We start from the raw sequence: 72,089 nt of genomic DNA on the forward strand, positions 1-72,089 counted from the left end.
AACTCAGTGCCTTGACTCCTGGCCACATCCTTGCAAAAGCGTTCTTCACTGCCCGATCTCCCTGTGACTCCAGCTTTAGAAAACCATGCACCTTATCTCTAAGGCCGCTCTGTTCTCCGATACTCCCTGAGATCCTATCATTTACCATGAAACTCCTATCTTAATTTAACTTTCCAAAATGAAACACCTCACTCTAATTTGGATGGAACTCCATTTGCCATTTCTCGACACACTTCCCCAGCTGATCAAAATCCTGCTGAAATTTTGATAACTTTCCTCACAGTCTACAATGCCCTTAGTTTAGTGTCATTTTCAATCTTACCAATCATGCTTGGCACATTTTCATCCAAATCATTGATATCGATAACAAACAGCAATGGGGTCAGTACTGACCCAGAGGTAGAGAGCCTCCAGTCCAACAAGCATCTTTCCGCAATAACCATTTGCTTCCTTCCTTCAATCCAATTTGATATTGAATTTGTCAGCTCGCCCGGGATTCCAAATGATGGAACCTTCCAGATCAGCCTGCCATGTGGAACTTTATCAAAGGCCTGAATGAAGTCCACATAGACTCCATCAACCACCCTAATCAACATTCCTGGTTACTTCATCAAAGAGATCAGACACATTTGTAAGGCATAATCTCCAATGCACAAAGCCATGCTGACTATCCTGAGTCCACCCGTCTTTCGAAGTGCCTGTATATCTTATCCCTCAGAACCCTCTCCAGTAACTTTCCCACCACACTTGTAAGGTCTACAGGTCTGTAATTCTTTGGAGCCTCTCTTAAAGAAGGGCACAACATCCACTACCCTCCAGCCTTCTGGTCCATCACCCGTGGCTAAGTGGTGAGCGCTGCTGCCTCAGAGCACCAGCGGTCCGGGTTCGGCCTGGGTCACTGTCTGTGTGGAGTTTGCACGTTCTCCCTGTGTTTGTTTCGGTTTCCTCTGGATGCTCCAATATGCTCCCACAGTTCAAAAGATGTGTTGGTTCGGTTCACTGGGCATGCTAAATTCTCCTTCAGTGTTACTGAACAGGTGCTGGGATGTAGTCACTGTGTGATTTTCACAGTAACTTCATTGCAGTATTAATGTAAGTTGACTTGTGACTAATACATAAATGTTTATTTTAACGATGATGCACACATCGTAGATAGGGCTCACGTACTTTCTTCCCTAGCCTCACGCAGTGTGTTTGGATCTACCTGGTCAGGGCATGGAGATTTATCCACATTCATACATTTCAATATATCCATCACCTCCTCTACTGTCATCCAAAATGCCCCTAATGTCTCACCACTAACTTCCCCAGGCTCCCACGTTTTCAGGCTTTTCCCCACACTGAACAGGGAGGAGAAATATAAATTGAAACCTGCACCATCTCTTGCATGTGTGGTCCTTGAGGGGCCCAACTCTTTCTCTAGTTTTTCTTTCTCTTTTAGTACACTCAAAGAATCCCTTCGGATTCACCTGAATGCGTTCAGCAAAGCTACCGCATGCCCCATTTTTGCCCTCCTATTTCCCCTCTTGAGTATATTCCTGTATCCCCTGTACATCCCGAGGGGATTCCTTAATTCTAGCGGCTTGTACCTGGGCCGTGACTCTTCTTTTCGCTGTCAAAACTCAAGAAGTTTTGTCATCCAAGGTTTCCTGCTTCAGCCAGCCTTGCCCTTCACCCGAGCTGGAAAACACAGACTGCGAAGTTTACCTATTTGACTTTTGAAGGCTTCCCACGTGCCGGAGATCCGGTTGCCCTCAAACAAACTCTTGCAAGTTCCTGCCTAATTCCATCACAAATGGTTTGGTACCAATTGGAGCTTGCACCTGCGGACCAGTTTACATAACTATTTTATAGTTAATAGGACAATGGTCACTGGTCCCAAAGTGGATCCCCATCGATACTTCACTCACTTTCCGTTCCCTATTTCCAAAGAGTAGGTCAGGTTTTGCCCTTTCCCGAGTCAGACCCTCCACACGCTGCCTGAGGAAACTTCTGTGAACACACTTGTTGTGGTGGAGCTAGTGCCATGCTCAGCCAAAGGAGAAGATTAGAAGTTGTTTGTTGACAGGGAAAGAACGTTCAAAGGTTCAAATCAGACTGTGTGCTTTGATCTGATCCAACACGGTAATTGAAATGGACAATTTACAGCCTGATGATGTGAGTGTGGATGGCTATAAAACTACAGATAGTGTGGGGACGTGAAGGAAAGGTACAGGAACAAAGAGTAGGTGAAGAGGACAGAAGAAGAGGACAATACATCCCGCAATGGGAATAGAGGGACTTTGTAAGTGAGGTGACTGTCTGAGATAGGGGCTATTCAGATGGTTGGGACTATTTCATAGAACCAGAGAAACCCCACAGTGCAGAAGGAGGCCATTTGGCTCATTGAGTTTGCACTGTAAACAATCCCACTGAGACCATATCTCCACAACTCCATATATTTACCATGGTAATTTCCCTGATACAAAGCAGCAATTCAGCATGGCCCACCAACCGAACAGACGCTGTGGGAGGGAACGGGAATACACAGAGGAGACCCACGGACACACAAGGAGAACGTGCAAAACCCACTCAACATTCACCCCAGGGCGGAATTGAATCCGAGTTCCTGGCGCTCTGACACAGCAATGCTCACCACTGTGCCAACATGCTGCCCTCCATTGAGTGTGTATGACACAAATTATTGAGAGGGCAGAGAGAGAGTGAGACAGGAGAGAGAGAGAGAGAGCTGTCATGCCAGAAGGTGGGAAGTAAAGTGACTAATAAGAGAAGGGTTTTTAAGGGGAGGAAAGAATTTCAAAATTGGAAATGGGCCAAAGATTCTGAAGTGGGGAATATCGAGGTAGAGCTCCACAAACTGAGGCGGCTTGGGTGGGGGTGGTTTGTTCGACAGGCCAGCAAGACTGAGGGAAGTGAGTATTGAGGGAGGGCTGTCAAAATTTGAGCGAGAGGCCAGAATTTTTGAAGTTTACGAAAATTCGGCTGGTACACGATGAACGAAGGTGTGGGGGGGCGGGGGTGGGAGTGGGGGAGGGGGGGACGGGGGCACCACACCTTGAGGGGGAGCAGTTTTGTCAGAAAATAGGCATTAAATGACTCATGAATAAAGGCACAAGAATCTCCTGCAGTTGGATTGCATGTACTCATTGGAGTTTCTGTTGCAATCGCTATTTCTTGACAGAATCTTGCAGCGATATCGTTTGAGGAGCTAAGGAACAGACGCAGGCCATTCAACCCCTCTAACCTGCTCCGCCATTTAATAACATGGTGGCTGTGCTGAAAATAATCTCAAATTTATATTTCGCCTGCGCCCGACAGCATATCATTGCCTTGCTTGCCAGGAATCTGTCTAAACATGCCATTACCGTGTTGGAAGTGAAGGCAGGTGAGATGTTTTATCGTTGTAATTTAGACTTACTCACCTCTCTGGTCTTCAACACTTGTCTGAAATGCTTCAAACGGATTCATACATTTCCTTAAATGAAGAGCCCAATGTTGAACACACTGCTCCAATAAGCGCTGACGAGTACACAGTACAACTGAAGGGCAAACTTCCTCCGACGATGTTCAATTTCCCACAGAGTAAATGCTAACATTTGAACGATCAACTGGCCACAGTTCATAAAGAGACCATTCAGCTCATCGAAGCTTCATCAAATTTCCTAAAGAAGATTTTACCCAGGCTCACCACCCACCCTATCACCATAAACCGTGCACTCACCACGACAAATCCACCAAAGCTACTTTAGATACCAAGCGGCAATTTAACATGACCAATCCACACAATCTGCAAACCTTTGGACTATGGGTGCAAAGCGGAGCACCCGGAGGACACTCACACAAACACGGGGAGAATGCACAAAATCCACACAGACAATGAACCGAGGCTGGGAATGAACCCAGCTCCCTGGCTCTGTGAGGTATCAGTGCTACCCACATAACACTACCTTACTTAATTTCTCACCGTTCCTGCATGCTCGTTTTTGTCATTCCTACTCTTGGAACCCAGAGTGATCTGCACCACTGTGTGGAGAAATTATATTTTGTTGTTGTCTCTTATATTGTTTTTAAAATGTACCATTCTACTTATCTTTATGCAATCACAAACCTTAATTCCTTCATGTAATTTATTCAATCTCTTGGAGGGTCCTGATTGTTTGAGATTCTTAAGGGGTTTGTGCTGATGCATTGCATTTTGCGTGTAACATATTACATTGCTGTATTAGCTTGAGGTACGGAATCATATTGTGTTGTATTAGATTGTGATGTGGAATCAAATTTTGTTGTGTTCGATTAAGATGTGGAATCATATTGTATTCCATCAGATCGTGATGTGGAATCAAATTTTGTTGTATTAGATTAAGGTGTAGAATCATATTGTGTTGTATTTGATTAAGGTGTGGAATCACATTGTGTTGTAGCAGATCATGATGAAGAAATATATTGTGCTGTAGGATGTGTCGAGTGCGGTGGATAGAGGCGAGCCGGTGGATGTGGTCTTTGTGGATTTTCAGAAGGCGTTTGACAAAGTACCTCACAAGAGGTTATTGCAGAAGGTCGAGGGACATGGAGTTGGGTTAGGGTGTTAGCGTGGATAGAGGATTGGTTGTGAAATAGGAGGCAGAGAGTGGGGATCAACGGGTGCTATTCGGATTGGCGGATGGTGACCAGTGGAGTGCCCCAGGGGTCGGTGCTGGGGCCTCAGCTTTTTACCATTTTTATAGATGATCTGGAGGAGGGAACCGAGTTTAGGGTGTCGAAATTTGCTGATGACACCAAGACTGGGGGAACGGCAAATTGTGCGGAGGGCGTGGAGAGTCTGCAGAAGGATCTAGATAGGCTGGGCGAATGGGCCAGGAAATGGCAAATGGAATTTAATGTTGGCAAGTGTGAGGTGGTCCACTTTGGTAGGAAGAATGGTAGGAAGGGCTATTACTTACGTGGCGAAAAACTGCAGCAGGCGACGCTGCAGAGAGACCTCGGGGTCCTTGTGCATGAGTCGCAAAAACCCAGCTTGCAGGTGCAGCAGGTGGTCAGGAAGGCGAATGGGATGCTGGCCTTCATAACGAGGGGGTTGAATATAAAAGTAGGGAGGTCTTGCTGCAGCTGTATAGGGCATTGGTGAGGCCGCAGCTGGAGTACTGTGTGCATTTTTGGGCGCCGCACCTGCGCAAAGATATTTTGGCCTTGGAGGGAGTGCAGGGGAGGTTTACTAGGCTGATACCGGAGTTGAGGGGGTTGAGCTATGAGGAGAGGCTGAATAAACTAGGCTTGTACTCGTTGGAGTTTAGACGAATGAGGGGAGATCTCATTGAGACGTATAAGATGATGAATGGGATGGATAGGATTGAGGTGGAGAGACTCTTCCCGCTCAAAAAAGACAGTAGGACTAGGGGGCACAGCCTCAAGATAAAGGGGGGGGGGGTGCGGTTTAGAACGGAGTTGAGGAGGAACTTCTTCACTCAAAGGGTGGTGAATCTCTGGAATTCTCTGCCCGTTGAAGTGGTGGAGGCTGCCTCGCTAAATATTTTTAAGATGCCGGTTGATGGGTTTTTGATAAGAAAGGGGATTAAGGGTTATGGGGAGAGGGCGGGAATGTGGAACTGAGCCACGACAGATCAGCCATGATCTTATTTAATGGCGGGGCAGGCTCAAAGGGCTAGATGGCCTACTCCTGCTCCTATTTCTTATGTTCTTATGCACTCATGGATATGGGCAGACACCGAGATATATATAGAGATATGTAGATGTATATCCAGTCAAATAAATGGGTTGTGAGGAATAAAAGTAACAAAGTCTGAGGTATAATATGATTGCATAGTGAGGTTTGTGAATGAATAATTAATAAGAAAATAATAGAACATGATTACAGATTACCTTGTTACCAAAAGTCACCTTCTCTTTCTATTACAAAGGTTAGCACCTTACATTCAACAGAATTTCCAAACTGCAGGAACAGTACAAGGCAACTCTTTTTGTGGTGTGAACGAAAGATCTGGAGTCAGGCACAAGTGGTCGCGGGCAGAGCAAGTTAATCTGGAAGTATTTATAACAGAGCCAACGTTAATTGAGACGAATGCAAGATGCGCCTGTTTTGGATGTTTTTAAGGTGGAAATTTCACTCCTGTGTGCGTGTGCAGCATGATATAATTATCGGGGTGGCGTGGGGGCAGGGGGGAGGTGGGCTTCACTGAAAGGTGCAGAGTCTGCTGCAGCGTAATCTCTGAAGAACTGTTCTCCCTGCATATGCTTAAAAAGGAAAGTGCTCCTGGCCTGTTCTGAGTCTCCTTTGATTTATTTGTAAGAAATCGGTGATAAAAGTATCAAAGACACAACGAGAACAAGTGATGAATATATTCACACATCTTGTCAGACGCTTTCACATCCAAAACCAGTTCTACACTCGGACTGTGCCCCAGACAGAACAATGCGGACTGAATAATCACAGTGTTATGGTCTGACAGACACACAATAAATCTCATACTCACACATTGTACCAGACGCAGAGCTGGTAAGAGTGAATCATGCACTCACAGAATTGATCAAAGACTGATTGATGAACTGTAAGAGTGACACTCATATACTGTGCCCGAGATAGAGCAGGATTTTCACAGACAATATGCAAGTCCAGATGAGGAGTGAATCATGCATTCACACACATGCAGACACAGATACATAATGCAGCCCTCTACAAACATTGTGCATCAGAAACAGAACCATAGGGAACATCCTTCTTGCTTTGACCCTGTCTTGGCTGGTTAGAAGTTTATAGATTTTTGTGTGAAATGCTGCTTTGATCAGAGCTAGAGTACTCTCTACAGTCTGGTCAGCGCACGGTAGGAAGGATGTGGTTGGAGTAGAAAGCGTGTAGAGGTGATTCACCAGGGTGTTGCCCTGGGCTGGCCTAAAGAGATCACCCTCATTCTTCTGAACTCCAACCAACATACTGCTCAGTGACTCAGTCTCGCCAAATGTCAATGTCATCGATATCTCTGCACTCACTGTGTTCTGAAACAGGTATCAGAGGGCTGCCTCCTGGTTTGAGGATTATTGGATTGAGATGGAACCTGATACTGTAACTAAGAGGAGAGACTCATGAACGACAAAAACATCCCCAGGAAAATGAAGATGTTCTCTGCACTGACAGAGTCAAATTTGAGCAGACAGCTGGGCATGGCACCAATCCTAACCCCCACCATCACCCAGACTGTTTAAATATTCCACACCTTTTGTCAGATAAAAGGTGGTTGGATTGAAAGACGTTAACTAAAGCTGTTTGTTCAGCGACTGTGATTAATGTCAGTCTCCGTGGATCCGCTTCCTGTCACTGGAGGGTTTCCCTCGTCTATTAATAAGTGATTCCATTCAATATGTTATCCCACACAGTCAGTGGGAGCATCAAATCCGTCACCAGTAGAATCAGCGACCGCAGACAGAGGGAGAAAAAGATCAGAATCTGCAAACAACGGACTAGAACTTTGCAGCAATGGATCAGAAACTGGGAACAATAGACAGGAATATTTCAATAATTGACAGGAGTTTTACTGAGGGTTTTTACTGGCTTTCTCCAGATCGGATATCATTAGTATCTCGTATCCAATGTATTCTCTGGGTTATTCAAGGGGTTTACTACCCAATCTTGGCTATTGTTGGTGTCCCTGGTAAGTTTCTCTGTCCAGTTATTAATTCAATTCACCCTGTTTAATTTTATTACTGGTCTTTCGCACTTGGCCTTAGTTATTGTTTCTTTAGAATATCTGTATTCAGTCACTAACCCTACTGATGAATGTTTCAGTGTATCTGATGTTCCATTTGCTCGTCTTTGCTCCTATTTGCTTCCCCAGTCAGTCTCTACATCAGCTATTGTATTTAAAAACCATCTTTCATTCCATTCCTCATCTTGTTATTAAATTATTGGAAGGATGGATTTTGTTGTATTCAGTTCCACTCCCATTCCCTGTTCCCAGCCACAGACTCCAGGAGTTTGCCTGGGGTGGGGCATTCGAACGATACGGAGAGATTGGATAGGATTGGGTTCCTTACTTCAGAGCAGAGAAGGCTGAAGGGAGACATTATTGAGGTGTGTATCAGATTACAAAGGGGATGGGCAGGGTGAACAGGAAACAGCAGGTGTGAGTCACAAAGGGTCATGGCTTTAGGCTGAGGGTCAGGAGATTAAGAGGGGATTTGAGAATTATTGTTTCCACTCAGACGGCAGTGTGAATCTGGAATGAACTACCTGTGCAGGTACTGGGGGGACAGAAAACCTACAATGTTTAAAAATTTATTTAGATGATCACTTAAAATATCACAAAATTCCAGGACATTGGACATGTGCAGGAAACTATTGTTAGTGCAAAGGCGATGAGCCAATGGGTCTTTCCAGGCCAGCACCACTTTATGATGTTATTTCTCTACCTTGTCAGGAATGATTATTTTTGATTTATTTGAGTTGATTTATTATTGCCGTATGTATTTGTACATCATGAAAAGTATTGGTTCTTGCACGCTGTACAGACAAAGAGATGATAAGGAGAGAGTGCAGAATGTCGTGGTACAGTCGTAGCTGGGGTGTAAAAGAAGATCAACTTAATGTGAGGTAGGTCCATTCAAAAGGCAGGGAAGAATCTGTTCTCGGTTCGGTTCGATGTGTCCTCAGATTTTTATGTGTTTTCCCAATGGAAGAAGGTGAAATAGACCTTGTGAAGTTGCGTGGGGTCCGTAACTATGCTTATTGTTTTTTCCGAGGCTGTGGGAAGTGTGGACACTTTGAAGGGGTGGCAGCAAGGTTTGAGGTGATGGACTGGGCTTTGTTCATGACCCTTTGTAGTTTCTTGCAGTCTTGGACAGAGTGGAAGCCATGCCAAGCTGTGGTACAAACACAAATAACGCTTTCTACGTGCATTAGTAAAAGTTGGTGAGAGTCATAGTGGACAAACCAAATTTCCTTAGCCCCCTGAGAATGGAGAGGGCTTGTTGGGCTTTCTTACTATAGTTTCATCGTGGAGGAACCAGGGCAGTTTGTTGGTGATTTGGAAACGTTAATGTGTGAAACTCTTGTCCATTTCACCTCTAGTGATGTAGACAGGTACATGCCCTCCACTGTGCTTCCTGAAGTCAATGACTATCTTCTTCGATTTGTTGACACTGAGAGTGTGTGAGAGAGAGAGAAAAATTCTTGCCATTGCATCACTCCAACTGGAACTGACGACCTCTGCCAAGCGGTTAGAACTGAGCTGTGCCAACTTGGCATCATCACAGACATCGTGGAATAATGTCATGACCAACAATGACTTTGCAATGAACTTTTTACAGGCCAGTAGATAGCTGGAAAGAGTAAAACATATTCTTCACACAACACACATAATATGGCATTGTTGCAAAATGCCTGCCAAGCTGTGCCTAACTTTAATAATGTCAGGAAAATAGATCAATTAAACAATGCTTATCGGCAATCAGATAAAGACTTTATCTTAATTACAGAGATAGCAAACTTCAACATTTTAACTGGATTAAATATTTAACACAGATCATTGAAGTATCATCGAACCCTACAGTGAAGAAAGAGGCCCATTCAGCCCATTGAGTCAGCACCAACCACAATCCCTCCCAGGCCCTACCTCCATATCCCACCCACTAATCTACACATCTCAGGACACTAAGAGGCAATTTTAGCATGGCTAATCAACCTAACCCACACAGCTTTGGACTGTGGGAAGAAACTAGAACACTCAGAGGAAACCCACACAGAAACAAGGACAATATGCAATCTCCACACAGACAGTGACCCGAGCTGGGAATCAAACCCAGATCCCTGGAGCTGTGAAGCAGCAGTGCTATCCACTGTGCTACCCTGTCGCCCCAGGAGAAAAGCTGCACCATGACTGTACGGAAGGATGTAAAGCAACTCAGCCTGTACTGACAAAAAGACTCCCAAAGCCACACACACAGGCAAACACACCTAGCCAGTATGAGGATTGAACCCATGATCTTGGCGTTATTAGCACCGCACTCTGACCACATGAGCTAACCAGCCCAGCTACCTGAGAAGTTTTCAGTATTTTCAGAAACTGATTAGTATCTGAGAAACTTTGTACACATTTTCCTTTCCTGATAAAGTGTGTAAAAGTAAATCAAAAAATGGGTGGATTCTCGGAGGCTATTTCCCAGGGCTGAAATGGTCGCTACAAGAGGACACAGGTTTAAGGTGCTGGGGAGCAAGTACAGAGGAGATGTTCGGGGTAAGTTTTTCACTCAGAGGGTGGTGAGTGAATGGAGTCGGCTGCCGTCGGTGGTGGAGGAGGTGAACTCGCTGGGGTCTTTTAAAAGACATCTGGATGAGTATATGGTATCTAATGGGATTGGCGGTTATAGATAGGTCTATGGCTTGGTAGGTATGGATATGATGGGCACAACTTGCGGGCGGAAGGGCCTGTTTGTGCTGCAGTGTTCTATGTTCTATGTTAAAACCTTTCAAATCGTACAGGGAAGAAGATGCAGTCGATTCATTATTTCCACACAAGATGATCCACTCAGACATTCCTCTACACAGTTACCACACTTGTTATTTCCGATGTACATTCAATGTTAGACGTTCAGTCGAATGGCTACAACACTGCTTCCAGCCCCTCTGTGAGTTTTGAGTGAGAACTCTTGGACAGTGAACTTTCCCCACTGTGCCTCTGTGCGGCTGCCCCAAGCTTTAATGTATCCCTCACACACAGTCCTGGGTTAGAAAACCAGCATATTTCAGGCACCTTTCAGCGAGCTGATGACCCTCCGTCAGTTGTTGATGGTTTACTGGGTGCTGGATCCCAGGAATAACCCATCGAACAGAGAGATCTGCTCGGTGTCAACCTGAACATAAATGACTGCCAATCTTCTTGGTAAGGCAGGTTTGGGAAGGGACGGGGAGCATTCTGTTTCCCAGGATAGCCAGTGTGGAGGAGGTGAGACTCAGGAAGGATTGCTCAGTCTTGCCTTGTCAAGACAGCCAGTTTTGGTGATGACAGGTTCTGTCAAATGGGTTTTACTGTCTGCTCTGGAAAGTATCCTTTTCCAGCAGTTCCTTCACAATGTTATAGGCAGACACTTCCTGATGGACTTTTGGTCAAAGTGATTTTTCTGCATAACCGTTAGCGATGGGTGCAATGGCACAGTCCAACTGCTTGGAGTGTTCCACAGCTATATGACCAGACCTATAAGAACATAAGAACATAAGAAATAGGAGCAGGAGTAGGCCATCTAGCCCTTCGAGCCTGCCCCGCCATTCAATAAGGTCATGGCTGATCTGTTGTGGCTCAGTTCCACTTTCCCCCCCTCTCCCCATAACCCTTAATCCCCTCTCTTACCAAAAACCCATCAACCCGCGTCTTAAATATATTTAGTGAGGCAGCCTCCACCACTTCAACGGCAGAGAATTCCAGTGATTCACCACCCTTTGAGTGAAGAAGTTCCTCCTCAACTCCGTTCTAAACCGCCTCCCCTTTATCTTGAGGCTGTGCCCCCTAGTCCTGCTGTCCTTTCTGAGCGGGAAGACCCTCTCCACCTCTATCCTATCCATCCCATTCATCATCTTATACGTCTCAATGAGATCTCCCCTCATTCTTCTAAACTCTAACGAGTACAAGCCTAGTTTATTCAGCGTGTCCTCATAGCTCAACCCCCTCAACTCCGGCATCAGCCTAGTAAACCTCCTCTGCACTCCCTCCAAGGCCAAAATATCCTTGCGTAAGTGCGGCGACCAAAACTGCACACAGTACTCCAGCTGCGGCCTCACCAATGCCCTATACAAGACCTCCCTACTTTTATATTCAATCACTCTCGCTATGAAGGCCAACATCCCATTAGCCTTCCTGACCGCCTGCTGCACCTGCAGGCTGGGTTCTTGCGACTCATGCACAAGGACCCCGAGGTCCCTCTGCAACGTCGCATGCTGCAGTTTTTCGCCCCGTAAGTAATAGTCCTTCCTACCATTATTCCTACCAAAGTGGACCACCTGGCACTTGCCAACATTAAATTCCGTTTGCCATTTCCTGGCCCATTCGCCCAGCCTACCTAGATTCTTCTGCAGACTCTCCACACCCTCCGCGCAATTCCGCCATTTGTAAAACCTGGGCAGGTAGAATAGGTATATTTAACTAGGTGGGAGGATCTACTGAACCATCAGGAATTTACAAAAGGATTTGCCATGTGAAATGCGATGAACCTTTGCTGGTTCCAGGTGGTTAGCGCCCAGATAATGTTCTGGAGACCTGGATTTGAGCCCTGCCAAATTTGAATTCAATAACAAAATAAAAACTGGAATTCATAAGGCATGCCTCCCAATCCAGGCAACATCCTTGTAAATCACCTCTGCACCCTTTCAACAGCTTCCACGTCCTTCCAAGAGTGAGGCGACCAGAACTGCGCGAAGTACTCCAAGTGGGGTCTGACAAGGGTCTTATAAAGTTGCAGCATTACCTCCCGACTCCTGAACTCAATCCCTCGATTAATGAAGGCCAGTACACCATACACCTTCTTGACCACATCCTCTACCTGCGAGGCCGATTTAACAGTCCTATGGACCCAGACCCCAAGATCCTTCTGCTCTTCAAAACAGCTAAGACTGCGACCCTTGATATTGTATTCCTTGAACCCTTTGGTCCTGCCAAAATGGACCACTACACATTTATGTGCGTCGAAGTCCATCTGCCACTTCTCCACCCAGTCTTGCATCCTATCTATATCCCGCTGCAACTTCTGACATCCCTCCAGACCATCCACAACACCACCAACCTCCGCATCATCTGCGAACTTACTAACCCATCCCTCCAGTTCCTCATCCAGGTCATTTATGAAAATGACAGACAGCAAGGGTCCTAGAACAGATCCCTGGGGCACTCCACTGGTCACCGACCTCCTATTTTCACTCTTGAGTATATTCCTGTATCCCCTGTACATCCCGAGGGGATTCCTTGATTCCAGCGGCTTGTACCTGGGCCGTGCCTCTTCTTTTCGCTGTCAAAACTCAAGAAGTTTTGTCATCCAAGGTTTCCTGCTTCTGCCAGCCTCGCCCTTCACCCGAGCTGGAAAACATAGACCACAAAGTTTAGCTATTTGTCTTTTGAAGGCTTCCCACTTGCCGGAGGTCCGGTTGCCCTCAAACAAACTCTTGCAAGTTCCTCCCTAATTCCATCACAAATGGTTTGGTACAAACTGGAGCTTGCACCTGCGGACCAGTTTACATCACTATTATATAGTTAATAGGACTATGGTCACTGGTCCCAAAGTGGATCCCCATCGATACTTCACTCACTTTCCGTTCCCTATTCCCCAAGAGTAGGTCAGGTTTTGCCCTTTCCCGAGTCAGACCCTCCACACGCTGCCTGAGGAAACTTCTGTGAACACACTTGTTGTGGTGGAGCTAGTGCCATGCTCAGCCAAAGGAGAAGATTAGAAGTTGTTTGTTGACAGGGAAAGAACGTTCAAAGGTTCAAATCAGACTGTGTGCTTTGATCTGATCCAACACGGTAATTTAAATGAACAATTTACAGCCTGATGATGTGAGTGTGGATGGCTATAAAACTACAGATAGTGTGGGGACGTGAAGGAGAGGTACAGGAACAAAGAGTAGGTGAAGAGGACAGAAGAAGAGGACAATCCGTACCACAATGGGAATAGAGGGACTTTGTAAGTGGGGTGACTGTCTGAGATAGGGGCTATTCAGATGGTTGGGACTATTTCATAGAACCATAGAATCCCTACAGTGCAGAAAGAGGCCATTTGGCTCATTGAGTTTGCACTGCAAACAATCCCACTGAGACCATATCTCCACAACTCCGTATATTTACCATGGCAATTTCCCTGATACAAAGCAGCAATTCAGCATGGCCCACCAACCGAACACACACTGTGGGAGGAAACGGGAATACGCAGAGGAAACCCACGGACACACAAGGAGAACGTGCAAAACCCACTCAACATTCACCCCAGGGCGGAATTGAATCCGAGTTCCTGGCGCTCTGACACAGCAATGCTCACCACTGTGCCAACATGCTGCCCTCCATTGAGTGTGTATGATACAAATTATTGAGAGGGCACAGAGAGAGAGAGACAGGAGAGAGAGAGAGAGAGCTGTTATGCCAGAAGGTGGGATGTAAACGGACTAATAAGGGGAGGGCTTTTAAGTTGGATTGCATGGACTCATTGGAGTGTCTGTAACAATCGCTATTTCTTTACAGAATCTTGCAGCGATATCGATTGAGGAGCTAAGGAACAGACGCAGGCCATTCAACCCCTCTAACCTGCTCCCCCATTTAATAACATGGTGGCTGTTCTGAAAATAATCTCAAATTTATATTTCGCCTGCGCCCGACAACATATCATTGCCTTGCTTGCCAGGAACCTATCTCAACATGCCATTACCGTGTTGGAAGTGGAGGCAGGCGAGATGTTTTATGGTTGTAATTTAGACTTACTCACCTTTCTGGTCTTCAACACTTGTCTGAAATGCTTCAAACGGATACGCACATTTCCTTAAATGAAGAGCCCAATGTTGAACACACTGCTCCAATCAGTGCTGACCAGTACACAGTACAACTGAAGAGCAACCTTCCTCCGTCTCTATTCCATTTCCCACAGAGTAAATGCTAACATTGGAACGATCGATTGGCCACAGTTCATAAAAAGACCACTCAGCTCGTTGAAGCTTCATCAAATTTCCTAAAGAAGATTTTACCCAGGCTCACCACCCACCCTATCACCATAAACCGTGCACTCACCACGGCAAATCCACCAAAGCTACTTCAGATACCAAGCGGCAATTTAACATGACCAATCCACACAATCTGCAAACCTTTGGACTATGGGTGCAAAGCGGAGCACCCGGAGGACACTCACACAAACACAGGGAGAATGCACAAAATCCACACAGACAACGAACCGAGGTTGGGAATGAACCCAGCTCCCTGGCTCTGTGAGGTATCAGTGCTACCCACATAATACTACCTTACTTCATTTCTCACCGTGCCTGCATGCTCGTTTTTGTCATTCCTACTCTTGGAACCCAGACTGATCTGCACCACTGTGTGGAGAAATTATATTTTGTTGTTGCATCTTATATTGTTTTCAAAATGTACCATTCTACTCATCTTTGTGCAATCACAACCCTCAATTCCTTCATGTAATTTATTCAATCTCTTGGAGGGTCCTGATTGTTTGAGATTCTTAAGGAGTTTGTGCTGATGCATTGCATTTAGCGTGTAACATATTACATTGCTGTATTAGCTTGAGGTAAGGAATCATATTGTGTTGTATCAGATTGTGATGTGGAATTATGTTGTGTTGTGGAAATAAATTGAAATATTGGAACAAATTATGTTGTTTTAGACTGAGACCTGGAATCATATTGATTGGTCATTTGGATTGAGATGTGGAATCATATTGCCATGGTGCATTAGATTGAGATGTGGCATGATATTGTGTTGTTGAAGAAAACTGAGATGTGGAAACATGTTGTGTTGTGTTAGATTAAGAAACAGAACTGTATTGAATTATATTGAGATGCCCAAACATTTTGTCCTGTATTAGATTGATATATGCCACCGTATTGAGCCATTGTATTGGACTGAGATGTGGAATCATATTGTGTTTTATTAGATTGAGGTACATAACCATTCTGTGTTGTACTAGATTGAAATGCACAGTCATGATGTGTATTACATTGAGATGCAGTATCATATTGTGCTGTTCTATCAGATAGAGATGTGGAGTCATATTGTGTTGTTCTGTTAGATTGAGACATGGAACCATTTTGTGTTTTATTTGATTGAAACGTGGAATCATACTGTGTTGCTGTATTATATTGAGATGTGGAATTGTAAGGTATTGTTGTATTGGATTGAGACGTGGAATCGGATTTTGAGGTGTAATTCGATTGAGGTGTGGAATAATATTATGATGTATCAGATTGACTTGTGGAAACATATTGTGTTATTGAATTAGATTTTGATGTTGGAGCACATTGTGTTGGATTAAATTGAGATATGGTCACATATTGTCCTGTATTAGATGCGGAATCATACTCTGTGTAACATTTGGTCGAGATTTGAAATTATATTGAGATGTGCAAACGATTGTGTTGTTGAATTAAATTACAATGTGGGAAAATATGTTTTATCAGATGGCGATGTGGACTTGTATTGCACTATATTAGACTGGCATGTGAAATCCCATCATGTTGTGCTGTTGAAATGCAGATACTTTATTATTCAATTCCTGTAATGACGAGTCACAGACATACAGCTATATTTATGAACTTGATGATACAGTTAAACAGAGTAAACATATCCCAGGATAGTGCAGAACAGCCCTGAGAAATAAACTCGCTCTTGGAAGTTGAATTATTGATTGATCACAGCCAGGTGAGGGATAATATTGGAGCAACTTGACAGTTAGCGATTTGATGTTTGAGATGATAGCGCCATTGATGGCAAAATGCACTCTGTAACTTTATTAGTTAATTAATGTTATCAACACTGCCCAGTCCATGAAACACAACAACTCGAGCTCAGAAACATGCATATTCCCCAGACTAATCCAATGTTGTCATGCGTTGATCATTAATGAAGATAAAATAAGTTGAGTGATTGTGTAACACCTGGATCCCAGAGGAAACCCAGGGTATATATTAAGGGGATTGCATGACCACAGAGTTAATGTAGAAATTCCTTGCAGTTCGAAAAGACAGCACACAGAAAATGGGACTTCCATTTGAAATGGCGAAGAAAATATTCTATTCATTCCTGGGTGTTTTTGGAGTTCCTGGTGAGTGATTATATCCATGGTAGCTGTCTGATACGGTGTGTGAACTGAACAAATATTTCACTCTGTGAGAGAACTGATTGTCACCGATATACAAAAATCTGGTCAACCATACCATTCAAGTCATCGGGTCAATTGAATTGCCGCTGTGGCTTTCCACTATTCCCCCACTATTCTATGCTTGCAAAGTAAAAACTGTATGAGATTGAGATGTGGAATCATGGTGTGTTGATGCATTAGATTGAGATGTGGCATCATATTATATTGATGTACTTAGTTGAGATGTGAAGTTTTATTGTGTTGCATTAGGATTAGAAGTGGAATTATAATGTTTTGTTGTATCAGATTGAGATGTAGAAACGTGATGTGATGTATCAGCATATGATGTGAATTCGCATTATGTTGTTGAATTAGATTGAGATGTAGAATCATATTATATTGATGAGTGAGATTGAGATGTCGAATCTTATTGTGTTGTATTATGATGAGATAGAACCATAGAATCATAGAACATTACAGCACAGAAACAGACATTTTGATCCTTCTTGGCTGTGCTGAACCATTTTTCTGTCTCGTCCTATTGTGCTGTCTTAGATAGAGATGTAGAAACATTTTGTGTTGTTTTAGATCATGATGAGGAAATAGATTGCATTGTATCAGAATGTACATTTACTGGATTATTCTGTAATGTTGAAGCAGCCCTGAGTTACAGCAAACTCGTTGACAGACATTGTTCGTGGGAGTTAGAGTAAAATCATACAGAGTGATTTTACACTGACTCACCAACCAGGATGGGAAAGCTGACTCCAGTGAACAAATATACCCGAATATCTATCATTGTGGAATTGTACATTGTGAATAACTAACCCGAGTGGAAAAATATCTCCAGTGAACATGTATAACAAGAGCATCTGTCAGTGTAGTGTTGTATTGAGTGTGGATCACAAACACGAGAGGAAATGTTGATTCCAGCAATCAACGAAATTGGAATTATCTGTCAGTGTAGAACAGTATTGAGTGTTGGTCACTCACTAGAAAGGAAATTCTGACTCCAGCGAACATGTATACCGGGATCTGTCAGTGTCGAAATGCACTGAGTCTGGGTCACTTAACTGAAAGGAAATACTGACTCCAGTGAACATGTATACCAGGAATATGTGCCAATGTAGAAATGTCCTGAGCGTGAGACACTATCTGGAATGGACTATTCTATAAGGAAATTATTGTTTCCTGCTCAGTGATATCTACATTCAATGGAGCTGTCCCTGTGCTTCCACAATCTGATAGATTTTGCAAGGGGAAATGGTTCACTGTGGACTGAATATGTTTGTTGGTGGGTGTAAAGTGAATTGTCTCAATGACTCAATTTACAACTGAACGGCTCCAACGTAAACACAATTTGAAAGAATAACTGGCATTTAAACTCTGAGAGGACTGTGGCAGAATGAAACACATGGTTGTGTTTTTGATTCCCAATTCCACACTTTGAGGAATGAACTCGACTGCAGGTTTTAAAATAAGATATTTTTGTTCACCTGTGTTGCTATTTTAATTGATTGGTAAATCGATTACCCTCAACCACAAAAACCCTTCACCCCATTCAAACCCTTAATTTCCTAGAAGCATATTGAGAATCTTGATTTTCCTGTCAGATAGCAGCAATTGTCACACCGAAGGCATGTAATTCGACTCTTACTGAAATGCTTAATGTGCAAGTCATCAGTTATTACTAATGATGTGTTAATGGAATTCGTTTCCATTGTTCCTCTGCTTTCTCTGCTCTCAATTTGGATTTGGCTGGAATAGTTGAAAACACATTTCAGTTTCCCAAGACCACAGCATTTCTTTAAAGTGTGAAGGACCGTGATCCCAGTGCTGACCCCCTGAATTACCACTTCCTACCCACCACCAATCGGAACAACTACTTGCAAATACATTTCACTGTTTAGTGATATTGTTGCCAGCTTGCTGACCATTCTGCTGCTTGTCCCTAAACTCCACTTGTTCTGAGATTCTTCATGAGTCTGGGTTTTCTAACTTGCCAGCAGGACCTTGGAAAATTAAAGTGTTTTGCACCTAACAATTTACTCTAATTTTCAACTTCGGAGAGTTACCCATCAATAAAAAAACAGAAATGTGTACAAGTATAACCTTGATTGTCATATTGTTTTATATAATCTGGAGATGTCTCCATCGTTGACAAGACCAGAATTTCTTGCCCAGCTGCAATTCACCCTGAGATGGTGATGAAGGCCTGCTTTCTGGAACTGGTGCAGTCCGGGGTGTGCAGTTACACCCACAGCGCTCTGAGAGATGGAGTTCCATGATTTTGACGCAGTGACAGTGAAGGAACGCTGATATAACCCCAAGTCAGGATGCTGTGTTCTTTTGAGGGGGACTTCTCTCTGCTTGGGTTCCCTTGTATTCCTTGCCCTTGTTCTCCAGGATGATAGAGCTTGTGGAATGAAAGGATCTGTCCGACGAAGTTTTGTGAGATATTTCTGTGCGTCTTTTCGTTGGAACGCACAGGTGCTCATATCCATTGGTGGTGAATGTTGTGAATGTGTTATTATTGTGTGGAAGCCAATAAAACGGGATGTTATGTCCTCGATGATGTTGAGCAGTTAGTGAGGGGGTCACCACCAGCACCCCCCAACCTCAGTCCCGAACAATATCCCTAGTGCAGAGCACCCACAATCCACCTAAACATCAAAAATACCAAAATGCCCCACTCCCATTATTATCTTGCATTTTCCATAAAAAAAAAATGGAGTTCTCCACCCCTGATTCTTAAACTCACATCAACTCTGAAATCACGAGGCCAAGGGCACCCACTAACTTGGGACACTGCAATGCCGACTGTACCTCATCCCAGCCTGATCCCCCAAGTCCTCAACCTCCACACAACACACCCAGCCCACTATTTCTCATTTGGAAACAGTCCTCACTGAGTAACTTCCATGACAGAATCTTGTCCTTCCTCTCCATAGGTCGAATGAGTGAGCAGTCAATGCCCAGTTTACATTGCTATCTTTCTATTGCAGTTAATTTGCTGGCGATTGTGATCTTAATCCAGGGAAAGTGTGGCCTCTCCACCTGCACCACTCGTTACCTGACGGCTATGGCGATGGCGGATCTGTTGCTCGTAACCTCTAATGTCGTACTTTGGAGGATGATTTATTATTATTTTGGAACGACTTTCCTGGACATCACCCCTGTGTGCACCATTCTGAATGCAATGATTTTTACAGCCATTGATTGTTCTGTCTGGTTCACCACCGCTTTCTCATTTGATCGATTTGTGGCCATTTGTTGCCAGAAGATGAAAGCAAAATATTGCAATGGGAAAACTGCGACTGTGGTTCTAGCAACAATTAGCATCTTATTCTGTCTGAAAACCATACCCTCGTATTTTGTATTCGAACCTGGACAGATCATTGAAAATGTGCCATGGTTCTGTGTTGTAAAAACGAGTTCTTATACAGACGACAGATGGTTGGGTTTTGTTTGGTTTAAAACAGTTTTAACTCCTTTGATGCCATTTGTTTTAATTCCACTCATCAATGCTCTGACAGTGAGACACATTTTGGTGACCAGTCGAGTCCGGAAGGGACTGAGGGCTCAGATTCAGGGAGAAAGCAGCCGTGACCCAGAGCTGGAGAGCAGGAAGAAGTCTATAATACTACTCTTCAGCATATCCGGCTGCTTTATTCTCCTGTGGTTGGGGGATGTAATGCATTTTTTATATTCTCAAATTGCAGGAACGGATCCAAGCCTTGATGCAGATTCTGAATATATATTTGAACAAGTTGCAATTATGTTGCGGAACTTGAATTGCGGCACAAACACATTGATTTATGTGGTGACTCAGCCCAAGTTCAGAGAGCAGATCAGCATCACAGTAAAATATCCACTCACATCAATTATTCAATTAGTAAAGAAACAAATCAACTGACAGCATCACGCTTCTCTTCTCAGCCAACCAGAGAGACACGGCTGATTACTGTTGACCCACCTCCGTCAAATGGAATGATTTGTCCGCCCACTGTCCGCTACTTTAGGCTTTCAGGAAGATCTACCCAGTGACTCAATGTTGCCACAGGTAGTCAGATTGCTCTCAGCCTGACAGCCATGTCTGCCAAACACAGACTAGCTGACAGATTCTGTATCCAACCAGGATGTATCAGCTTGTTATCATTCTAAACAAGCAGGAATGCAAGTAATCCAAATTCATGAAAAGCTGCCACCTCAGCCAATCATTAACAATCAAGCTTTCATTCAGTGCAGTCTTCACTAATCAACTGGACCGTCCCGCTGGCAGAATGAAGCATTTGTCTATCCTGGACTCTGCCCTGACAACAGGATGAGCCAATCTCCAAACTTTATCTGATGATACAAACAGCACCCGGCCCAATCAGGGAGCTCTCAGATGGATTGATATTTTCCCACCTAATCAGATGATTCCATTCTAAGATCTAAAGGGATGGCATCCAAGGAGAGTGATCCAGTGATAACTCCACACATGAGGAGACTCCTGGCAATTTTGTAAACAAAATGAGCCTGCCAATCACAAATTCATATCGACACATCAGCCAATAAGTGAGCGTACCACACTTGCTGTCGTTGGACAAAGCCAATCAGAATTCAGACATTAGCTTCCCCCACACCATCCTCACCCCCTCCAGCTCCCACACCCCGAGATGTGTAACCAAAAGGGGCTTCAAATTCTGACCGCCAACCAATGGGAAGACTCCAACATTTGATCAAAGCCTGCCCTTTGTATTGGAACATTTACTTCTCAGAGCGACATCAGTATGAACCAATCAGTGAGACCTGGGATGTGTCAGAGGGGGCCCCTCCTGAACTGCTCTGGGGCCGTTCCATCTCTGCTTGAATTAACCATAAACTATTGTAATCTGTAGCAGAGTCTCCTGTGATTTGTTGGAATAACTTCATCACAGCAGACTGCATGGAACTAAGTGTTTAAATTTCCTACTCCCATATGTACATTTTCTAAGCTTTCACTGATTGTTGAAAACGACAGATAATTGGAGGCTGCAATTTTGATAACACTGGCAGCGGCTTGCATGGACTGATTTGTCTGAAAAATTTAATGCTACTTTCTAACCTCAAATGATATCCATGCAATGTTTATGCATCAGGAAACATACTGACAATATCACTGAGTCCTGAAGCAGGGGAACATTCAAGTCTGACTGTGTGATAAAGTTAGACCCAATTTGCTTTTGCAATCACAGAATTGTTCCACGTATCCAGATGGCATTCTGGAATAACAATAACTCAAAACATCCAATACAGAGATATATCAACTGTGTGAGATTACAATTATGAGTTGATGGGAATCAGTTAACTGTGAGCATTTTAAACACAGTCTGCAGGTGTTTAGAATCTCTTTGGGAATGATATTCCCTGGTCATAGCAACACCAAATAAAGAACAAAGATTTAGCAGGGGATAATGTGTCTGAGAGATTGAATCAACAAATAAGAGGTGTTTACTATTGGTGTTGCATTGGAGAGTTTTGGGTGGTGTGTTTCAACTTTTCAAGTTTTCTGTCTGATATTGTGATCATTGTGATTTCAGACAAACAGGTAAAGAAGAGAAATTGTATTTCATAAAGCTTCATTTTCAGAAGTCATTAATCTTGTACCATGGTTATGGGCCAGCGGCATGATTCCAAGATATTTTGCTGAACATGTGAGAATTTCAATTCGGACTCAAATTCACATGTGAGAATTAGATGCTTTTAATTGGTAAAGGTGACTTAAAATTTGGGAGATTTGAAATGTTTATGACAAATCTTGTATTGGGTGGCCCTTGGATGAAACTTTGGCCCATAACTTCCCAATTAGCGGTGGAAAACCATGCACAACGGAAAACAATAGGAGTTGTTGCCAATTTCACTCAGTTGAAAAATCGAGAGACAGCTCCCATTTGGAGTATCAGTCTTCAGCTTTCAGCAGGCCCCAACACGACGCAGGTTCACTCTAGCCTTGACCACTTGTGATGGGCTTGATTGGGAATGTCCAAGGTCCAGCTTTGAAACAGCAGTTTTAATGTCAAAGCACAGAGATCAAACGGTTTCCCTGCTATTATAAAGGTATGCTGTTTTTGAGTCTATTTTTGTTAAGTGATTACTGCCTTTGTTAATGTCTCTTGTCAAATGTAATTCCAAATGATTAATGAGGAATATCTTAATATGTATAAATTAACAAAGGTTTTGTTGTTTGATTGAGATCTCTGTAAATTATTTAAATATGGTAAGGGGAAGGGTGGCGAGTGTTCGTCATGTCCATTGTAGATTTTGCATGTTGCTGACTCTTCGCTCATGATCTCTGCATCAATGTTGCAACATTTAAATAACTTCTTTTATTTTAAGAAGCCAAGCCAAAGGTGTGATGTCCCATCAGCGGTGGAAGATGATCCCAAGTTTTCAGCCTGCACTGGATTCTGCAATACCTATCAGATAGATCACTCACATCAGTTCACAGGAGGCTTGCAGACGTCATCATGAGGGGTACGTTTTACTAAAGCATTTGAAATAGCTGTGTTGCATAATTCACACTCCAAATGTAGAACTCATTTCACTCCAAGTCTTCACTCCAAGTCCCTCTTTTTGGAGGGCCGAAGGGCCTGTTTCCTGTGCTGTATTGTTAAGAGACTTCTCATAATCAACATTGCATAAAAGAGACTCATAAACTTTGGAGAAACAACTCTGCTTAAAATAAAGAACAAAATCCCAAATGTCTTCAGCTGAAACTTATTACAAACACTGCAAATCCACTTTCTTATATATAAACGTTTGTTTGATGGAATTAACTGTAAATCGTGACAATATTGTAAAACATCAAATATCTTCCTTCAAATTTCTGTGCATTGCATATCTGCAGTCAGAGAGCAATACAGTGTGGAATCAGGCCCTTCGACCCAACTTTTCCATGCTGACCATGGTGTCCTCCCAGTTGGTCCCAGTTGCCCACGTCTGGCCCACATCCCTCTAATCTTTTCCATCAGTTTACAAATCCGATTTTAGAAACATGTTGCTGTCCTACCTGCCTCAACCAATTGTTCGGGCATCTGATTCCACATAAACATTACCCTCTGTATGCAGAAGTTGCCTGTTAGGCCTCCTTTAATTCTTTCCCCTTTCACCTTTTACCTGTGCCCTGTTATTTTCAATTCCCCTTCCCTGTTTTCATCCTATCTATGCCCGTCATGATTTTATTAATCGCAATAAGGTCACCTCATTTTCCTACGTTCCAAGGAATAAAGTCTTGGCCTCGCCAACCGTTCCCTGTAACACAGGGCAATGAGTGCTGACTCCTAAATTGTCCATGCTCTCTTTCCAGTTTTTTATTGAAAGACATTTGCAGAAAAAAACCCAACAGAATAAAGTTTGCTGCTTATATTCACTGCAACGAGAGCGGAATAAAATTGTGTAAATAAATAAACCTTCATATTCAAAAATCCATCGGGGCAAGTACCCAAATTTGGGTTTTTCTTTGAAGTAATTCAAGACTGTGCATCAATCCCGACAGATTGAAAACACAGAAACAGAAGTTTGTACTTGGACCGCATTTCCATGCATCAGGACTTCCATATTGCCTGGACGTGTGTGTGTGTGTGTGTGTGTGTGTGTGTGTGTGTGTGTGTGTGTGTGTGTGTGTGTGTGTGTGTGTGTGTGTCTGTGTGTGTCACACAGTGTCCATAAGGATTTGGGTCAGAGGTTATGGGCATCCTTCTCTGCTCCAATGATTTATTGTTGACAAAGCTGGTAGAAGGAAAATGAAAATTCTGGAATAGGTTACTGAGTAAAATATTTTAAAATAAGAGACTGTAAAAGAGAAGTGATTCTCGAACCGAGTGATTGTCAGGTTTAATTAAAAGAAGAGTGATAGTTTAATGAAGTTTATTCAACACCTTATAATCCACCCTTTTCAAACTAGCAGATAATTAAATAATTCTGTTCACAACAAAGCTTCATCGCAAATGAAACTGCAAAACTTTAATGTTTTGAGACATCGGATATTGTGCCGTTCATATAACAGTCAGCAATTGAAATAAAAACACAAAAGAACATAAGAAATAGGAGCAGGAGTAGACCAGCTGGCACCTCGAGCCTGCCCCGCCATTCAATAAGATGATGGCTGATCTGATAGTGGTTCAGTTCCACTTACCCGCCTGTTCCCCATAACCCTTCATCCCTTTATTGGTCAGAAATCTATCTACCTGTGACTTAAACACATTTAACGAGGTCGCCTCCACTGCTTCAATGGGCAGAGAATTCCAAAGATTCATATTATTCCTATTGTTGCTTTGTTTTTGTGTGTAATTGGTGAAGTTGTTGCTGATGATTTTTCCATACATGTTAAGGATAAACCACCTTCAGCTGTTTGCTCTCCACATCAATCAGCAGGGTTGACCAATTGCACCCAAGCTCTGGACTGTGCAGCACAGGCAGTCAAAGTTATTGAGCTGATGGCAATGCAGGAGGAAGTAACCCCACGCGCTGAGCACACTGAACGACCAATTCAGAATGTGGGAAGGCTGCAGACCACGTCTGATGCCAAAGAGGCTCAATGGGAGTGCTGACAACTCGCCGAAAATAGGCGGATTTCCATTTGGGAAGAGGGAAGTAACCCAGTGGGATATATGGACATTAATGGTGTTACAGCGCTTCGCACAGTTGCCCCACATCACCAAGACGCTGGTTCAACTCAGGCCTTGGGGAACTGTCTGTGTGGAGTTTGCACATCCTCCCCGTGTCTGGAGGGGTTTCCTCCAGACGCTCCCGTTCCCCCACCCCCCGACTCAGACGATGAGTAGTTTAGTTGGATTAGCCATGTTACACTGCCCCTTAATTTTGCTGGGTGTAGAGGTGAGGTTGATGATGATGTGGGAGGGGGGTGTCGTGGGTGAAATACTTTCCTGAGGATTTGGTGCACGCCTGTTACTCTGAATGAACATATAACACAGAACACTACAGCACAAAACAGGCCCTTCGGCCCACAAGTTGCGCCGATAACATCTGTACCTACCAATCCATAGACCTATCTATAAACCCCAATCCCATTAGATCCCATATACTCATCCATAAGTCTTTTAAAAGACCCCAGCGAGTTCACCTCCACCACCACCGACGGCAGCCAATTCCATTCACTCACCACCCTCTGAGTGAAAAACGTACCCCTAACATCTCCTCTGGACTTGCTTCCCTGCAACTTAAATCTGTGTCCTCTCGTAGTGACCATTTCAGTCCTGAGAAATAGCCTCCGAGAATCCACCGTATCTGTTCCTCTCAACATTTTTTAAACCTCTATCAGGTCACCTCTCAACCTTTGTCTCTCCAGGGAGAAGAGTCCCAGCTCCCTCAACCTATCTTCATAAGGCATGCCTCCCAATCCAGGCAACATCCTTGTAAATCACCTCTGCACCCTTTCAATAGCTTCCACGTCCTTCCAAGAGTGAGGCGACCAGAACTGCGCGAAGTACTCCAAGTGGGGTCTGACAAGGGTCTTATAAAGTTGCAGCATTACCTCCCGACTCCTGAACTCCATCCCTCGATTAATGAAGGCCAGTACACCATACACCTTCTTGACCACATCCTCTACCTGCGCGGCCGATTTAAGAGTCCTATGGACCCAGACCCCAAGATCCTTCTGCTCTTCAAAACAGCTAAGACTGCGACCCTTGATATTGTATTCCTTGAACCCTTTGGTCCTGCCAAAATGGACCACTACACATTTATGTGCGTCGAAGTCCATCTGCCACTTCTCCACCCAGTCTTGCATCCTATCTATGTCCCGCTGCAACTTCTGACATCCCTCCAGACCATCCACAACACCACCAACCTTCGCATCATCTGCGAACTTAGTAACCCATGCCTCCAGTTCCTCATCCAGGTCATTTATGAAAATGACAGACAGCAAGGGTCCTAGAACAGATCCCTGGGGCACTCCACTGGTCACCGACCTCCTATTTTCACTCTTGAGTATATTCCTGTATCCCCTGTACATCCCGAGTGGATTCCTTGATTCCAGCGGCTTGTACCTGGGCCGTGCCTCTTCTTTTCGCTGTCAAAACTCAAGAAGTTTTGTCATCCAAAGTTTCCTGCTTCTGCCAGCCTCGCCCTTCACCCGAGCTGGAAAACATAGACCACAAAGTTTAGCTATTTGTCTTTTGAAGGCTTCCCACTTGCCGGAGGTCCGGTTGCCCTCCAACAAACTCTTGCAAGTTCCTCCCTAATTCCATCACAAATGGTTTGGTACCAATTGGAGCTTGCACCTGCGGACCAGTTTACATCACTATTTTATAGTTAATAGGACTATGGTCACTGGTCCCAAAGTGGATCCCCATCGATACTTCACTCACTTTCCGTTCCCTATTCCCCAAGAGTAGGTCAGGTTTTGCCCTTTCCCGAGTCAGACCCTCCACATGCTGCCTGAGGAAACTTCTGTGAACACACTTGTTGTGGTGGAGCTAGTGCCATGCTCAGCCAAAGGAGAAGATTAGAAGTTGTTTGTTGACGGGGAAAGAACGTTCAAAGGTTCAAATCAGACTGTGTGCTTTGATCTGATCCAACACGGTAATTTAAATGGACAATTTACAGCCTGATGATGTGAGTGTGGATGGCTATAAAACTGCAGATAGTGTGGTGACGTGAAGGAGAGGTACAGGAAAAAAGAGTAGGTGAAGAGGACAGAAGAAGAGGACAATACATCCCGCAATGGGAATAGAGGGACTTTGTAAGTGTGGTGACTGTCTGAGATAGGGGCTATTCAGATGGTTGGGACTATTTCATTGAACCATAGAATCCCTACAGTGCAGAAAGAGGCCATTTGTCTCATTGAGTTTGCACTGTAAACAATCCCACTGAGACCATATCTCCACAACTCCATATATTTACCATGGTAATTTCCCTAGTACAAAGCAACAATTCAGCATGGCCCACCAACCGAACACACACTGTGGGAGGGAACGGGAATACGCAGATCAAACCCACGGACACGCAAGGAGAACGTGCAAAACCCACTCAACATTCACCCCAGGGCGGAATTGAATCCGAGTTCCTGGCGCTCTGACACAGCAATGCTCACCACTGTGCCAACATGCTGCCCTCCATTGAGTGTGTATGATACAAATTATTGAGAGGGTAGAGAGAGAGAGACAGGAGAGAGAGAGAGAGAGAGAGCTGTTATGCCAGAAGGTGGGAAGTAAAGTGACGAATAAGGGGAGGGCTTTTAAGTAGAGGAAAGAATTTCAAAATTGGAAATGGGCCAAAGATTCTGAAGTGGGGAATATCGAGGTAGAGCTCCACAAACTGAGGCGGCTTGGGTGGGGATGGTTTGTTCGACAGATCAGCAGGACTGAGGGAAGTGAGTATTGAGGGAGGGCTGTCAAAATTTGAGCGAAAGACCAGAATTTTTGAAGTTTCCGAAAATTCGGCTGAAACGCAATGAACGAAGGTGTGGGCGGGCGAGGGGTGGGGGGGAACGGGGGCACCCCACTTTGAGGGGGAGCAGTTTTGTCAAAAACTAGGCATTAAATGACTCATGAATAAAGGCACAATAATCTGCTGCAGTTGGATTGCATGCACTCATTGGAGTGTGTGCAGCAGTCGCCATTTCTTTACAGAACCTTGCAGCGATATCGATTGAGGAACTAAGGAACAGACGCAGGCCATTCAACCCCTCTAACCTGCTCCGCCATTTAATAACATGGCGGCTGTGCTGAAAATAATCTCAAATTTATATATAGCCTGCGCCCGACAACATATCATTGCCTCGCTTGCCAGGAATCTATCTAAACATGCCATTACCGTGTTGGAAGTGTGGGCAGGCGAGATGTTTTATCGTTGTAATTTAGACTTACTAACCTTTCTGGTCTTCAACACTTGTCTGAAATGCTTCAAACGGATTTACACATTTCCTTAAATGAAGAGCCCAATGTTGAACACACTGCTCCAATAAGTGCTGACCAGTACACAGTACAACTGAAAAGCAACCTTCCTCCGTCTCTATTCAGTTTCCCACAGAGTAAATGCTAACATTGGAACGATCGATTGGCGACAGTTCATAAAGAGACCATTCAGCTCGTCGAAGCTTCATCAAATTTCCGAAAGAGGATTTTACCCAGGCTCACCACCCACCCTATCACCATAAACCGTGCACTCACCACGGCAAACCCACCAAAGCTACTTTAGATACCAAGCGGCAATTTAACATGACCAATCCACGCAATCTGCAAACCTTTGGACTATGGGTGCAAAGCGGAGCACCCGGAGGACACTCACACAAACACGGGGAGAATGCACAAAATCCACTCAGACAATGAACCGAGGCTGGGAATGAACCCAGCTCCCTGGCTCTGTGAGGTATCAGTGCTACCCACATAATACTACCTCACTTAATTTCTCACCGTGCCTGCATGCTTGTTTTTGTCATTCCTACTCTTGGAACCCAGACTGATCTGCACCACTGTGTGGAGAAATTATATTTTGTTGTTGTCTCTTATATTGTTTTTAAAATGTACCAATCTGCTTATCTTTATGCAATCACAACCCTAAATTCCTTCATGTAATTTATTCAATCTCTTGGAGGGTCCTGATTGTTTGAGATTCTTAAGGAGTTTGTGCTGATGCATTACATTCAGCGTGTAACATATTACATTGCTGTATTAGCTTGATGTACGGAATCATAATGTGTTGTATTAGATTGAGAGGTAAAATCATATTGTGTTGCATTCGATCGTGATGTGGAATCATATTGCGTGGTATCAGATTGTGGTGAGGAATTATATTCTGTTGTGGAAATAAATTGAAATGTTGGAACAAATTGTGTTGTATTAGACTGAGACCTGGAATCATATTGATTGGTCTTTTGGATTGAGATGTGGAATCACATTGCCATGTTGTTCTATTAGATTGAGATGTGGCATGATATTGTGTTGTTAAAGAAGATTCAGATGTGGAAACATGTTGTGTTGTGTTAGATTTAGAAACAGAACTGTGTTGAATGATTTGAGATGTGCAACATTTTGTATTGTATTAGATTGAGATGTGCAACCATATTGAGCCGTTGTATTGGACTGAGGTGTGGAATCATATTGTGTTTTATTAAATTGAGGTACATAACCATTTTGTGTTGTATGAGATTGAAATGCAGTCATGATGAGTTTTGTATTTCATTGAACTGCAGTATCATATTGTGCTATTCTATCAGATTGAGATGAGGAGTCATATTATGTTGTTCTATTAGATTGAGACATTGAACCATTTTGTGTTGTATTTGATTGAAACGTGGAATCAGACTGTGTTGCTGTATGACATTGAGATGTGGAATTGTAAGGTATTGCTGTGTTGGATTGAGACGTGGAATCGGATCCTGAGGTTTTATTAGATTGAAGTGTGGAATAATATTATGATGTATCAGATTGACTTGTGGAAACATATTGTGTTATTGAATTAGATTTTGATGTCGGAGCACATTGTGTTGGATTCGATTGAGATATGGTCACATATTGTGTTGTATTAGATGTGGAATCCTACTTTTTGTAACATTAAGTCAAAATTTGCAATTATATTCTGACACATTATATTGAGATGTGCAAAAGATTGTGTTGTTGAATTAAATTACAATGTGGGAAAATATGTTTTATCAGATGGCGATGTGGAATTCTGTATTGCACTGTATTAGACTGGCATGAGAATTCACATTATATTGTGCTGTTGAAATGCACATACTTTATTATTCGATTCCTGTAATGACGAGTCACAGACATACAGCTATATTTATCAACTTGATGATACAGTTAAACAGAGTAAACATATCCCAGGATAGTGCAGAACAGCCCTGAGAAATAAACTCTCTCTTGGAAGTTGAATTATTGATTGGTCACAGCCAGGTGAAGGATAATATTGGAGCAACTTGACAGTTAGCGATTTGATGTTTGAGATGATAGCGCCATTGATGGCAAAATGCACTCTGTAACTTTATTAGTTAATTAATGTTATCAACACTGCCCAGTCCATGAAACACAACAGCTCGAGCTCAGAAACATGCATATACCCCAGACTAATCCAATGTTGTCATGCGTTGATCATTAAAGCAGAGAAAATCAGTTGAGAGATTGTGTAACGCCTGGATCCCAGAGGACACCCAGGGTATATATTAAGGGGATTGCATGACCACAGAGTTAATGTAGAAATTCCTTGCTGTTCGAAAAGTACCACACAGAAAATGGGACTTCCATTTGAAATGGCGAAGAAAATATTCTATTCATTCCTGGGTGTTTTTGGAGTTCCTGGTAAGTGATTATGTCCATGGTAGCTGTCTGATACGGTGTGTGAACTGAACAAATATTTCACTCTGTGAGTGAACTGATTGTCACCGATATACAAAAATCTTGTCAACCATATCATTCCAGTCATCGGGTCAATTGAATTGTTGCTGTGACTTTTCACTATTCCCCAACTATTCTATGCTTGCAAAGCAAAAACTGTATGAGATTGAGATATGGAATCGTAGTGTGTTGATGCATTATATTGAGATGTGGCATCATATTATATTGATGTACTCAGTTGAGATGTGAAGTCTTATTGTGTTGCATTAGGATTAGATGTGGAATTATAATGTTTTGTTGTATCAGATTGAGATGTAGAAACGTGATGTGATGTATTAGCTTATGATGTGAATTCGCATTATGTTGTTGAATTAGATTGAGATGAAGAATCATATTAATTTGATGAGTGAGATTGAGATGTGGAATCTTATTGTGTTGTATTATGATGAGATAGAACCATAGAATCATAGAACATTACAGCACAGAAACAGACCTTTTGATCCTTCTTGGCTGTGCCGAACCATTTTTCTGTCGAGTCCTATTGTGCTGCCTTAGATAGAGATGTGGAAACATTTTGTGTTGTTTTAGATCATGATGAGGAAACAGATTGCATTGTATCAGATTGTATCCAGAATAATATTGGATTATTCTGTAATGTTGAACCAGCCTTGAGTTACAGCAAGCTCGTTGAAAGACATTGTTCGTGGGAGTTAGGGTAAAATCATACAGAGTGATTTTACACTGACTCACCAACCAGGATGGGAACGCGAACTCTAGTGAACAAATATACCCGAATATCTGTCATTGTGCATTTGTATTTTGTGAATAACTAACCCGAGTGGAAAAATATCTCCAGTGAACATATATAACAAGACCATCTGTCAGTGTAGCGTTGTACTGAGTGTGGATCATGAACATGAGAGGAAATGCTGATTCCAGTAATCATCGAAATTGGGATAATCTGTCAGTGTAGACTAGTACTGAGTATTGGACACTCATTAGAAAAGATATTCTGACTCCACCGAACATGTATACCGGGATCTGTCAGTGTCGAAATGCACTGAGCTTGGGTCACTCTCCAGAAAGGAAATACTGACTCCAGTGAACATGTATACCAGGAATATGTGCCAATGTAGAAATGTCCTGAGCGTGAGACACGAACTGGAATGGACTGTTCTATAAGGAAATTATTGTTTCCGGCTCAGTGATATCTACATTCAATGGAGCTGTCCCTGTGCTTCCACAATCTGATAGATTTTGCAAGGGGAAATGATTCACTGTGGACTGATTAAGTTTGTTGGTGAGTGTGAAGTGAATTGTCTCAATGACTCAATTTACAATTGAACATTTCCAACATAAACAAATGTCAAAGAGTAACTGGCATTTAAACTCTGAGAGGACTGTGGCAGAATGAAACACATGGTTCTGTTTTTGATTCCCAATTCCACATTTTGAGGAATGAACTCGACTGCAGGTTTTAAAACCAGATATTTTTGTTAACCTGTGTTGTTATTTTAATTGATTGTTAAATTGATTACCCTCAACCACAAAAACCCTTTACCCCATTCAAGCCCTTAATTTCATAGCAGCATATTGAGAATCTTGATTTTCCTATCAGATAGCAGCAATTGTCACATCGAAGGCTTGTAATTAAGCTCTTGCTGAAATGTTTAATATGCAAGTCATCAGTTACTACTAATGATATGTTAATGGAATGCGTTTCCATTGTTCCTCTGCTTTATCTGCTCTCAATTTGGATTTGGCTGTAATAGTTGAAAACACATTTCAGTTTCCCAAGACCACAGCATTTCTTTCAAGTGTGAAGGACCGTGGTCCCAGTGCTGACCCCCTGAATTACCACTTCCTACCCACCACCAATCGGAACAACTACTTGCAAATACATTTCCCTGTTTAGTGATATTGTTGCCAGCTTGCTGACCATTCTGCTGCTTGTCCACAAACTCCACTTGTTCTGAGATTCTTCATGAGTCTGGGTTTTCTAACTTGCCAGCAGGACCTTGGAAAATTAAGGTGTTTTGCACGTGTCAATTTACTCTAATTTTCAAATTCGGAGAGTTACTCATGAAAAAACAGAGATGTGTACGAATATGACCTTGATTGTCATATTGTTTTATATAATCTTGAGATGTGTCCATCGTTGACAAGACCAGAATTTCTTGCCCAGCTGCAATTCGCCCTGAGATGGTGGTGAAGGCCTGCTTTCTGGAACTGGTGCAGTCCCGGGTGTGCAGTGATACCCACAGTGCGATGAGAGATGGAGTTCCATGATTTTGACGCAGTGACAGTGAAGGAACGCTGATATAACCCCAAGTCAGGATGTTGTGTTCTTTTGAGGGGAACTTCTGTCTGCTTGAGTTCTCTTGTATTCCTTGCCCTTGTTCTTCAGGATGATAGAGCTTGTGGAATGAAAGGTTCTGTCCAACGAAGTTTTGTGAGATGTTTCTGTGCGTCTTTTAGTTGGAACGCACAGGTGCTCATGTCCATTGGTGATGAATGTTGTGAACGTGATATTGTTGCATGGAGACCAATAAAACAGGCTGTTCTGTCCTCAATGGTGTTGAGCAGTTAGTGAGGGCAGCCCCCAGCACCCCCAAACTCTGTCCCGACCAATATCGCCACTGCTGCCCCCACAAACCACAATAATACCAAAATACTTCCATTGTTAACTTTCATTTTCCACAAAAGAAAACAAATGGAATTCTCCACCCCTGATTCTTAAACTCACATCAACTCTGAAATCACGAATCCAAGGGCACCCACCAACTTGGGACACTGCAATGCCGACTGTACCTCATCCCAGCCTGATCCCCCAAGCCCTCAACCTCCACACAACACACCCACCCCACTATTTCTAATTTGGAAACAGTCCTCACTGAGTTACTTTACTGTTAGAATCCTGTCCTTCCTCTCCATAAGTAGAATGAGTGAGCAGTCAATGCCCAATTTACATTGCTATCTTTCTATTGCAGTTAATTTGCTGGCGATTGTGGTCTTAATCCAGGGAAAGTGTGGCCTCTCCACCTGCACCACTCGCGACCTGACGACTATGGCAATGGCGGATCTGTTGCTCGTAATCTCTAATGTCATACTTTAGAGGATGGTTTATTATTATTTTCGAACGACTTTCCTGGACATCACCCCTGTGTGTACCGTTCTGAATGCAATGCTTTTTACAGCCACTGATTGTTCTGTCTGGTTCACCACCACTTTCACTTTTGATCGATTTGTGGCCATTTGTTGCCAGAAGATGAAAGCAAAATATTGCACTGGGAAAACTGCAGCTGTGGTTCTAGCATCAACTGGCATCTTATTCTGTTTGAAATCCATATACTCATACTTTACAGTCGAACCTGGACAGATCATTGCAAATGTGCCATGGTTCTGTGTTGTAAAAAGGAGTTATTATACAGACCACAGATGGGTGGCTTTTTCTTGGTTTGAAAAAGTTTTAAATCCATTGGTGCCATTTGTTTTAATTCCATTCATCAATGCTCTGACAGTGAGACACATTTTAGTGACCAGTCAAGTCCGGAAGGGACTGAGGGGTCAGATTCAGGGGGAAAATGGCCGTGATCCAGAGCTGGAGAGCAGGAAGAAGTCTATAATACTACTCTTCAGCATATCCGGCTGCTTTATTCTCCTGTGGTTGGGGGTTGTCATGCATTTTTTATATCTTAATATTGCAGGAACGGATCCAAGTGAAAACACACATTCTGAATATATATTCAGAGATGTTGCAGTTATGTTGCGGAACTTGAATTGTTGCACAAACACCCTGATTTATGTGGTGACTCAGCCCAAGTTCAGAGAACGGATCAGGATCGCAGTGAAATATCCACTCACATCAACTATTGAATTAGTAAAGAAACAAATCAACTGACAGCACCACACTTCCCTTCTGAGCCAAACAAGGAGACACAGTTGATTATTGTTGACCCCCTCCACCAATTGTAATGATTTGTCTGCTGATTCTCAACCACTTCAGGCTTTCAGGAATATCTACCCGGTGACTCAATGTTGCCACAGGTAATCAGATTGCTCTCAGCCTGACAGCCATGTCGGCCAAACACAGACTAGCTGACAGATTCTGTCGCCAACTAGGATGTATCAGCTTGTTATCATTCCGAACAAGCAGTCATGCAAGTAATCCAAATTCATGAAAAGCTGCCACCTCAGCCAATCACTAACAATCAAGCTTTGCTTCAGTACAGCCTTCACTAATCAACTGGACCGTCCCGCTGCCAAAATGAAGCATTTGTCTATCCTGGACTCTGCCCTGACAACAGGATGAGCCAATCTCCAATCTTTATCTGATGATACAAACAGCACCCGGCCCAATCAGGAAGCTGTCAGATGGGTTGATATTTTCCCAACTAATCAGATGATTCCATTCTAAGATCTAAAGGGAAGGCATCCAAGGAGAGTGATCCAGTGATAACTCCACACATGAGGAGACTCCTGGCAATTTTGTAAACGAAATGAGCCTGCCAATCACGAATTCAGACAGACTCATCAGCCAATAAGGGAGCATATCACACTTGCTGTCGTTGGACAAAGCCAATCAGAATCTAGACATTCGCTTCCCCCACACCATCCTCACCCCCTCCAGCTCCCACACCCCTAGATGTGTCACCAAAAGGGGCTTCAATTTGAGACTCCCATCGAATGGGAAGACTCCAACATTTGATCAAAGCCTGCCCTTTGTATTGGAACATTTACTTCTCAGAGCGACATCAGTATGAACCAATCAGTGAGACCTGGGTTGTGTCAGAGGGGGCCCCTCCTCAACTGCTCTGGGGCCGTTCCATCTCTGCTTGAATTAAACATAAACTATTGTAACCTGTAGCAGAGTCTCCTGTGATTTGTTGGAAGAACTTCATCACAAAAGACTGCATGGAGCTATATGTTTGAATTTCCAACTCACAAATATATGTTTTACAAAGATTTAAAAAAATGATTTCTCTAATTATTGCAAACGACACATCATTGGAGACTGCAATTTTGATAACAATGGCAGCGGCTTGCATGGACTGATTTGTCTGCAAAATCTAATACTACTTTCTAACCTCAAGTGATGTCCATGCAATGCTTATGCATCAGGAAACATACCGACAATATCACTGAGTCCTGAAGCAGGTGAACATTCAAGTCTGATTGTGTGATAAAGTTAGACCCAATTTGCTTTTGCAATAGCTGAATTGTTCCACATATCCAGATGGCATTCTGGAATAACGATAACTGAAAACATCCAATACAGACACGTGGCTGACGTAATATTTACTGATTCATGAAGAATCATGCAGTAAATACATTTAATGAATTCTAATCACCAGCATGATGTTTGAATAAAGATCACCAGGAGTGCGGGTTTCAAATTACAATCAGATAAATTAAGTAAAGTTTTCCTGCTCCTGGTTTGGAAGTTTGTGCATTCTCATGTCTAATTCTGCCTTGGAAAATTGGGAAAATTGATGCAATCGAAGAGTAAATCTGATCCCTGAGGCAATGACCTTGTTCAGCACCATCCTTGTATCTGTCCAGGGTTGGGGATTGACACTACAGTTATGACCAGATGGCATAGATGTAAAATAAGGAGCAGGAGGTTGAGAGGGTTGTTGAAGAAAGTTTTATTCAATCAGAGGATGATGAGAATCTAGGATTTCCTGCATTAATGTGTGCTGGTGGCAGGGACTCCTTTCACATTTACAAAGCATTTAGATCGGTACTTGTGATGCCAAGGCTTCCAAGGCGATGGACCAATTGCTGGAAAGTAAGATTATAACACTTGAGTGGTTTGTATTTGACTGGTGCAGACTTGATGGGCCGAAAGGCCTTTGACTGTGCTATATGGACCTCGATGACTCCATGACTCTCCATATGGTTCAAACACAAATGAAAAATGATGCTAAATTTTAGTAAAGAATAAAGTTGTTTGGGCTTTGAAATGAAACTAATTTCAACAACTCTTCAACAAAGATTTCCTTGCTGAGATCATATATTTTATTGAAATCTCCAAACAAAAGCACGTGTGAACCCAATAAATCCATATCTGCCATTTCTATGGTCATATTCTGAGTTTGGTCCCCATAGTGCAATAAAAAGTAAATAATAATGATATGAAAATAACTCTGAGGGTGAAGTCCTCCTCCTGCAAACGGAGTCATCGCCAGAAGAAGCATTGTCCAAGAGTTACCATGAAAAGGGCTAAAAAGACAGTATTGGATGTAGGCTTGCTCCAAACCATACATGTTCTTCATTCGGATCGACTGGTTTCATCTGCATCATGAACTTTTCTGTCCTCAATGCCCCTGATCACCTGATGTCCCTTCTCAATGAGTGATTTATGGCACATTTAAAAGTGAGCCTGTGCCCTATCACACCGTTACCTTGATCTGTCACTGGAGCTTTTGAAAACAATGCAAATATATTTCCCTATATATGATATTATAATTAAAGTGCTGCAGATTGAATGTGAGGAGTTAGGAGACTTGACCATTTGGACCATGTTCCTGTGACTGATTAGTCCGTCAGCCAGGGTTCATGAAACTTTCTGAGCAAGTCCTCTCCCATCAGCACCCAGGCAGCTGCTCTGTGTAACTGACTGATCGGCAAATAAACTGAGAGTAGTGAGTCAGAGTGAAGACCCAATGGCATTTGCTGTCATGTGTCTGGGAAACATCAAGAGATGGTCCAGAGTTCTCCTCGAGCTGATCACACAGTCACATGATGTCTCATTATCATTTTGATTGGATGATATCAATCAATCAATATTGTGGTTGGTTTGTAACCAGCCAGGATGGGCTCGAGGAAATAAATAAAAATGTTCAAATTCTGTTGCTGAGTAAAAACTCCCACAGACACTTTCCCAAATCCATGTATCTGCACAGCTAGCAGTGATAGTCACTGAGCTGTTGTGGTGCCCATCTGCTGGTCCAGTTTTAAGCGCACACATCGACGCGAAGAACTAGGCCACTCTCGAAACATCCAAGGGCAGCCCACGCATGACCCACCGTGTGCATGCCCCTCATTAGACAACAAGGTGGACCGACACACCTGAGGAGTAAAATAGACAAAACATCAACACGTGTAGCATGAGATTTCCAGTAATAATTTTGTACCATGGTTATGGGCCAGCAGCATGATTCCAAGATATTTTGCTGAACATGTGAGAATTTCAGTTCGGACTCAAATACACACGTGAGAATTAGGGTTTTAATTGGGAATGGTGACTTAAAATTTGGGTGATTTGAAATGTTAGTAACAAATCTTGTTTTGGGAGGCCCTTGGTCAAAACTTTGCTCATGAATTCAAATTAGCGGTGGAAATCCATGCGCAACGAAAAACACGACAACTTGTTGCCAATTTCACTGGTTTGAAAAATCGAGAGACAGCTCCCAGTTGGAGAATCAGCCTTCAGCTTTCAGCAGGCCCCAACACAACGCAGGTTCACTCTAGCATTGACCACTTGCGATGGGGTAGATTGGGAATGCCCAAGGTCTAGCTTTGAAACAGCAGTTTTAATGTCAAAGCACAGAGATCAAATGTTTTCCCTGCTATTATAAAGGTATGCTGTTTTTGTGTCTATTTCTGTTGAGCAATTACTGTTTTTGTTAATGTCTCCTGTCAAATGTAATTCCAAATAATTAATGAGGAATATCTTAATATGTATAAATTAACAATGGTTTCGTTGTTTGATTGAGATCTCTGTACATTATTTAAATATGGTAAGGGGAAGGGCGGCGAGTGTTCGTCATGTCCATTGTAGATTTTGCATGTTGCTGACTCTTCGCTCATGATCTCTGCATCAATGTTGCAACATTTAAATAACTTCTTTTATTTTAAGAAGCCAAGACAAAGGTGTGATGTCCCATCAGCGGTGGAAGATGATCCCAAATTTTCAGCCTGCACTGGATTCTGCAATACCTATCAGATAGATCGCTCACATCAGTTCACAGGAGGCTTGCAGACGTCATCATGAGGGGTACATTTTACTAAAGCATTTGAAATAGCTGTGTTGCATAATTCACACTCCAAATGTAGAACTCATTTCACTCCAAGTCTTCACTCCAAGTCCCTCTTTTTGGAGGGCCGAATAGCCTGTTTCCTGTGCTGTGTTGTTAAGAGACTTCTCATCATCAACATTGCATAAAAGAGACTCATAAACTTGGGAGAAACAACTCTGCTGAAAATAAAGAACAAAATCCCAAATGTCTTCACCTGAAACTTATTACAAACACTGCAAATCCACTTTGTTATATATAAACGTTTGTTTGATGGAATTAACTGTATGTCATGACAATATTGTAAAACATCATATATCTTCCTTTAAATTTCTGTGCATTGCATATCTGCAGTCAGAGAGCAATACCGTGTGGAATAAGGACCTCCGACCCAACTTTTCCATGCTAACCATGGTGTCCTCCCAGTTGGTCCCAGTAGCCCACGTCTGGCCCACATCCCTCTAATCTTTTCCACCAGTTTACAAATCCGAATTAAAAAAAATTGCTGCTGTCCTACCTGCCTCAACCAATTGTTTGGACATGTGATTCCACACAAACATCACCCTCTGTATGCAGAAGTTGCCTGTTAGGCCTCCTTTAATTCTTTCCCCTTTCACCTTTTACCTATGCCCTGTTATTTTCAATTCCCCTTCCCTGTTTTCATCCTATCTATGCCCGTCATGATTTTATTAATCGCAATAAGGTCACCTCATTTTCCTACGTTCCAAGGAATAAAGTCTTGACCTCACCAACCGTTCCCTGTAACACAGGGCAATGAGTGCTGACTCCTAAATTGTCCATGCACTCTTTCCCGTTTTGATTGAAAGACATTTGCAGAAAAAAATCCACCAGAACAAAGTCTGCTGCTTATATTCACTGCGACTAGAGTGGAATATAAGTGTGTAAATAAATAAACCTTCGTATCCACCTACTGATCGTGGCAAGTACCCAAATTTGGGTTTTCCTTTGAGGAAAGTCAAGTCTGTGTATGAATCCGGACAGATTGAAAACACAGAAACAGAAGTTTGTACTTGGAGCGCCTTTCCATGCATCAGGACTTCCATTTTGCCTGGACATGTGTGTGTGTGTGTGTGTGTGTGTGTGTGTGTGTGTGTGTGTGTGTGTGTGTGTGTGTGTGTCTGTGTGTGTCTGTGTGTGTCTGTGTGAGTCTGTGTGTGTGTGCTTGTCTGTGTGTGTGTGCCTGTGTGTGTGTCGCACAGTGTCCATACGGATTTGGGTCAGAGGTTATGACCATCCTTGTCTGCTCCAATGATTTATTGTTGACAAAGCTGGCAGAAGGAAAATGAAAATTCTGGTAGAGGTTACTGAGTAAAATATTTTAAAATAAGAGACTGTTAAAGAGAAGTGATTCTCGGACCGAGTGATTGTCAGGTTTAATTAAAAGAAGAGTGATAGTTTAATGAAGTTTATTCAACACCTTATAATCCACTCCTTTAAAACTCGCAGATAATTAAATAATTCTGTTCACAACAAAGCTTCATCGCAAATGAAACTGCAAAACTTTAATGTTTTGAGACATCGGATATTGTGCCGTTCATACAACAGTAAGCAATTGAAATAAAAACACAAAAGAACATAATAAATAGGAGCAGGAGTAGACCAGCTGGCCCATCGAGCCTGCCCCACCGTTCAATAAGATGATGGCTGATCTGATAGTGGTGCAGTTCCACTTACCCGCCTGTTCCCCATAACCCTTCATCCCTTTATTGGTCAGAAATCTATCTACCTGTGACTTAAACACATTTAACGAGGTAGCCTCCACTGCTTCAATGGGCAGAGAATTCCAAAGATTCATATTATTCCTATTGTTGCTTTGTTTTTGTTTGTAATTGGTGAAGTTGTTGCTGACGTTTTTTCCATACATGTTAAGGATAAGCCACCTTCAGCTGTTTGATCTCCACATCAATCAGCAGGGTTGACCAATTGCACCCAAGCTCTGGACTGTGCAGCACAGGCAGTCAAAGTTATTGAACTGATGGTAATGCAGGAGGAAGTAACCCCACACGCTGAGCACACTGAACTCCCAATTCAGAATGTGGGAAGGCTGCAGACCGCGTCTGATGCCAAAGAGGCTCAATGGGAATGCTGACAACTCGCCGAAAATAGGCGGATTTCCATTTGGGAAGAGGGAAGTAACCCAGTGCGATATATGGACATTAATGGTGTTACAGCGCGGAGCACAATTGCCCCACAGCGACAAGATGCTGGCTCATTTCAGCCTTGGGTAACTGTCTGTGTAGAGTTTGAACATCCTCCCCGTGTCTGCAGGGGTTTCCTCCAGGTGCCCCTGTTTCCCCCCCACCTCCCCCGACTCAGAGGATGAGTAGTTTAGGTGGATTAGCCATGGTACGTTGCCCCTGAATTTTGCTGTGTGCAGAGGTGAGGTTGATGATGATATGGGAGGGGGGCGTCCTGGGTGAAATGCTTTTCTGAGGATTTGGTGCACGCCTGTTACTCTGAATGAACATAGAACATAGAACACTACAGCACAAACAGGCCCTTCGGCCCACAAGTTGCACCGATCACATCTGTACCTCCGAAGCCATAGACCTATCTATAAACTCCAATCCCATTAGATCCCATTTACTCATCCAGAAGTCTTTTAAAAGACCCCAGCGAGTTCACCTCCACCACCACCGACGGCAGCTGATTCCATTCACTCACCACCCTCTGAGTGAAAAACGTACCCCTCACATCTCCTCTGTACTTGCTTCTCAGCAACTTAAACCTGTGTCCTCTCATAGCGACCATTTCAGCCCTTTGGAAACAGCCTCTGAGAATCCACCCTATCTATTCCACTCAACATTTTAGAAACCCCTATCAGGTCACCTCTTAACCTTTGTCTCTCCAGGGAGAAGAGTCCCAGCTCCCTCAGCGTACCTTCATAAGGCATGCCTCCCAATCCAGGCGACATCCTTGTAAATCTGCTCTGCACCCTCTCAACAGCTTCCACATCCTTCGTGTAGTGAGGCGACCAGAACTGCGCACAGTTCTCCAAGTGGGGTCTGACAAGGGTCTTATAAAGTTGCAGCATTACCTCCCGACACCTAAACTCAATCCCTCGATTAATGAAGGCCAGTACGTTTGTGAAGGAGAGCAACATTTTTTCTCAATGTAAACCGCCTGTAAAATAACGTTGCAACCTATTTAAGACCCGTTGTAAAATATCTGAAACGCTTCCAGTTCTGTAGTGAAACATGTCAGAATGTTCCTCGATGGATGTTAAGAAACTGAGTGTTATTGCTTTTTATGTGATGGTCATTTTGGAATGTTTGTAACCTTCTCACAAATTTATCAGGAAGGGATGTCCTTTGAATTAACTTAATTAAATGTAAATTGTACTAGATAACGTCTCGCAAGAGCGTTTTCTCGTTCCTCTAGATCACTAATGCTGTGCCATTTCACAACAACATTACTTCCCCTCAGAACCTGATGCTTTAGATTGTTTAATGTTCTGTTGCTTCATTCAAAAGTTGGCCCTTATTTGCGGCACTCTATTGCCGTTTTAATGTGAATACCGTGACACGGATATTTGATGACATGAAACATGCGGAGAATGTAATCCGTTATCTAACACCATGTGCTTCGATGATGAAAAACACATTTAGTTTTTGATTTATTTGTTTGTTTTTCGGTATCTGGGATCTTTCCATGAATTTATTCCGGGGAGAAAGCAGACTCAGCTCCACTTACCCGCCCACTCACCCTAACCCTGAGCACCCTCACTGTTCAAAAAAGTTACCTACCCCTGCCCTAAAGCAAAACATTCAACGAGGTCGCCTCACTGGGCAGGGGGATTCCACAGATTCACAGCCCTTTGTGTGAAGAAGTTCCTCCTCAACTCAGTCCTAAATCTGCTCCTCCTTATTTTGAGGTCATGCCCCCTAGTTCTTCCCCCCCTCCCACACACACAACCGTGGAAACAACTTTCCTGCTTCTACCTTATCTGTTCCAGGAAATGGCAAATGGAATTTAATGTTGGCAAGTGTGAGGTGGTCCACTTTGGTAGGAAGAATGGTAGGAAGGACTATTACTTACGTGGCAAAAAACTGCAGCAGGCGACGGTGCAGAGGGACCTCGGGGTCCTTGTGCATGAGTCGCAAAAACCCAGCCTGCAAGTGCAGCAGGTGGTCAGGAAGGCGAATGGGATGCTGGCCTTCATAGCGAGGGGGATTGAATATAAAAGTAGGGAGGTCTTGCTGCAGCTGTATAGGGCATTGGTGAGGCCGCAGCTGGAGTACTGTGTGCAGTTTTGGGCGCCGCACCTGCGCAAGGATATTTTGGCCCTGGAGGGAGTGCAGAGGAGGTTTACTAGGCTGATACCGGAGTTGAGGGGGTTGAGCTATGAGGAGAGGCTGAATAAACTAGGCTTGTACTCGTTAGAGTTTAGAAGAATGAGGGGAGATCTCATTGAGACGTATAAGATGATGAATGGGATGGATAGGATAGAGGTGGAAAGACTCTTCCCGCTCAAAAAAGACAGTAGGACTAGGGGGCACAGCCTCAAGATAAAGGGGGGGCGGTTCAGAACGGAGTTGAGGAGGAACTTCTTCACTCAAAGGGTGGTGAATCTCTGGAATTCTCTGCCCGTTGAAGTGGTGGAGGCTGCCTCGCTAAATATTTTTAAGAAGCGGGTTGATGGGTTTTTGATAAGAGAGGGGATTAAGGGTTATGGGGAGAGGGCGGGAAAGTGGAACTGAGCCACGACAGATCAGCCATGATCTTATTGAATGGCGGGGCAGGCTCGAAGGGCCAGATGGCCTACTCCTGCTCCTATTTCTTATGTTCTTATGTTCTTATGTTCCCTTCGTAATTTTGCGTGTTTCAATAAGATCTCCCCTCATTCTTCAGAATTCCAATGAGTATAGCCCCAGTCTATCAATCTCTTCTCATCAGCCAACCCTCTCAACTCCGGAATCAACTGAGTGAATCTCCTCTGCACCCCCTCCAGTGCCAGTATATCCTTTCTCAAGTAAGGAGACCGAAACTGTACACAGTAACTCCAGGTGTGGCCTCACCAGCACCTTATACAGCTGCAATATAACCTCACTGTTTTTAAACTCTCTCTCTCTCTCTGTATGTGTGTGTCTCTCTCTCTGTACGTGTGTGTCTCTATCTTCGTGTGTGTGTGTCTCCCTCCCTCTGCGTGTGTATGTGTCTCTCTCTGCGTGTGTGTCTGTCTCTGCGCATGTGTCTCTCTCTGTGCGTGTGTCTCTCTATCTCTCTATGTGCGTGTGTGTCTGTGTGTGTGTGTGTGTGTGTGTGTGTCTTTCTGTGTGTGTGTGTGTGCCTCTCTGTGCGTGTGTGTCTCTCTCTCTGTGCATCTGTGTCTGTGTGTGTGTGTCTCTCTCTCTCTGTGCATCTGTGTCTCTGTGTGTGTGCCTCTCTCTGGAAACACTGTGTGTTAATATACATGACAATAATAAATCAGATCGAATCAAAAGAACAATGTGTTGTCTCAATGGGGAATAAAAACTCTGGAAAGCTGCAACATGAAGGGATTTGTGGTCCATTTGCACCAAACGCAGCAGCAGAAGGCAATCAGGAAGGTGATATGAATATTGATCCTTATTTCAAAGGAGCTGGATAATAAGAGTGAGGAAGTCTGGCTGCAATTGGACGTTGACTGGGAACCCACGTCTGGAATAATGTGAACAATGTTTGTCTCCTGATTTAAGAATCTATATAATTTGACTGGTGACAGTTCAGAACATAAGAACAGTGAGAACATAAGAGACAGGAGAGAGGAGTAGGCCATCGAGCCCTTCGAGCCTGTCCCACCATTCAATAAGAATCCGGAGAATGAGAAGCGATCTGATGGAAACATATTGGATTCTCAAGGGGCGTGACATGGGAAATGCTGAGAGGATGTTTCCCCGCTCAGGAGCAAGTGTAGGGTCAGAGGGTCGGGTCTCAGAATCACACATAATCCATTGCTGCCACCTCGCGTCTTGCGAATGAATCCGGAGCAGGCGGTTTTATAAACCTGGAGGTTTTTGTCGCTGTCCACCCGCTTTCTCAAACGCTGTGCCACACTACAAGCGCAGAAGTAGACAGCGGCGTAAGATGGGGCGACGGCGGTGATTTTCAGAGTGAACGAGGTTTCGCTGGGCCTGTCGGCCTCCAAAGACTCGGATGTGTAATTTTTAACATCAACTCCAGCTCCAGCAGAGTAGAACAGAGCTTCCATTGCCCGGCCTCGCTGTTGCCTGTACCAGTACATATTGGGGTAGCCTGTATTTGTCAGCATGCATCTGAGTGTTGTCGAGTCTCCTGTTGCCACTGAGACGAAAGGCGGCGACTGATCCACGTAAGAGGCGAGAATTCCTGATAAATTCAACATATAATAAATTCCATTTGAAATTTAATTATAATAATGTGTTGGAACCAGGACATTTAACATGGACACATAACACCTGTCACCATCTCCCCTCATCCGAATATATTTCCCAACTAATGAAATAATATTGTAATAATACAACGTTTCTCACTGAGAAAAGCAACAGACACACTTTCCAGTCTGTGGTCAGTGCCTTGTCTCAGACAACAGTCCAATGATAACTGATCCACAGGAGATATTTTTTTTTTTATTTTGAACATCTTAATATTCTGTCCTTCTCCATATCGGGTTCCCAAATCATTCCCGCGCGCCTGAAAGGCTTGGTCTGTTTTAACATGAGATCCAAGCCACGGGCCCCCCCTTCACACAGCCAGACACAGACATCAGAATTGAGTGTGAGGGGCCGCCGCCGCTGCTGCTGGGGAAGGAGACTGGTCCCAAAGGGATGGGCGCCTCAGGGATGGGGAACTGCCACAGATTCAGTGGCGGCTGAACTCTCAGTTTGGGACCTCACTCACTCACCCGGGAGAAATGCAGCCAACGGCATGAAATAGCAGGCTGCCGGCAACATGACCCTGTCTGTGGGTTGCTTTGCTGCCTGAATGAGCAGAGTGCGGTCCAATACTGCGTCTGGAGGAAGCTTCCTCGACTGCACCTGATGACATTTCATTGCCGTTACTGTGTGGGGCGTCACTTCCTGAGAAACTTGCCCTCCAGCCGAGAACTTTTCTGACCAATAGATTCTAATCGCTCCCCCCCTACCCCCCACTGGGTGGGAATAACTCATGACAAGAGATTCACTTCCAGAAGGTATTGTGTGGGGGAGATAAAGACTGTCAGTTGGTCTGGCGGCGTCTTGTTAGAAAAAAATGTTCACAGATAGATGATAGTTGGAAATACTAAGCAAAAAAGTGCAGCTGGCACCCGGGGTGGGGGGAGGTGGGGTGGAATGTTCTCTTATTTCCTGAAGCAACACACTGCGGTCTGTAATACACTGCCTGAACGGGTCATATTAGCGGAATAAGATACATGTTTCTCAGCTGCACTGAAGCAGTGCAACTTGTGAAGGAGAACAACATTTTTTTCTCAATGTAAACCGCCTGTAAAATAACTTTGCCACCTATTTAAGACCCATTGTAAAATATCTGAAACGCTTCCAGTTCTGTAGTGAAACATGTCAGAATGTTCGTCGATGGATATTAAGATCCTGAGCGTTATTGCTTTTTATGTGACGGTCATTTTGGAATGTTTGTAACCTTCTCACAAATTTATCAGTAAGGGATTTTTTTGGGGAAGAAAATGATGGTTTGCCCAGGAGGAGGGTCATTATTTGTTTGCTGTGCCTCCATTTGCTTGCTCCCTTTAACCCCACATTTCCTGGATCGATAGAAACTAATTCTTTATGTTCCCCCCCCCCTCCCCCGTGAGAAACCTGTTTCAAAGCCAATACGAGCGGAAGTTCAGTCACAGCGAAAGGTTTTGGGCGGGTCGAGGAACCCGATGTGACTTGAGTTACGTTTTTGCTCGGGGTCTCTGTTTAGTGTATGTCACTGTGCACCATCGCTAGCAGCGCAGTCGTACACCGCCGAGTGCACAAGGTTAACGGTTCGGATCTTGAGGGTGGACATCTTACTGCCCACTGATTTTGTGATCTCAAATCCGCTTTGGAAGCCCTCCTGATATTGAGGTTCGTTCTCTCTGTACATCATCCCGATCAGCTTGAATCCTTGTCCGGGAATGTGGCGATACCAGAGCACGTTCGGACGCACAGTGTCATTCTGATAACAATTGAACTCGGCCTTGTGTCGCACTCCCACTGTGGTCGAAGGCGGCCACTGGTGTATCCCATCCGCCAGCAGACCTTCTGAATAAAAGCAGAGGGCAGTTACAACATCCATGTGCTTTTTGACCCACGTTCACTCTCCTTTCAAATTGTTGGCGGGGGGACGGGTGGTCATGAACAACCCAACGGGGCATCAAACAATCTCTCAATGTCCGCAGCCTGGATCAGTGACCCGTTCCCATCCATCTGGTCCTGTCAGCAAGCCAGAAGCGGAACAATGAATAACCGTGTAAAAAGCACAACACAATTCTGGGGGGTTCAATTAAATTGTGAATATCAACCATCAACAAATGTGAGAGCAACTAAAGTATCTAGCCCTTTTTGAGGAGACTATGTGCTGATGATATTGAATTGGGTTAGATATTGTCCCGTGTACATCTCCCATTATCATACCGGTATATGAAATGACAAGAGCATGCCGTTTACCAAGTCAGTTTACCGTCTGGAACGGGGGGACAGGACATTGACAATCAGTCAAGGTGAGCTTACCTGCGGCCAGAAGTAGAAGGACAAATATAACCAACTGGAGATGCATGGCTGAGGGCGATCGAGGAGATTGTGTTTTCTCCGAGGGTTGAGAGGGCAAGTGACTGGGATTGAAGGTCAGGGTCCGGAAGTTGCCTGAGCAAATCAGAGACTGGCGTTCCGTCTCCCTGAAACTCTGCGCTCAGGTGGTGTAGGTACACCCACATTGCTGTTAGGAAGCGAGTTCCCTTGTTTTCAACTCGTGAAAATTGAGGGATGGCGATATATTTATCAGTTTATTTATCAGTGTCACGAGTGGGCTTATATTAACACTGCAATTGAGTTACAATGAAAATCCCCTGGTGCCCAGTGTCTGCTGGGGTACACTGAGGGAGAATTTTAGCACGGCCAGTGTATCTGATCAGCGCGCCTTTGGGGCTGTTGGAGGAAAGTGGAGCACCCGGAGGAAACCCATGCAGACACGAGGAGAATGTACGGACTGTGCACAGACAGGGACCCAAGATGGGAACTAAACCCGAGTCCTTGGCGCTGTGGAGCAGCAGTGCCAACCATTGTGCCACCACCACGTCCTGGTTCCAAGTCAGAATAATGTGTGTCTTCAATGGGTTTTTCAGGTGACGGCGTTCCCGTATATCTGATACCACACAGGTGTGGAGGCTCTGGAGATCATGGATTTTCTCGATACAGTCATGTAAATGTAGTAAATTTCTCAGTGTGTTTGATAGAAGGTACACAGTGCTGCCACCGGGCATCGGTGTGGGTGAAATATGTTCTGAAGCTGGTGTAAGTGGTGTGCTGTTTATCCTGAATACTGTCAAGTCCCTTGTGTGTCGCTCAATCTGGACTCACCCAGACATTTGGAGAGTATTTCCCATGCCTCCTGACTTTTACCTCGAACTCTGGGGCACTGGCTTTACGGAATGTGGAAGGGAGTTGGAATCTGCACAGTTCTGGGCCTCTGACTTGTTCTTTTAGACATGGGGCGGGGGTAATGTCGCGGGCGGGAGGCCCATCACAAAACGGCCCATTTCCCCCAGGGGAAAAAAGAAGAATAATGTTAAAATATTTGCCGCGGAAATAAATACTGCCGAGCAAGATTAGAAATGGCAGGAATTGAGTCTAATTGGGTTGTTTTTTTGCCAAACACTCTCAGAAATGCTCACTCAATGGTCAACTTTAGTTCTGCAGCATTCCAGGCTCAGATGTCGGAGCTAATTCTCTCCAGTTTAGCAACAACTAGGAAAAATCATCGATCGTTAATCCAACCAGCCGTGTGAGGGGTCTGCTGACTGTGTTTGCCTGACATTTTCCCCGAGGAGGCAGGGGAACCACGACGATATCCAGTCGATATTGATCGAATAAAAGAGCCTGGATTGTCCCCCGGATCCCAGGTACCTGTGGGCACAGAATTTGTGCGGATTTGTGTGCGGACAATGAGAAAAAATCTGAACCGCTTGGGTGTTGGAAACAATGCAACTCGCCTCCGTTATTACTCACACTTCCATTTTATTTATCAGTTTTTGTCATTGCAAAACGTTCATTAAAATCCTCTTCAGACCGTGTGGCAGGTTATGGAGGAAAGTCATTCACTCCAACCCTTGGTCCACAATTCACTCAGACCACAGTTATCCGGAAAGGATTGCTTGTTGGAAGGTTCAACAGACCAGCCTCCCATCCATTGACCCTGTCTACACTTCCCGCCTCCTCGGTAAAGCCGCCGGCATAATTACGGACCCCCCCCGCACCCCCCAACGCACCCCGGACATTCTCTCACCCACTTTTGTTTTTACCTTTCGGGAAAAGGGATACAAAAGTCTGAGGTCACCGACCAACCGACTCAAGAACGGCTTCTTCCCAGCTGCCTTTAGACTTTTGAATGGACTTACCTCGCATTAAGTTGATCTTTCCCGACCTCCTAACTATGGCTGTAGCACCACATTCTGCACCGTCTCATTTCCTTCTCTATGAACGGTATATTTTGTCTGTACAGAGCGCACGAAACACTATGAGTTAATACATATGAATATAATAAATCAAAAGAACAATGTGTGTGTGTGCATGTGTGTACCTCTCTCTCTGAGCATAAGTGTGTGTGTGTGTGTGTGTGTGTGTGTGTCTCTGGATGCAATTGGACGTTGACTCTCTCTGTGCGAGTGTGCCTCACTCTGTGCATCTGTGTATCTCTCTCTGTATGCTTGTGTCTCTCTCTCTGTATGTGTGTGTCTCTATCTTCGTGTGTGCATGTGTCTCTCCCTCTGCGTGTGTATGTGTCTCTCACTCTGCGTGTGTGTCTCTGTGTGTGTGTCTCTCTCTCTGTGTGTGTCTCTCTCTGTGCATCTCTCTCTCTCTCTGTCTCTCTCTCTCCCAGCGTGTGTCTCTCTTTCTGTGTGTGTGTGTGTGTGTGTGTGTGTGTGCCTCTCTCTCTGTACGTGTGTCTCTCTCTCTGTGCATCTGTGTGTGTGTGTGTGTATGTGTCTCTCTCTGGAAACACTGTGTGTTAATTCATATCACAATAATAAATCAAATGAATCAAAAGAACAATGTGTTGTCTCAATGGGGAATAAAAACTCTGGAAAGCTGCAACATGAAGGGATTTGTGGTCCATTTGCACCAAACGCAGCAGCAGAGGGCAATCAGGAAGGTGATTTGAATGTTGATCCTTATTTCAGAGGAGCTGGATAATAAGAGTGAGGAAGTCTGGCTGCAATTGGACGTTGACTGGGAGCCCACGTCTGGAATAATGTGAACAATGTTTGTCTCCTGATTTAAGAATCTATATAATTTGACTGGTGACAGTTCAGAACATAAGAACAGTGAGAACATAAGAGATAGGAGAGAGGAGTAGGCCATCTAGCCCTTCGAGCCCGTCCCACCATTCAATAAGATCAGTGAAGGTTCACTGGAATTACCCCCAGTATGGAGGGACTGTGTCATAAAGAAAGGTTAGCAGGTTGGGACTTTACTCACTGGAATTCGGAGAATGAGAAGCGATCGGATGTAAACATACTGGATTCTCAAGGGGCGTGACATGGGAAATGCTGAGAGGATGTTTCCCCGCTCAGGAGCAACTGTAGGGTCAGAGGGTCGGGTCTCAGAATCACACATAATCCATTGCTGCCACCTCGCGTCTTGCGAATGAATCCGGAGCAGGCGGTTTTATAAACCTGGAGGTTTTTGTCGCTGTCCACCCGCTTTCTCAAACGCTGTGCCACACTACAAGCGCAGAAGTAGACAGCGGCGTAAGATGGGGCGACGGCGGTGATGTTCAGTGTGAACGAGGCTTGGCTGGGCCTCTCGGCCTCCAAAGACTCGGATGTGTAATTTTTAACATCAATTTCAGCTCCAGCAGAGTAGAACAGAGCTTCCATTGCCCGGCCTCGCTGTTGCCTGTACCAGTACAGATAGCTGTAGCCTGTATTTGTCAGCGTGCATCTGAGTGTTGTCGAGTCTCCTGTTGCCACTGAGACGAAAGGTGGCGACTGATCCACGTAAGAGGCGAGAATTCCTGATAAATTCAACATATAATAAATTCCAATTGAAATTTAATTAAAATAATGTGTTGGAACCAGGACATTTAACATGGACACATAACACCTGTCACCATCTCCCCTCATCCTAATATATTTCCCAACTAATGAAATAATACTGTAATAATACAACGTTTCTCACTGAGAAAAGCAACAGACACACTTTCCAGTCTGTGGTCAGTCCCTTGTCTCAGACAACAGCCCAATGATAACTGATCCACAGGGGATTTTTTTTAATGAACATCTTAATATTCTGTCCTTCTCCATATCGGGTTCCCAAATCATTCCCGCGCGCCTGAAAGGCTTGGTCTGTTTTAACATGAGATCCAAGCCACGGGCCCCCCCTTCACACAGCCAGACACAGACATCAGAATTGAGTGTGAGGGGCCGCCGCCGCTGCTGCTGGGGAAGGAGACTGGTCCCAAAGGGATGGGCGCCTCAGGGATGCGGAACTGCCACAGATTCAGTGGCGGCTGAACTCTCAAGTGGAGACCTCACTCACTCACCCGGGAGAAATGCAGCCAACGGCATGAAATAGCAGGCTGCCGGCAACATGACCCTGTCTCTGGGTTGATTTGCTGCCTGAATGAGCAGAGTGCGGTCCAATACTGCGCCTGGAGGAAGCTTCCTCGACTGCATCTGATGACATTTCATTGCCGTGACTGTGTGGGGCGTCACTTCCTGAGAAACTTGCCCTCCAGCCGAGAACTTTTCTGACCAATAGATTCTAATCGCCCCCCGCCACTGGGTGGGAATAACTCATGACAAGAGATTCACTTCCAGAAGGTATTGTGTGGGGGAGATAAAGACTGTCAGTTGGTCTGGCGGCGCCTTGTTAGAAAAAAATGTTCACAGATAGATGATAGTTGGAAATACTTAGCAAAAAAGTGCAGCTGGCACCCGGGGGTGGGGGGGGGGAGGGGGTGGTGGGGGGGAATATTCTCTTATTTCCTGCAGCAACACACTGCGGTCTGTAATACACTGCCTGAACGGGTCATATTAGCGGAAAAAGATACATGTTTCTCAGCTGCTCTGAAGCAGTGCAACTTGTGAAGGAGAGCAACATTTTTTTTCAATGTAAACCGCCTGTAAAATAACTTTGCAACCTATTTAAGACCCATTGTAAAATATCTGAAACGCTTCCAGTTCTGTAGTGCGAGGTGGTCCACTTTGGTAGGAATAATGGTAGGAAGGATTATTACTTACGTGGATTAAAACTGCAGCAGGCGACGGTGCAGAGGGACCTTGGGGTTCTTGTGCATGAGTCGCAAAAACCCAGCCTGCAGGTGCAGCAGGTGGTCAGGAAGGCGAATGGGATGCTGGCCTTCATAGCGAGGGGGATTGAATATAAAAGTAGGGAGGTCTTGCTGCAACTGTACAGGGCACTGGTGAGGCAGCAGCTGGAGTACTGTGTGCAGTTTTGGGCGCCGTACTTACGCAAGGATATTTTGGCCTTGGAGGGAGTGCAGAGGAGGTTTACTCGGCTGATGCCGGAGTTGAGGGGTTTGAGCTATGAGGAGAGGCTGAATAAACTAGGCTTGTACTTGTTAGAGTTTAGAAGAATGAGGGGAGATCTCATTGAGACGTATAAGATGATGAATGGGATGGCTCAGAAAGGATAGTAGGACTAGGGGGCACAGCCTCAAGATAAAGGGGGGGTGGTTTAGAACGGAGTTGAGGAGGAACTTCTTCACTCAAAGGGTGGTGAATCTCTGGAATTCTCTGCCTGTTGAAGTGGTGGAGGCTGCCTCGCTAAATATTTTTATGACGCGGGTTGATGGGTTTTAACAGAGGGGATTAAGGGTTATGGGGAGAGGGCGGGAATGTGGAACTGAGCCACGACAGATCAGCCATGATCTTATTGAATGGCGGGGCAGGCTCGAAGGGCCAGATGGCCTACTCCTGCTCCTATGTCTTATGTTCTTATGTCAGAATGTTCCTCGATGGATATTCAGGCCCTGAGTGTTATTGCTTTTTATATGATGGTCATTTTGGAATGTTTGTAACCTTCTCACAAATTTATCAGTGAGGGATATTTTTTGGGGAGGAAAATGACGGTTCGCCCAGGAGGAGGGTCATCCACTCGGTGAGAGATTCTCTCTTTGGTTCGGCCCAAACCTGTTGGCCTTCGAGTGCCCGGAGTTGTCCCCGGGCTATTTATTGCAGACCGGCCCATTTCACAGCCCAGGACTATGTGCTGAGAGGGATGCACTAAAGCTCGGGGCAGCTGCCGCAGAGCCGCAATGGGGGGGGGGGGGGCGCGGGGAGTCACTGTCCCAAAAAACCTTTGAACCCACAGTGAACCAAGGGGAACAGGACCCTCTCCCCCACCCCGCACCGCCCCCCCCCCCCCCCCCGCCGCCGCCCCCACCCACCCCCCCCCACCCCGCCTCCTCGGGATAAGGACCAACTGAATGAATAAAGTGAATACTACATATATCTCAGTTACACTGAAGCATCTCGGAGTGCAGCCGTTTCTATGGAGACAACCTTTAAAATAACTTTACAACATTTTTAAGACCATTTCAAAATGTCTGACACGTTTCCCTTTACTGTTCTGAAGCATTGGAGCATGTTTCCTGATGTGTGTAAAGATCCTGAATATCATTTTGCAATGTTTGTAATATCCTCACAGATTTACAAATAAAGTTTTTTTTTTGAGGAAATGAAATTTGCAGAATAAGATGTGTAGATCAGATCGATTAGCCACACAAAATTTCTCCATATTGTACAACAACATGTAGGTTAGATGGATTGGATAGTGTAAATTGCCCCTTACTGTCCAAAAATGTGCAGGTTAGGTGGATTGGCCAAGCTAAATTATCCCTCTGTGTCCAAAGATGGGCAGGTTAGGTGGTTTAGGCGATGCTAACTTGTCTCTCAGTGTGGAAAGATGTGCAGGTTAGGTGGATATGAAAGGTAATTTCCCCTTCGTGCCCAAAGATGTACAGGTTTGGTGGACTGGCCATTTTACATTGTCCCTTCATGTCCAAGGATAAGAAGATTGGCCATTCTTAATTGTCCCGTGGTGCCCAAAGATGTGCAGGTCATGTGGATTGGATGTGGTAACTTGCCCCTCCGTGTCTAAAGATGTGCATATTCGTTGGATTGGACAGGCTAAATTGCCCCTCTGTGTTCAAAGATGTGTAGGTTACATCTATGTTTATATCACTGATCTGAAATGTGGGAAGTGATTAATTCAGAAACCAGATACCCCACCCCAACATTACCCCCTTTCCCCTTACCCCTACACTCTTGCTGCCCTGAAATCTTGCTCTATTTTCCTTGGCTTCATGGAAATCACAGGACTCCTACAGTACGGAAAGAGGCCATTCGGCCTATCGAGCCTGCACCGACCACAATCCCACCCACGCCCTAACCCCATATCCCTACACATTTACCCACTAATCCCTCTAACCTAACATCGCAGGACACTAAGGGACAATTTCTTAGCACGGCCAATCAACATAACCCGCACATCTTTGGACTGTGGGAGGAAACCAGAGCACCCGGAGGAAACCCACGCAGGCACGAGGAGAATGTGCAAACAACACACCGACAGTGACCCGAGCTGGGAATCGAACCCAGCTCCCTGGAGTTGTGAAGCAGTAGTGCTCACCCACTGTGCCACAGTGCCGCCCCCAAAGATCTGAGGAAGGGTGATCCAGACTCGAAACCTCGGCTCCATTCTGTCTCCACAGATGCGGTCAGTTGAGATTTTCCAGCATTTTCTAGTTTCTGTCTCAGATTCCAGCACCCGCAGTGTTTGGCATTGATCTTAATCCATTGTTACCACCTCGTGTCTGAGAATGAATCCGGGGCAGGCGATTTTATAACCTGGAGGTTTTTGTCGCTGTCCACCCGCTTTCTCAAACGCTGTGCCACACTACAAGTGCAGAAGTAGACAGCGGCGTAAGATGGGGCGACGGCGGTGATGTTCAGAGTGAACGAGATTTGGCTGAGTCTCCTGGACTCAAAAGACTCGGATGTGTAACTTGTAACATCAGCTCCAGCTCCAGCAGAGTAGAATATTGTTAATATCTTTCTGTACATCTTGACTGTATACTTAATTAAATTTTACTTGATAAAATCACCTTTGTGGGTCCTTTGAATTATACCTGTATTTAAGAATCTCATGCTCACCCGAGCCAACTTAAAGTACAAAACCTATCATCCATGTGGGATTCGTAGAACCACGACAGAGTTTTGGGCCTGAATTATGACAAAAAAGGAAGTTTGCTACCTCTATTCACTGCAGCTAAAGCAGAATAAAATTGTGCAAATAAATCACTGTAAATATTCGCACACCATCGGTACAACGACACACATTTGGGGCTTTTCTTTGAGGCATTTCAGTGCCGTGGTTCGATCCCGACAACTTGAAGAAGCAGATGTCTATTCTTGGCACACATTCAGCACGCCTCTCCACGCATTGGGACTGATATATTGCCCAGAAACGGGTGTATGGCACAGCGTTTCCATCAGAATTTGGGGGCAGACGTTAAGGGCGATATTGTCTGTTCCAAAAATGTATTCCTGACCAAATTGGCACCAGGAAAACGAACGTGGTGCTGGCAAATAGAGTTTAGAACAAGAGATTGTGAAATAGACGTGAGTCTCGAGCTTGTTAAATTTAAATACAAGAAGAGTTGTAATGTAATGACGTTCATCTGAGAAGTTTTAATCCACCCGTTTTCAAAACAGCAGAAAATTAATTATATTCGTTGAACAGCAACAGCTCATGCCAGATGAAACGATATTTATTTTTTGCACGACGTGGAAAATACAGAACATTAATATTTTGAATTGTCAGATATGTTCAGATTAATTTTCACTGGAGTTCAGACAAATATGTGGGGATCACCTAGAGACACGGTGGGTCCTGCGTGGGCTGCTCTTGGATGTTTCGAGTGTAGCCTAGTACTTTGTGTCGTTAGTTGACACTTAAAACGGGACCAACTGATGGGCACCACGACAGCTCAGTGACGATCACTGTTTGCTGTGCAGACACATGGATTTGGGCCAGTGTCTGTGTGGGAGTTTGAGCATTCTCCCCGTGGTTGCGTGGGTTTCCTCCGGGTGCTCCGGTTTCCTCCCACACCCCAAAGATGTGCTGTTAGGCTGATTGGTGTACCAAATTGTCCCTAAATTATTCTCCCCTTAATCTGGTTTCCAATGGGGGTACCATGAGCGTAGACACGGGTCAAGGGTGCAGGAGGGAAATCACATTGTTAAGATGGCGGCACAGGCTCGTTGGGCCGAAGGGCCTGTTTCCCGTGCTGTGTTCTTCTTTGTTCTTTGACTGATAAAATTCTAACAGGGCATACAGGGTAGATGCAGGAAGGATATTCTCCATAGTGGGAGAGTCCAGAACCAAGGGGTACAGTCTCAGGATCCAGAGTAGACCATTTAGGGCAGAGGTGAAGAGGCATTTTCTTTTTTACCCAATTGTGGTGAGCCTGTGGAGTTCATTGCCACAGGAAGTAGCTGATGCCAAAACTTCGAATGTATTTAAGAGGCGTCTGGATATAGCTCTTGGGGCAAATGGGATCAAAGGTTATAGGGAAAAGCAAGATTAGGCTACTAAGTTGGATGTTCAGGCATGATCGTGATACATAGTGGAACAGGCTCGGAGGGACTAGTGGCCTTCTCCCGCTTCTATGTTTCACTGGGATTGCAAAAATTGCATGCTGTCTCTGAAATGACGTTCAGTCAATGTGGGGGTCCCTCGTGGGTTGACCCTGAAACAAATGGGGGATAAGGTTGAAGTCCAGTCCGGCCTGAAATGGCACTGTTCTTTTCCGTTTGCAGATTGGGGCTTTGATTGTTTTTTTTCACTCTTCCACTAAAAATACTGGGATCACGTATGTGTCATTCTCAGTTGTTATGTTTAGTCATTAACTGAACAATTGTAACGGGATATTTCACGGCATTCCAGAGCTGCTCCCTGAATTTGGATTGGGTCAGTCCATAAATAAATGTGTTTGTGCAGCAACTAAAATTTTGCAGCATGAATCCAACTTGCTGAAAAATCAATTCAGGATTGGTGTAACCCCTTGTGTTTTTTCCAGCAATGATATAATAGAAGAACTCTATAACATTCACCAACCACAGAAATATGAAGCTGCCAGATATAGTGAAGAGTAATATCACAGACTTCCTTCTGCTCTCCATTTCCCGGTCAGTGCAATTCCCTGTGCTGTGCTGAGACCTCAGACTTTTACGGACTCGACTGGCCACTAAAATGTGTCTGACTGTCAGAGAGTTGAGCAGCAGAACTAAGGCAAATGGAACTAATGGCGTTAAAATTGTATCAAACCAGTCTAATCCCACCCAAATCGGATCAGTAAAATAGTCTGGCTTTATATTACAATACCACGACACATTGTTGATTATCGCTCCAGGTTCATATGAAAAATAAAACGGGATGTTCTGTAAACAGAGCAGGATGCATGTTGTTTCAAGAATCAAAGTCGCGGTTTTTCTGGTACAAATATTCCTTTTCAGATCCTGGCAGCAGATGGTCACAAATCGATCAAACGAGAAAATGACGGTGAACCAGACTGAACAGTTTGTGGCCACTTTGATCAAGACAATGCGGGCACTACACAGAGGGGTGATGTCCAGGAAAGATGATGGGAAGTAATAATAATTGATCTGAGTCAGTATGACCTGAGTAATAATGACCAGCAGATCCGCCATTGCCATAGATACAAGATAGAGGGTGGTGCATTTGGAGAGGTCACATTTTCCCCGGGAGAGAATCACGATTCCAAGCACATTGGCTATAGGAAGAGAAAGGAGATTGTAAATCACCCATCAGATACCTCCCCACTGGAGCCCTTAGGACACACAGACACTGTGGCTTTGAGGTCAGAATTATTGTCCTTTCCATCCCAGTTATCAGACCCCACCAGTAATAACACTTTCCCTAGGACTGGCCGTTAGCTGACTCAAACACAGCTTGACGAAATCCCTTCTGATAGTAAAAGAAAACAGTATGATGGCCCCCTCCTCCACAGTGCACGCTCTTTCAAATAATACTCATGTTTTCCACTTTGACCTATCCCAAGTATTGAACGTTGTTCACACTTTCGTCAACACATTTCTTGCCCAAAGACCCTGGCCCCCCCAGGAGTTGACCCATTCCAGCGTTGGCCATTCCCAATTATTGACCACCTTCCATTTCAGCTCAGGTCACTGAATAGGAGCTGGCTGTGATTGGATTGGGTAGGCCTGATGAATGTATCACATCCATCTCAGAAAAAAAAATAAAACCTCTGATGAAGGGTCACCCAGACTGAAAAATTGGCCCTATTCTCTCTCCGTCCGACCAACTGAGACTTTCCAGCATTTTCTGCTTTTGTTTTTGTCTCTTTGGGGTGACATCTGCCTCACGGGATTTTAAAAAACCCTAATCAGACTTTGCAATATTCAAGCACTATTCAGCATCAGATACAACTGTCCAGAACCAGGGACAAGCCTGGATTGAGTGAATTCCTTGGAATACAGCCACTCAGCACAGCGCCCCCTGAGGAGCCCACTGCCAGCAGTAACTTTATTCGAGCCTGTTCCTACCCCTCACATCAGTAACACCTTCTTGTGATCAGACAACAGTGAGAGGAGCAACCTTCAGTTTTCCACCCCTTTCCAGGATTTGGAGACCGTCACAATGACATCGAAAGTTTGGTCCCCATTAGGATCAGACCTGTTTCAAAGAATGCCCTCAGCATCAGACACTGTCTTGGATGTGTAGACAGATTTCCGCAGAGGTTTGCCACACATTTCTTCTCTCAAAAAAATCACAAGCATTTAAAATTCAAAAATACGTGGATTGTGCGATTTAATCTTCAATCTTTTTGCAATAACCTTCTCCTTCGGAAGGTGGAAGAGGAGTGATGATCTTCTTTTTGTTCGCCATTGCGTTATGGATAAATTACTCGATTAAAATAGCTGAAAAATCATGTTGTGCTTGTGAAGGATGGGAAATGAACATAAGAACATAAGAAATAGGAGCAGGAGTCGGCCATCTAGCCCTTCGAGCCTGCCCGGCCATTCAATAAGATCATGGCTGATCTGAAGTGGATCAGTTCCACTTTCCCACTTTCTCCCCATAACCCTTAATCCCCTGTCTGTCAGAAACCTATCTACCCGTGTCTTAAATATACTCAACGAGGTAGCCTCCACCACTTCAACGGGCAGAGAATTGCACAGATTCACCACCCTTTGTGTGAAGAAGTTCCTCCTCAACTCCGATCTAAACTGTCCCCCTCCCACCTTATTTTGAGGCTGTGCCCTCCAGTCCTGCTGTCCTTTCGAAGTGGGAAGAATCTCCCTCCCTCTACCCTATCCATCCTCTTCATTATCTTGTAGGTCTCTATGAGATCCCCCCCTCATCCTTCTAAACTCCAATGAGTACAGAACCAGTCGATTCAATCTGTCTTCTTAAGCTAACCCCCTCATCTCCGGTATCAGCCTGGTGAACCCTCACTTTGCCACTTTGTGAACTTGTTTGAGAGATTCTAACAGCCGACAGCGTTGATGTAACGTATATTTGTGATCCTGAGATTCCTGTCCGCTGGCTGTAAAGAGGTATGAAGGATGAGCGTTTGTCTAAAACCAGAAACCAGGTAATCTTTCAGTACAATATGGAGAGGAGCCACAAAAATAGCTTTTAATTCGTTTTCAAACGTTGCTGAACTCAAAAACAATCTTCACACAGTTGAATAGACAGCTTCTGAATAACTTTATCATTTATTGTACATTAATAGCTTTCAGCCGCAGTGCTTTGAAGAAACTAAAATATAACTTGTTGCAGATGTAAGTGCGTCTGCTGCATTATTCTTAAATTAAATTAAATCCCTTGTTAATTGATAGAATCTGACATACACACAAATGAATTTGTATTTTTTGAATTACAGTAATCCCTCCACAGCATAATCACACACTCGGCATCACAAACCTGGCAAAGTGTGACATAAATCTCAGGATAAATGCAGGATTTGACACCCCCCACCCCAGGCTTAAACCCCCCTGGCGTGGAGACAACTCTCAGGAGTAGGTGACTCCACTGGCCAACCTCAGAGACAGACCCCCCTGCGAGGGCTGTATCAGGCACACCATCCCTGGTTTGGGACTCTCCGAGTGTGGTGAAAAAGCAGGAGCAGATCTTCCACCCTGGGAACCTCTCAGGCTCAGAGTCTTGGGCAGGGTGAGACTCCCTCAGATTCAGACCCACCTTTCTGGAAGCGAACAGCTCGTACTTTGAGGCAACGATCCAGGAGATCTCTCCCCATCCCCCTCAAGGTTCAGAATCATCTCTCGCTCCTTCCAGGAAGGAATAACCCGCTGCAGATAAGGCCTCCCACAGTATCGGACACCCCAGGAACATATGTCCCGAACTGGATCAAACCCACAATGAATCAAAACCCCTCAGTGTCATAAAGACTCCCCAGTATCACAACCCTTCAGAGAGGCATGGAATCAGAGAAACGTAACAACGCAGGAGGCCATTCAGCCCACTTTGTCCATGCCCTTCTGATCCCATATTCTGACATCCGCCTCATGGTTCTGCAGATTACCATCATAATAGTGATTGAAGAGGAACGTCTTGGAATATTAATTGCAGAATTCAAGTGATGGAGTGTCTGGAAAGTGATGTAATATGAAACCATCCTTCTTGATGATCGAATGTCTCAGTGCCCTTGTCCTCTCTCTCCATTCCAGTGAAGGAACTCACACTGATACAATGTTTGACACGAACAGCATCCCTGACACTAATACAAGCCCTCACACTAATACAATCCCCCGCACTTCCACAATGCCTTCCCCAAAACAATCCCTCACACTAATACAGTCCCTCCCACTGATACAATGCCTCAAAATTTTACAATCCCCCTCACTAATGCCGTCCCTCACACGAATAAAACACCATCACGGTAATGCAGTTTATCCCTCGTTTTAACACAGACTAGTTTACTTCAACCGTAATTTTGAGATCTTTCTCTTGATACAGTGATAACACAACGACTTCCAAAGGCAGTCAAACTTGTACTGATTCCCATAATTTAGACTGGCATGGCAGAAAGGTTACAACATAGAACATAGAACATTCCAGCACAGTCCAGGCCCTTCGGCCCTCGGTGTTGCGCCGACCCAGTGGAACCAATCTAATGACCCTCCAACCTAAACTATTCCAATGTTATCCATATGCCGATCCACTGACCATTCGAACGCCCTAAAAGTTGGCGAGTCCACAACTGCTGCAGGCAGGGCACTCCACACCCTTACTACCCTCTGAGTAAAGAACCTACCTCTGACATCCGTCCTATAATTACCACCCCTCAGTTTAAAGCTGTGTCCCCTCGTGTTAGCCATCACCATCCGAGGAGAAAGGCACTCACTGTCCACCCTATCCAATCCTTTGATCATCTTGTATGGCTCAACATGGAATGGAGAGACTGTTAGCCAAACAAGCCTGATTTCAGTGTAATGACAAACTATTCCGTTCTAGTTGGGACTAAACACTCAATGTAATGCGAAGAGGACCCAATTAGAAATGGTCGCTGGCAACATATAGTCTAATTTGACTTGGGATCGCCAACACCAAGCACACACACACAGACAGACAGACAGACAGACACGCACACACCCATACACACACACAGACAATACAATTCCACCCTGATAAAAAGATGACCTTGAAAACCGACACCCCGATTTGTGTGACACCTGCAGCATGTTCCTGTTGAATCAGTAAGATGTTAATTGGTGGAATTTGTGAATAAAATCAGCGTTTATTTTCGAACAAACAGATTATTGAATCAATTGACAGATAATCGTTCAAAGAACATGTTATCGCTGAGAGTTTGTGTTTAAAAATGTGATTATTCTCGGAATAATGACAGGAAACAACGCAGATATTATTTCAATGGATCTGGTCACATACCTGGAACACCAATGATGGCAAGGATCGTGTAGAATATTTTTCCGATGCCAATTGATGGTTCGTGCATTTTAATTGCGAGCTGATCTCTCCTTTTGCGCAGTTGGGAAACTGCCCGTGTTAAGCTCTGAGTGATACATTCAATGTGCCTTTAATTTATACCCTGTGGAATCGCCTTAGACAGAACAAGTTGCAGAATTTCAACTGTGTTGTTTTTTTCTTTGGTTTCAACAAATAGGTTGAGACATGAATTAATTTAATTTTGCACTTGGGTACATCAAATGCAAACCAAAAAAAATTCTGGTCAAACTGATGAACGAATAAAATTGGAATTCGCTCTCCCCCAGCATTTCTACTCAAAAATAATCAGCATGATACCAATTCCACATTTAATTCCTTCACTTGACTCTGATCATTCAGGAATGAAACTCAACATGTCTGAGTGTCTGCCTCAGGCCTGATCTTCTGCCCCCTGAGCTGTAGTTGGCCTTTTCAAGTGTGTACATTGAAAGTGTGTGTAGAAAGTCTCACAACGCCAGGTTAAAGTGTGACAGGTTTATTTGGGATCACGAGCTTTCGGGGCACTGCTCCTTTATCAGGTGAGTGGCTTCTTCACTTATCCGATGAAGGGTCAGTGTTCCGAATGCTCGTGATTCCAAATAAACCTGTTGAAGCTTAACCTGGTGCTGGGAGACTTCTTATTTTGCCCAAGCAGGTCCAACGCAGGCATCTCCACACCATGGCATTTGGTATAGTGATTAAGTGGAAGGTTCTGAACATTAATTACAGAATTCATGTGATAGGGTATATGGAATGTTCTGAAATATATAACTATCTGTCAGGGTGTGCAAATGGCTCAGGACCCTTGTCCACTCTCTCCACTTCAGTGAAGGAACTCACAGTATTACAGTGCCTAACACTAATAAAATCCCTTATACTAATATAGTCCCTCACACTAATACACTCCCTCACACTAATACACTCTGAATTGAGAGTTCAGTGTGCTCAGTGTGTGGAGTTACTTCCTCCTGCATTGCCATCAGTTCAATAACTTTGACTGCCTGTGCTGCACAGTCCAGAGCTTGGGTGCAATTGGTCAACCCTGCTGATTGATGTGGAGACCAAACAGCTGAAGGTGGCTAATCCTTAACATGTATGGAAAAGACGTCAGCAACAACTTCACCAATTACAAACAAAAACAAAGCAACAATAGGAATAATAACAACAATATACAACGTTTAACAAATATGTCTCAGTTGCTCCAAACAAAAAAAAACCCTTCCATGAACAAAAACCTTTGAACATTTTCAACACAGCAAAGTCTGATGCTGATGTGATAATGGAACCAAGTCATTTTGGTGAATTCTGCAGTTCTCTTAATAAATTCAGAACAGTTTGAAGTCAGAACAGCTTCTCAGAACACCAGGTCAAGCCAGCAACAACAAGATTTTCTACGCCAGGAAGGCAAGACCTTACATTCAGATAACAAGTATAATTTCCAAATAAAACAGGGAAAGAGACAGAGAGACAGGGAGAGAGAGATGAGAACCCATGACGTTCCTCCAAACAATGCAGGGCAATAAAACAACACAAAGTAAAAATAAACAACCCAATTTTAGCCACGTAAGAAGCAATAACAGGACTCTGCAATAATGAAATCTGTTCAGGCTGCAAGCTGAGAGAACATGACGTGGAGTAGATTGCTGCATAAGATTAAGTTACATGGAGTTGGGGGTAAAGTGGTAGCATGCATTGAGGATTGTCTATCTCACAGGAAGTAGAGAGTTGGAACAAATGGGTGTTTTTCCAGTTGGCAGTTGGTGACTGGTGGTGTGCCGCAGGGATCGGTGCTGGGGCTTCAACTGTTGACCATATATATAGACGATCTGGAGGAGGGGACTGAATGTAGGGTAACAAAGTTTGTGGATGACAAAAAGATGAGTGGGAAAGTTAATTGCATGGAGGATGTGGAAAGTCTGCAGAGAGATTTGGATAGGCTAAGTGAGTGGGCGAGGATCTGGCAGATGGACTATAACGCTGGCGAGTGTGAGGTTATCCACTTTGGAAGGAATAATAGTAAAATGGACTATTATTGAAATGGTGAAAAATTACAACATGCTACTGTGCAGAGGGATCTGGGAGTCCTTGTGCATGAATCGCAAAAACTCAGCTTGCAGGTGTAGCAGGTGATCAAGAAGGCAAATGGAGTGTTGACCTTTATCACGAGGGGGGGAATGGAGTATGAGAACATAAGAACACAAGAAAAAACAGCAGGAGTCGGCCATCTAGCCCCTCGAGACTGCCCCACCATTCAACAAGATTATGGCAGATCTGATAGTGGTTCAGTTCCACTTACCCGCCTGCTCCCCAAAGCCATTAATTCCCTTATTGGTCAGAAATCTATCTACCTGTGACTTAAACACATTTAATGAGGTAGCCTCCACTGCTTCAATGGGCAGAGAATTCCAAAGATTCACTACCCTCTGGGAGAAGAAGTTCCTCCTCAACTCTGTTCTAAATTGACTGCCCCTTATTTTGAGGCTGTGCCCTCTAGTTCTTGTTTCCTTTCTAAGTGTAAATTATCTCTCTGCCTCTACAATGTCTAACCCAAAAGCAAGGAGGTCTTCTAGCAATGGAACAAGGTACTGGTGAGGCTGCAACTGGAGAACTGTGTGTAATTCTGGTCATCTTATTTGCAGAATGATATTTTGGCTTTGGAGGGAGTGCAGAGAAGGTTCACCAGGTTGATTCCGGAGATGAGGGGGTTAGCTTAAGGAGAGATTGAGTAGATTGGGCCTGTACTCATGGGAGTTGAGAAGGCTCAGGGGACATCTTATAGAGACAAATAAGATAATGAAAGGGCTAGACAAGGATGCCCATAACCTCTGACCTAAATCCTTATGGACACTGTACGACAGACACACACACACACACACACACACACACACACACACACGTCCAGGCAATATGGATGTCTTGATGCATGGAAATGCGCTCCAAGTACAAACTTTTGTTTCTGTTTTTTCAATCTGTCAGGATTGATACACAGTCTTGAATTACCTCAAAGAAAAACCCAAATTTGGGTACTTGCCCCGGTCAATACGTGGATACGAAGGTTTATTTGTTTACACAATTTTATTCCGCTCTAGTTGCAGTGAATTTCAGCATCAGACTGTCTTCTGGTGGTTTTTTTTCTGCAAATGTCTTTCAATAAAAACTGGAAAGAGTGCATGGACAATTTAGGAGTCAGCACTCATTGCCCTGTGTTACAGGGAACGGTTGGCGAGGCCAAGACTTTATTCCTTGGAACGGAGGAAAATGAGGTGACCTTATTTTTTAAATTGGATATGTAATCTGATGGAAAAGATTAGAGGGATGTGGGCCAGGCTTGGGCAACTGGGGCTACCTGGGAGGACACCATGGTCGGCATGGAAAAGTTGGGCGGAAGGCCCTGATTCCACACTGTATTGCTCTCTGACTGCAGATATGCAATGCACAGAAATTTAAAGGAAGATATATGATGTTTTACAATATTGTCATGACATACAGTTCATTCCATCAAACAAACGTTTATATATAACAAAGTGGATTTGCAGAGTTTGTAATAAGTTTCAGTTGAAGACATTTGGGATTTTGTTCTTTATTTTAAGCAGAGTTGTTTCTCCCAAGTTTATGAGTCTCTTTTATGCAATGTTGATGATGAGAAGTCTCTTAACAATACAGCACAGGAAACAGGCCATTCGGCCCTCCAAAAAGAGGGGTTTGGAGTGAAGACTTGGAGTGAAATGAGTTCTACATTTGGAGTGGGAATTATGCAACACAGCTATTTCAAATGCTTTAGTAAAATGTACCCCTCATGATGACGTCTGCAAGCCTCCTGTGAACTGATGTGAGCGATCTGTCTGATAGGTATTGCAGAATCCAGTGCAGGCTGAAAACTTGGGATCATCTTCCACCGCTGATGGGACATCACACCTTTGTCTTGGCTTCTTAAAATAAAAAGAAGTTATTTAAATGTTGCAACATTGATGCAGAGATCATGAGCGAAGAGTCAGCAACATGCAAAATCTACAATGGACATGACGAACACTCGCCACCCTTCCCCTTGCCATATTTAAATAATTTACAGAGATCTCAATCAAACAACAAAATCATTGTTAATTTATACACATTAAGATATTCCTCATTGATCATTTGGAATTACATTTGGCAGGAGACATTAACAAAGGCAGTAATCACTGAACAGAAATAGACACAAAAACAGCATACCTTTATAATAACAGGGAAACCGTTTGATCTCTGTGCTTTGACATTAAAACTGCTGTTTCAAAGCTAGACCTTGGACATTCCCAATCCACCCCATCACAAGTGGTCAAGGCTAGAGTGAACCTGCGTTGTGTTGGGGCCTGCTGAAAGCTGAAGACTGATGCTCCAAATGGGAGCTGTCTCTCGATATTTCAATTCAGTGAAATTGGCAACAAGTTCTATTGTTTTTCGTTGTTCATTGATTTCCATCGCTAATTGGGAAGTTCTGGGCCACAGGTTCATCCAAGAGCCACCCAGTGCAAGATTTGTCATCAACATTTCAAATCTCCCAAATTTTAAGTCACCATTAACAATTAAAACCATCTAATTCTCACATGTGTATTGATTCCAAATTGAAATTCTCACCTGGTCAGCAAAATATCTTGGAATCATGGCGCTGGCCCATAACCATGGTACAAGATTAATGACTTTTGAAAATGAAGCCTTATGAAATACAATTTTTCTTCTTTATCTGTTTGTCTTGTTTGTGTGAGTGGGCGAAATGACCACTACGGACTCAGGGTGCAGTTAAATAATGGCACAGCTTTATTATCTTTTACATCGATGGAGGTGCAGTCAGGACATACAATCAGACTGTCCCGGAAGCGTTCTAACGATCCGTCGCAGTGGGCTATAGTTATACCTGAACTTTGGTGTCGTATGCGATTCAAATGCTAATACTTTATTTACAGCATTCAACCTTAGCCATCCTGTCTCGATGTGTTCAAGTGTTCGAATGATTGTTTTAAGTGTGTGTTAATCGTTTTTGTCTGACTGGTTATTAATGGTCTAGAATCTCTAGGGTTTGAACAATGGGTGTGAGATTGATCTCAAAGAGTTTGAGGGGCCAGGGATGTTTCCTTAGCTATGCTAATTTTTAGGTGTCTCCATAGGTTGTTTGACTGGTTTGGAAGTGCTGATTTGGGGGGTGGGGATGTGTTTTTTAATTTAGTTCCTGTCGGTGCCATCCTGTCCATCTTCCCTTGTGTGCTAGCCCTCATTTGCATTCTAAAAGCATGCTCTTGCATGCTAATCTGTGTCTGTTACTTTGTGATTTTTAGTGGAGAGGCTCTGAGTGTAATTTTAGACCGTTTCCATATTGTGTGGCCAATTTCATAAAATGTGTTGTCCGATAACAAGTTGATCAGTGAAAACTGCACTGAAGCAAAGCTTGATTGTTAACGATTGGCTGAGGTGGCAGCTTCTCATGAATTTGGATGACTTGAATTGCTGCTGGTTGAAGATGATAACAAGCTGATACATCCTGGTTGGCTACAGAATCTGTCAGCCAGCCTGTGTTTGGCATACATGGCTGTCAGGCTGAGAGCAATCTGATTTCCTGTGGCAACATGGAGTCACTGGGTAGATCTTCCTGAAAGCCTGAAGTGGTTGACGGTCAGTGGACAAATCATTACAATTGGTGGTAGTTGATCACCAATAATCAGCTTTGTCTCCCTGATTGGCTGAGAAGAGAAGTGTGACACTGTCAGTTGATGTATTTCTTCACTAATTCAATAATTGATGTGAGTGGATATTTCACTGTGATCCTGATCTGTTCTCTGAACTTGGGCTGAGTCACCACATAAATAAATGTGTTTGTGCAGCAATTAAAGTTGCGCAACATAACTGCAACATGTCTAAATGTATATTCAGAATATGCGTAATAACTTGGATCCTTTCCTGTAATTTTATTATATAAAAAATGCATTACATCTCCCAACCACAGGAGAATAAAGGAGCCAGATATGCTGAAGAGTAGTATTATAGACTTCTTCCTGCTCTCCAGCTCTGTGTCACGGCAGCTTTCCCCCTGAATCTGACCCCTCAGTTCCTTCCGGACTCGACTGGTCACTAAAATGTGTCTCACTGTCAGAGCATTGATGAATGGAATTAAAACAAATGGCATCAATGGATTTAAAACTTTATCAAACCAAGCAAAAGCCACCCATCTGTGGTCTGTATAATAACTCGTTTTTTGAACACAGAGCCATGGCACATTTTCGATGATCTGCCCATGTTCTACAACAAAGTACGAGGTTATGGATTTTAGACAGAATAAGATGCCAGTTGTTGTGAGAACCACAGTCGCAGTTTTCCCAGTGCAATATTTTGTTTTCATCTTCTGGCAACAAATGGCCACAAATCGATCAAATGAGAAAGTGGTGGTGAACCAGACAGAACAATCAATGGCTGTGAAAGCCATTGCATTCAGAGCGGTGCACACAGGGGTGATGTCCAGGAAAGTCATTCCAAAATAATAATAAACCATCCTCCAAAGTACGACATTAGAGATTACGAGCAACAGATCCGCCATCGCCATAGCCGTCAGGTAGCGAGTGGTGCAGGTGGAGAGGCCACACTTTCCCTGGATTAAGATCACAATCGCCAGCAAATTAACTGCAATAGAGAGATAGCAATGTAAACTGGGCATTGACTGCTCACTCATTCTACCTATGGAGAGGAAGGACAGGATTCTGTCATGGAAGTAACTCAGTGAGGACTGTTTCCAAATTAGAAATAGTGGGGTGGGTGTGTTGTGTGGAGGTTGAGGGCTTGGGGGATCAGGCTGGGATGAGGTACAGGTGGCATTGCAGTGTCCCAAGTTAGTGGGTGCCCTTGGCCTCGCGATTTCGGAGTTGATGTAAATTGAAGAATCAGGGGTGGAGCATTCAATTTGTTTTTTTTTTATGGAAAATGTAAGATAATAATGGGTGGAGGGCAGTTTGGTGTTATTGTCATTTAGGTGCTGCACGAAGGATATTGGTCGGGACTGAGGTTGGGAGGGCTGGGGGTTTGCCCCTCACTAACTGCTCCACTCAATCGAGGACAGAACATCCTGTTTTATTGGGTTCCACGCAACAATAACACATTCACAACATTCACCACCAATGGACATGAGCACCTGTGCGTTCCAACTAAAAGATGCACAGAAATATCACACAAAACTTTGAGGGACAGAACCTTTCATTCCACAATCTCTATCACCCTGAAGAACAAGGGCAAGGAATACAAGGGAACCCAAGCAGAGAGAAGTTCCCCTCAAAAGAACACAGCATCCTGACTTGGGGTTAAATCAGCGTTCCTTCACTGTCACTGCGTCAAAATCATGGAACTCCATCTCTCATAGCACTGTGGGTGTAACTGCACACCCGGGACAGCACCAGTTCCAGAAAGCAGGCCTTCATCTCCATCTCAGGGTGAATTGCAGCTGGGCAATAAATTCTGGTCTCCTCAACGATGGACACATCTCAAGATTATATAAAACAATATGACAATCAAGGTCATATTTGTACACATTTCTGTTTTATTTATGAGTAACTCTCCGAATTTGAAAATTAGAGTAAATTAATAGATGCAAAACACTTTCATTTTCCAAGGTCCTGCTGGCAAGTTAGAAAACCCAGAGTCATGAAGAATCTCAGAACAAGTGGAGTTTGGGGACAAGCAGCAGAATGGTCAGCAAGCTGGCAACAATATCACTAAACAGGGAAATGTATTTGCAAGTAGTTGTTCCGATTGGTGGTGGGTAAGAAGTGGTAATTCAGGGGGTCAGCACTGGGATCACGGTCCTTCACACTTGAAAGAAATGCTGTGGTCTTGGGAAACTGAACTGTGTTTTCAACTATTACAGCCAAATCCAAATTGAGAGCAGATAAAGCAGAGGAACAATGGAAACGAATTCCATTAACATATCATTAGTAGTAACTGATGACTTGCACATTAAGCATTTCAGTAAGAGTTTAATTACAAGCCTTCGATATGACAATTGCTGCTATCTGATAGGAAAATCAAGATTCTCAATATGCTGCTGGGAAATTAAGGGTTTGAATGGGGGAAAAGGTTTTTGTGGTTGAGGGTAATCGATTTACCAATCAATTAAAATAGCAACACAGGTGAACAAAAATATCTTATTTTAAAACCTGCAGTGGAGTTCATTCCTCGAAGTGTGGAATTGGGAATCAAAAACACAACCATGTGTTTCATTCTGCCACAGTACTCTCAGAGTTTAAATGCCAGTTAGTCTCTGGCATTTTGTTTACCCTGGAGCCGTTCAATTGTAAATTGAGTCATTGAGACAATTCACTTTACACTCACCAACAAACATATTCAGTCCACAGTGAATCATTTCCCCTTGCAAAATCTATCAGATTGTGGGAGCACAGGGAAAGCTCCATTTAATGTAGATATCATTGAGCAGGAAACAATAATTTCCTTATGGAATAGTCCATTCCAGTTAGTGTCTCACACTGAGGACATTTCTACATTGGCACATATTCCTGGTATACATGTTCACTGGAGTCAGTATTTACTTTCTCGAGAGTGACCCAGACTCAGTGCATTTCGACACTGACAGAATCCGGCACACATGTTCGCTGGAGTCAGAATTTTCTTTCGAGTGAGCGACCAACACTCAATACTATTCGACACTGACAGATAATCCCAATTTCGGTGATTACAGGAATCAGCATTTCCACTCATGTTCGTGATCCACACTCAGTACAACTCTACAGTGACAGATGCTCTTGTTATATATGTTCACTGGAGATATTTTGCCACTTGGGTTAGTTATTCACACTGTACAAATCCACAATGACAGATATTTGGGTATATTTGTTCATTGGAGTCAGCTTTCCCATTCTGGTTGGTGACTCAGTGTAAAATCACTCTGCATGATTTTACTCTAACTCCCACAAACAACGTCTTTCAATGAGCTTGCTTTAACCCAGGGCTGGTTCAACATTACAGAATACTCCAGTAAATGTACAATCTGATACAATGCAATCTATTTTCTCATCATGATCGGATGCAACACAAAATGTTTCCACATCTCTGTCTAAGACAGCACTATAAGACGAGACAGAAAAATGTTTTGGCACAGCCAAGAAGGATCAAAAGGCCTGTTTCTGTGCTGCAATGTTCTATGATTCTATGGTTCTATCTCAGCATAATACAACACAATAAGATTCCACATCTAAATCTCACTCATCAATATAATATGGTTCTACATCTCAATCTATTGCAACAAAATAATGTGAATCCACATCATAAGCTAATACATCACATCACGTTTCTACATCTCAATCTGATACAACATCACAATATGATTCCACACCTAATCCTAACGCAACACAATAAGACTTCACATTTCAACTGAATACATCAATATCAGATGATGCCACATCTCAATCTAATGCATCAACACACCATGATTCCACATCTCAATCTCATACAGTTTTTGCTTTGCAAGCATAGAATAGTGGGGGAATAGAGAAAAGCCGCAGCGGTAATTCAATTGACCCGATGACCAGATTTTTGTATATCGGTGACAATCAGTTCACTCACAGAGTGAAATATTTGTTCAGTTTGCACACCGTATCAGACAGCTCCCATGGATATAATCACTTACCAGGAACTCCAAAAACACCCAGGAATGAATA

This window comes from Carcharhinus amblyrhynchos, chromosome X (assembly GCF_965287045.1).
Source record: "Carcharhinus amblyrhynchos chromosome X, sCarAmb.v2.hapA, whole genome shotgun sequence".
NCBI classification, from domain to species: Eukaryota; Metazoa; Chordata; class Chondrichthyes; order Carcharhiniformes; family Carcharhinidae; genus Carcharhinus; species Carcharhinus amblyrhynchos.